Here is a 72,089-nt window from a genome sequence, read left to right as displayed (position 1 = left end):
TCCCAATACTATATACGAGTATTCAGCATCCAAATAAAGAATATTAAAAATAATTAACTCGAAAACGTCAATCGACGTATTACTTTAATTTATAATTTGTGATTCATTTTTTTTATATGTATAAAAAAACCATTATATACGATTATGGCATGTCGATTGATGATTATTTTAAATACACTATCCATTTATATAAATTTGAGACTTTTTAAATTATTGTCGTATAACAAGAGCAATCGAAGAAAAAGATTAATTACTATTTTATCTCTTAAAATACTATACCAGAGATTTTGTTTTCATCAATTGTAATTTATGAATCTAATTATTATATTAACTATATATTAAATGCATATACCTAACTATTATTATTGTAAAATATTATAGATATTGTGTTATTAAGTAATTCCATTTTAGATTTATGTTTTTTTTTTTTTTTTAATTGTAAAACATATTTTTTTTGGTATGACGTATGATGAAACATTTGACTTAATTAGTATTTATTTTTAAGAGGTCAGAAGTAGAAAATATATCCTAGTGTTTTTGGGATAACTGGAAAACCAAAAAAGAAAATGGGATAAAGTAGTATTTTAATTTTCCACTTTTAAATCAATACCACGTGTATCTGACATTATTTATATTATGGTCATACACATCTATGTATCCAAATGTCGGAGTGAACTGATGCATTAACAATATAATTTTAGAAAACAATTATACATATAATGATACATATTTATTTGTACATAATAATATTGTCATAAAATATATGAAAATATCTAGTTTTAAGGAATGATATGTATTGATACAATAATACACGTTGTATGTATTATACGCGGACAGATTGTGTGAATAAACGCTAAAAATTAAAATACGTTGAATTCGCGCGAATGTCTTACCCATTATGGCAATAATATGATTTATAATATATTATTACGTATGCGTGTGTGTGTGCGCGCAGTGTGTACGGTATTCGTGGTACGGTTTTTTTTTTTTTTTTTTTTTTGTTATCGGGATCTAATGAGAAACGGCACAACGGTCATGTATATATATATACAGCGTATAACATGCTGCTATAACCTATGGGAAACCATAAATATATATATATATATATTCATGGTACTATATTATACGAGCCTTATTATTTGATAAAACGACCAAAGGCGCCTGTATAATAGTAGTGTGTGTAAATTATACTACACGAGACGGACGTGCACAATGACCGTGCAACGATGATGATGACAGTAAGCAATACTTCACCGCACTGTCAAAACTCTTTCGCCCGAAAAACTCACCCCGTCAGACTTCAGACCGGCGCGCGGGTATCGACAGCGTGCACATTATGCGTGTGTGTGTATATATATATATATATATATATATATGTATACGCACGCATACCTTGTATCGCGTATAATATAAACGGACAACGGCTGCGCTGGACATAACAATATTATGGCCGCGAAACCGGACCCGGAAAGAGGCCGCGTCCGATTTTGCAGCGCCGGCGACGACGTATACGCGCTTCGTATGACAATGGGTCTAGGCGGCGAGTGTCCAGTGTGAGAATATAATATTGCGTTATTATTGTGTATACGCACCGGGCGAGAGAAGACGTTCGGCGTTCTCTTGCCCCCTCGACGTTACTCGCACAACCCGTTCCGATGCCCCCACGACATCCCATTATAACGACGCATACCTTTACGTATATAACATATACATGTCATATTGTTTTCGTCATTGTTTATTATTGTTATTAATGGCCATATCATAACGGACAAAAATCTGACGGCCTACACCGAAGAGGGTAAATATACACCGTAGGTATTCGTAGGCAAATATCTAACGTACGGGAACCGGAAAAAAAAAAAAAAAACAAAATATTGTATAAATATGAATGCGTCTATTCGGTCATTACGTATTATACGTCGCGGTGCATAATATAATATAGTAAATACATTTAATAGGTAAACTGTACCTACGGCAGGCCCCCGTCGACCGTTTCGTAAAAATACGTATGTTGCAGTTGAGGGAGTAACGCACGCACTTTATGAGCGGTGTTTGAGTAATTTTTCTTTTAGTATCAAAAGTATCATAAAAACACATAAATATTAATTAACACAATAATCAAAGACCATCGACGATTTACTTTGAATATCTAATATTTAATGACGTATCATCACGTTTGGATAAAAGACCCATACTCTGTACAAGTATATTGGTATATCTTGATGGACGTGTCTCAACTTTAAAATCGTAACTCTTCTATTCACATCTGAACAATTTTAATTATTACTTTTGTATAATTATAAACATTTATATGTATATATATATAATTTTATTTTTATTCCATTTGAAATAAATTTATTATCAAGACGAACAAAATAAGTGTACAATTACACGATACATTTAAAAACCCATGACAACAGATAATAAAGAGTAATTATAACTCAACATAATAAAAAATCGTATACGAACCCCTGTTAATTAATAAACTTTAAAATATTTTTTGAAATTTCTTTTGAATGTTATAAAACATATTCGTGGAAATGATCAAGTTATCAACCCATGACAGTGAATTATTGGCTCCTCCTCTTTAGTACAGGTCTGTACATCACGATATTTTTATGGATTTGTGATGTGTTAAAAATTTTCAATAATTTATATTAAACAATAGTTGATATAGTATCATAAAATAAAATATTATAACGGATTACTTTTGGGTAATTTTGAATTAATTAATTTATCTTTCTTACCCGTCAGGCGAAATAGCAAATTTGCGGTCAGCAGAATCAATCGCGTATTGTCGAGCTTTAATAATGGAATGAAATTTTCTATTATCCAACCTAAAATGAAAATATTGTCTGCAGTGTTTGTACTTTAGCTTTTAACGATATTTCAATATTTTTCTGCTATGCGTATAAAATAATCCGTTTTTTTTTTTTTGTTGATATTTTAAATACATTTACGATTACCTATATATTCCAACTAAATATCCTAAAAATCCGACGTACTGTCGTCTATCACAGAAGATAATATACGTTTCTAACTTTAATATTAGTTTCATTTACTCAGAATATTACACACAGAGGTTTGTCTGCGGACACGTCCTTTTAATCATATAAATTATTGAACGCGCATTATAAATATATATACACACAACGCGTATAGCGCGTCTACTTCTGTATATAATACATACAAACTGTACCACATCCTCATACCACCAGACCACCTGTGTCTTACCCTCCTGTCGTCGTGTACGACGTGTAATTATTATAATATAGACACGCGCCTATGTATCGTCATCGCCCGTGTGGCCGTGCTCTAGTGGCAAACGTTTCATATAAGTATTATGTACATTCATTAATGATATATATATATATATATATATCTACCCGGTAATAATTTTAACGCGCGCGCATTGTCTTAAACACGCGGCAGCGGCCAGAGGGTCGTCGTTTCCGTATATGTAGTCTCGTGCGCGCGTATTGTCGGAGTAAAATAGACGAAAAAAAAAATCGTCTGTGAATGCCGACGCACACCGTTGTGTAATAGTTCTCCACCGGAACACGTGCCCGAATCCCTTTTGTTTTTGGTTTTTTAGTCTCCTACGAATCTCATTATAAATTAAAAACAAATATTTTTATCCCTTCACCGCCGGCGGTAAGTCTTTGAGAGAGCGAGACAGCGCCGCGCGCTTGCCCCTACAGCGATGTCTCTCCGCTCTGGGTGTGTATATATATATATATATATATTACAATATTATACGCGCCCATTACCCTCCACTTAACACGAACACCGCGGCCTATATATATATATATATGTTATAATAATATAATATGCGCACTAATCCTCTCTTTCGGATGAGGTTCTTCATAAACAATCGAGCGCACTTAAACCCTTGTGTTTTTAGTGTACACCGCCTCTTAATATATAACGCTTTTTTTTTATCCTCTTTCATTACCGCTACTTAACAAATTATATTATACATATAATACACACTGTACGGCTACCGCAGGCATTATTAAAACGCGCGTAAAATTGCTGACTCTTCGTCCCCGCGCGAACACGACCCGCGACGACCCGTTTTCGAGTGTTCCGCTGTAGGCACTGGCGAAGTATATAGGTATGATGTGGACGGAAATATATTTAATATTATATAGGCGCCTATTGTGCGAACCACGCGACTTATGTCTCACTATCGTTTTAAAGAACCCGCGCGTGTTTCTCAACACGATACAAAATGTGCATGTCTATTTTAATTTTTTTTTATTATTGACATTACAGTCGTCACTATACCTACATGCACTTGGAGCGATGCCTTTTACCTATGTCGAAATCATATTATTATATGTTTATATAAATAAATATCGTTCAGTATATTATGTACGTTGTATAAAGAACACTGCAGCACAAAATAAATAGATTGGAAAATCTAGCTAGTTATATAAATAGAAAAAAAAAATTTTAATTTATAAATATTAAACAAAGTATCCATATATATTGATATTACATACAACACCTTATTGGGTTTATCGTTTATATAAGATTTCTAGCTCAATATTTCCGGATAAAATAAGTGCTTATTGGTTTCCCAAGGTTATATTGGACACGAGTGTGATGTTTATTTATTCGTTCGTGATTAAAGATTTTCTAAATGAAAAAATAAACAGTGGTCCGTACAATTTCTTATGGAAATTAGTATGAGGGGTTCATTAATATAAAATATAAATTATAAACGTTTTATTAATTCACTACCTGCATGTTGAATCTACTATAGTTACACACAACATTATGAAAATAATTAAACAAAGTTGGCAGTAAGAAAAATTATAATGCACGATTCATTTTTCACACAAACTATTTCAATATACTTATACGAAATAATATAATTCAATACCTAAATGAAAAGTATCGTTATTTACAATTTTTCAACAATAACAAAAATATTGTATTTAAATCGTCTACTTTTTATAGTTACCTTCTACTTCTAGCATATTTACACTTCATTATTATATCTATGCAAAACACAAAGTAATATTTTTATATTACTTTGGTGGTTTTTACCACTTAATTACTTAATATCTAGTTAAACACAATACGAATTCAGTATTCACATTAATATACCTAACCAATATTGAGAATATTACCAAGTCAATTATATTTACGAACCAATCCATACCTAAAACAATATTACATAAATACGCAGAATGAATCTAAATGCAGACATGCAGTTTATAGATTATTAAAAAGTGCATAAATATAGATAATTATTAAACATTTGTATGAATTTAACAAAATTTATATTTTATTGCGACGTATTATTAATGTTTCTAAACGATAATGGTGTATATATTTCATCTTAATTGGCGGTGACCGCTATAAATACTTCCGGTCATTATGTACAGGACTTGTTCTACAATCTACTGTTTAATATTTCAAAATTTAACCAAAAGTATAAGATTCAGATTTCCCGGTCTCGCTTACCATATCGTTCGGTACCGTTATTATTAAGTTATTCATCACTGCAAAAGTACAGACTACTTTACATAAACTGCCCCTTAGATATGACTATAGAATTAGACATATTTTTCCGGACATACCTAATATATATAAATATATATATATTATTATTATATACTTAATCGTCTTAATCAGTACATGGTCTGCGAATATCATATACGATGCATACAAGCGTGCGCATATGTGTATAATATATACATGTTTAATAATATACATATAAGTCGCGCATATGGATTCGCAGACGACATATCCAAAAGCCGGCGGCCAACGAGGACGTAATCGTGAAATTAGATTTCGCAGTTGCGGGAAATAATAATAGTATGTAAGGGACATTATTACGCTCTATAACCCGGTCCGCGCGCGAAGGAGGTGATCTCTCACGCGCGTCATTATAATACACGGTCGATCCGCTACCGCCGCCGCCGCCGCGGGCTATAAACAGACGGCGAAATAGAATATAATACGCGTACTTATATATATATATATAGACGGAGGGAATTTAAATCAGGACCCGATCCCGAATTACCATATTGTTGCGGCTACAATATGATGGTGGCGGTTTGAATGCGTGTGCGCTCTAACCCGCACGACTGCCGTAGTGCATTATACACTGTGCGCGTAAATACGGCGAGTACACTTTACTCCGTATACGGTCCTACGGGGTTAACGAATAAATTATCACGGGGTATTGCACACGCGCCTGTACACGCGCATTACACGATATATACATATAATCGTGTATACGGGTCGAACGTCTTAATTGCTTCAATTGGCCGCCGCCGCCGCCGCCGCCGCCGATGCGGTTGCATTTGAATTTTTTTTTTTTTTTTACCATCGCGGCTCTCTCGTTAGAATATTTATTTATTATTTCTTTTATAAACAGGCCGTTGACTTCTATGTATGCACCACGCATCACTACACGTGTGCGAAACGCACCGAAAGAATATAATTAAAAACCCTTTCTCGATGGTGACAAATTGAATGATTGCCTACATTATTACATTATACACGCTGATGCCTATGTGTTGTATAGCTATATAGGCTGTGCGCGCGTACAAAACACACATCTGTCGTGTGCGGGTTCACTGTGCACATATCTGGTACAGCAGCAATAATACATCATTTATCGTGTTCGACTATATTCTATTTCGGTTCGCCTTAACGATATACATTTAAACGGTGTGAATAAAAAACACTCGTACATCCGATGGTTGTGGACTTAATCGAATACCTACCCCCTTCCCCACTGGTGGGTCGACGAGACACTGGGGACGGCACACAATCTATAACCACACCAGACGTGTCAAAAACGAGTAACTAACGATGACAGTCTGTTAAAATCGAATACACAATTTGCGAGCTTGTAATATTATAAATATTAAATAAATTATAATATTATATATTATGTAAGTATAATTATAATGCATTTGCATACTATATATATTTATATATATATATATATATTGTATATGCATTTATATCATAGTATTTAATTCACTGAGTAAGCTACTTTGAGCGACCAAAACCACCTACACGTAGTAAGTTATATTAAGTATGTATTTTTAGATGTATGATCCATTAATTATACAAAAATATTCACATGATACATATTATTCAAGTATAACGTTTTAATTTATGTATAAGCGTTTAAATAACTAAAACATGATTCGTGTATAAAAATTCAATTTGAATTCAAATTTATCTATAAAAAAATGTATTGTGAAAGGAAAAATATGTGGTTGCCTTGATGTTATAAAATACAAACGCACGAATGCACGATTACATCAAAATCGATCAATAATTACTTCTGAAGACTTCAACAGTATCAATTTAATTTTAAATATGACATACATACTTAACTTACATGAATAATGTATATACAACTTTCAGTTCAATGGAATTAAAATTACTTTTACTCTCTTCATTATCTGCATCGTAATTATATTGTGTTCTTCAAATTAAATACTTATTGAATAGATATAATCTGTCAATATTTTAACCTCAATAACACAATAATTTTTGAGTTTTAAATGTATTAAGTTATTCATATTAAAAAACTATAACTGCTTTTTAGGAAAAAAAAATGATCAATTTTAAGTATTCATTGATTTTATTAAGTACATATTATTGCATTCAACATTATTGTATTTTGACAAAAGAACATTATCGATGCATTGCAAAGATCTGTGAGACTTACTCTATTTTATTTCATCATAAACCGTCGTGAATACATAAATGAAGTTATTTCTATTTGTCTATTAACGCCAAACTATCCAGAAATAATAATAAAATCAATAATATTATAATATTATACCTAGTAGCTATATATCGTACCTATAATATAATGGTTTAATTGAGGTTAATATTTTTGAGAAATCAAAACGAGCTGCAGTGCTTATACCATGAAAATTAACTATTTATATTATTTAAATATTAAGAGAATTGAAAAATATTGCGTACATGGCGTATTCATTTTGTAAATTAATTTTCGTAACCTTAAATAATTACAAATAATGTTTATAATACTGGATAAATCAATAAAGATTATAGTTTTGGAAATAAAAAATAAAACATTTAATTATTTTTATCTATAGCGTAATCATTATGATTATTATGTTTCTGCAAAGCATATAGGTAACACAAGTATCAACGTATATTGTGTTTAATTAACGATGTGTCGACTTAAATCAGGAAAATTTATAAAAAAAAAAATATTATGAATTTTAAAATACAACTATATAATATAGTTTAATAGTATACAGAGATGCCTATATTAAATCACGGCACTATTTGTGAATCACACTGTATATGTATAGTGTATAATATAATTTATTAAAATTATAAATTATAATATACAGCCGAGTCAGAACAATTTCTACGGTTAGCCTTGCAGACAGTTTTATTCGATGATAAATGATCGAGAAAATAATTATGCTTCACCGAACGTTCCTCTGATAACAGGCCATAAAAGTCTGAAAAACATGATGCAACTTCTGGCAGGGTCAAGCTTTGGGGTTATCGTAGCACACACTCCTCTCGTCGTGTGTATAACTATAAATGTGTGAATATTTGTGTTAGTATTGAGTATATATTTCGTAGCATAATAATTATTATAATAGTTTGAAAACAAAATGTGTATATTATAATATGTACTGTGTTCTGTGATGTGTATACAATTTAATAATATAATATATCTATTGAAAATATTAATAAATACAAATAACTGTTATTGATACATAATTCTTAGTAGGAAGGTATTATACAATATAGAAGTAAGTGTATATTAGGGCCGAATTGAGAATCTCTATATAACCACCTTTCTGGACTTCTGAACCTCTTCGCACCCAGAACCAATCTATATACCTCAAACTACTAGAACCCTTAACGGCATCAAACCTCATCGGTCAAATATAATACATTTGTACAATATGGTACATAATATATACTTTTTAAATGTTTTTTTATTTCTATAAAAATTATATTATTATTTATTATTTATAAAATATTTTTATTGTATTGTATAATGTAATCTAATATTACCAAAGACCCATGCATTATGTTCAATGGCCTTAGATAGTTAGATGACGTGGATAACATTTATAATATTAAAAAAGTACATTTTAGTGTTGTAATTAGTAATGTGAATAACCGTTTTAACTGTTTTATACCCATTGGCTTCAAATAAAATGTATAATTTGGACTGATAGCTTTAATAACGTAGGTACCTACAATCAATAAAAAAAATAATTACTTTTTTCACACAGAGATATAAATAATTTTGTTGATTTGTTCAAGATGTTAGACTTAATCGAGCGAGAAAAACTAATTGTATATATTAAGTAAGTTATAATTGGTAAATAACATTATTAATAATAATCTAACAAAACAAGCTATAAATATATAAATTTATTGAATTAATAACAGCTTCAATATTCGTACTTTAACAGTTATAAACTTATAACTCTTTAATTAGTAAATAATATATTAAGAGAGGAACAATCTGAAAATATATTTATACATAACTAAACTTTAATTAATAAAATTCAATAAAGTAATACAAATCATATTCATATTTTATAGATTTAAATAATCGTTAACTATTATAAACAGTATTTTAACATATATATATATATACAAATAAATATCATAATTTATAATATAATTTATTCGTGTTTTTTTTTTTTAATGATAAAACCCTATACAAAACGTGGAATAAGAATCCATTATTCCTATTAAAGTTAAAATTATATTATGATTATAGCTCTATATATGATTAAAATTACAACTGTTATAATATAGATGAGCAGTATTTGATAAACATGTTTTATATTAATAATGTTCCTACCTATTTATTTTGTAATATATTTTTAAATTAATCGCTATCTAAAATAGATAATACTATATAGTAGCAGGTAAATTACGTCATTGAATACAAAGACTAGAAAAACAAAATAATTGAATTATATTGAACATAAAAATTTTCTGGAAATACTATTGTTTAAAAAATAATATAATTTAAACACTATTATAATTATTTATTACTATTATTTTAATTGATAATATTCTAATAAATGTGTATTATGTAAATGGATTTTGTTTTTAATTTTTAAAATGTGTTCAAATTGTCTTATATTAAATATTAAAAAAAGGGACTAGTGTTGCATATAACATTATGTACTATAGGTATATTATTTAAATAAAGCGGATTAAAATTAAACAAATTATACCGTATCTACTACTATGGGTATACTATAATATACCGTCGCACAATAACATTTATTATAAGAAACTATTGATTCCCCACCCTAAAAAAATGTATTGGCGTGGTGTTTTGTATATTTATTTGATGATTATTATACAACACCCATCATTGCGTAATATTTATCATTATGTACTAATATCAATGTAAGAAATATAATACTATTGAAAAAACCGAGAAACATAATGCTAACATTTTTTTTAATGCCAATTTCATGCTTCATTTGAAACATAATATGTTATGTTATGTTATTATATTATAATAACTGAAGTATATTTTGAAAGAAAAATAACTTAAATCATAATGGAAAATAAGTCTAAAATCAAAAAGTTTAGTTAAATGATCATAGATAGAACTATATTATAATGTAACAACATTTTAGTATCATTAAATATCCCAATTTTAAATCTGAGACATTTTTATTTTACACTCAATAAGTCTGCGTTTTATATATATTTTTTTTGTCATGTCATTTGTTTTTACTTTTCATAGTAAATTACAACATCCATAAATAAGACCGGTGATGACGATATCCAATCTTAAAGTAGTGTTAAAAACTAGAAAATGCATTTCAATCCGCATTCGGACGATGATCACGTATATAATATATACATAAATACAACTAAACAAGCGAAAGCGTTTCCACGACAAACCCTTTAGGGGCGCGCCGAAGAACATTTTTTTTTTTTAATCAAAAAAAGTCACTATAATGCTCTCCCTCACCTCTCTCCTGTTTCTTTTGCGGACAGCAAAGACAATAGACTGCATTGTATGTTTATATATAGTTTTGTTTTCCAACGAGAGTTACGAATAATAACTTCCAAGTATATATTCATAGACACACACACGGGGTGCATCAGCCACAACAACCGGTATAACGAGAAAAAAAAACCAACACCAACAACAACAACAGTACAACCCTCGGGGAATCCACTGGCGAGGAACAATCGCCTTTGACCGATCAAACGGGGCGAAAATGCGTACACAACAGATGCACCGCATTTATACTTATATATATCTATATATTGTACGTGGCGTACTGCAGCGCTTAAGGTGCATCGGAGACTTTATATATTATTCGATATTTACACGCCATCGTCCGTTTGATGTGCAACAGACGTGGTTAAGTCTTTGATTTTGAAATAAAAAATATGAGTTCCTACAATGCACATAATGTAAAAGCACTCGTTCATAAATGATGATCATTCAATCCACGACGGCAGAGCGAGTCAATTAAAAGGCTTTTAAAACAAAATCGGTCTCGGCGGTGTGATACTCATATTATATTGTTCAAGTTTTATTTTATTTCTATTTAAATCGTATAATATTATTATTTATTATACGTATATGGATAATAATTTATATTACGTGAAAATATAATACATTATACATATAGTCGTTGTCTGTAGTCCAGGCGATTTGGGTCATTTTGATGGATGCTGAGATTTAATAGTGAATTATAAAACGTCTTCTTTGACCTTCTGAAAATAAAATGAAAACTGCTATGTACATTTTAAATCTGATTTTGAGTCAGTATTTTGTAATTTTTTTTTTTTAGTTTTTAAATAATTGTTCATTACGGTTTACAACAATTGAACAACTATAACAAAAGAACATTTAAAGGGTAGGTACTGTATGATGTTATAATAATATAATTATATATATTATAGTATTTCTATACATTTTAAAATGGCCTGTAAGCCATTACAATTAAAAACTGAAATCAAAAGGCTAGTCTGCGTAGCGGACACGGCAATGAATAAACGCATTTTACCGTAGAACTATACTTACTCAATCGTATAATAAAACGGATACATATGGTTTACATACCTTACCTACATAAAATAAAATAATTTATATTTATTACATAAGGTGGCCAAAGAAATTACCGTGCATACACCGTACATTATTATAATATGTTATATTTATGTATATATTAATTATATGTATATGATTTTAATTTAGGTACAACAAATACTTACAATAAATAGCCCTATAACTGCGCGTTCCATCTATATATTGTAATGTATATGCTGTAGCCGCTGTAGAGAAGATCGTATCATGCAATCTTGTCGTTGTACAAAAGAAAAAAGGGGTTAATCACAAGGGTTATAAAAGTATGAATAATTTCTGGGGAAAATAGTTTATATAAATAAAACGCAAGTACACAAACTTTTTTGGCCACTGAGCAGACGCACCGTCTTCGTGTAAAACAAATAGAGGAAAATAGTGAGGAAGAGAAAAAAAAGAATAAAATACGTCTGCGTGTTATACGGTTTAATTTACTGACGTGTGCAAAAGGGATGCTGCATTTCTGCGTTTTGAGAGCTATAAGATTTATTTTATACACACCGTCGACCCTTTCGCCGCACATGCGGCCACGAGAGATATGCGTATAATAACAATTATTATCATTATCATTATTATTATTATTATCATTATTATTATTATTATTATTACTATTATACTGTATACCAGGGACTTTACCCGGGGGAATCTGAAATCCATACGTCTGTGCACCTGCGAAACACCGGAAACTGAGGCACTATAAGGATCACGTATAGGTACATAGGTATATATAATATAACATATAATAACACACGTATATATTATAATTAGATATTATACGCTAAATAGTATATACGTATTGCAAACACACGTGAAAAACACAACAAAGAAAAATATCGATGTTCACATTTTGTATTGACATTATATACATATATAAATATATTAATACAGAAAAATTATATTATTTTTGTCCGTCAATCTTAAACCAAAATATAAGCGTTATCATATCAACATTATTTGCACATATTCGTATACTATCATTTAATTATACCGATATGGCTATAGGTATACATATTATTATAAATTATATTCATTAAACACGTTAAAACATAATGTATATACCATACTCCATATAATATGTATAATTGTATTACACAATACTACAATAGTATACGTGCCATGCGATTACTATAATATGTCTAACAGATATAAAAAAAAACAAAACCCATGCCGGATAACCAACGAATTTTAATATATACATAGATGTGTTATAAACATTATTCGTTTTGTTTAAAAATTTAATATACTAACCGTTAGTTACGGTTGTTACGGAAAATATGAAGAAAATTTAGATATTTATTGTTTTGAATTTGTTCAATATTTGATCGGATGAGTCATTATTTTATCATAAACGATTTGACCTAAGAATTCAATTACATAAGGTATTCAAGAATTATACCAAAAATCAACTATTACGAGTAAATATACCTATAATATTATTATATTAAAAATTATCGGGGATACATTATATTTGACTATATAATATAGATTATATAGGTATATACGCATACATCACATAGGCATTAATGGTATTATATATAAAGGTACTTGTATAATAACGCTAATATTATTTCATAGGTACCATATATATATATATATAAACATAAAGCTAATGTTATAAAAATATTTAAGTAATCGTGATATTACATTTTATATACAAATGAAAAATTCAGATGTCTTACAGGCATGTAGGTCGTATACCTTGTATAGTGTATATTATATTATAGTAATATGTAATATGACATTTAGAAAAAATGGCATATTTTGTAGATCTTAAAAAAAAAATATTTTTAAATGTTAATCAACACTTGGTAATTAGAATTTATAAATTATAAAAATACTATAAATTATACATTTGTGTTATATGTTTATAGTCGAGTACAATTTTTCATTTTACATAAAGTTGGTATAAAACTAAGTAATTACTATTGTAATGTATGTATGTATGTACCTATATAATATGATGTTTACTGTTCAGTGTTGATGACAAATGAATAATGTATTTGATTTTTTTTTTGTGACTATATATAATATGTATATATATATATATATATATATATATAGCAACGATGGTTTACCATATGTATTACATATATACGATATACTAAAACACACAAACATATACAGTCTTGACACAATGTCACGCAGACACTTTATATAATACAAACTAAATATAGGTATCATAGAGGTACAATAACATAGCAGATGTACAATATAAATAACAATAATCAGTCGAAATTTTCATAATAATTAGAATATGGCCTTAGCTCTCTACACAGGTATAGGTTTACATCCCCTGATATTATTCATCGAGTCAATCAATTTTTGTCGCTGTTTAAAAAACACATTAGTATAATTTTTTTCATTAGGTATTGTCTACAGAATAATAATCGATTACTATTATTCGCATATCAATTCACAGAAAAGAAAACTACAATTGGGCCACATATAGTTATTATTTTATCGAGTCTACGAACAACGCAATGTTTTCACGATTGTAAATTAATTAATATAATAGACTCGTATTAATACGCATCTCTTAAATAATATAGCTACAATACATATGTAATATACTAGGTATATTAACATGTTCATTAGAAAATATTATTTTACCTCTATATAAAACATAACCATCACGATAAAGAAAAAAAAAAATAAGAAACAATCCATATAAATATATTATTATATAATGTGTGTAACCTACTATATGTACCTACTTGTACAAATTTAATACAATATACAATAACAGTGTAATTTTACGTGAATCACAGATCATTATGTTCCACACCAAACATTTTGATATTTTTCTTTTGAAGTTCACGTAGGTATATATAGTATATACACGAACTCTGATTATAACAATAATGTCATGTAAGTATACATTATACGCGAGACATAAAATTTGACACATTGAAGAAAACCGTGAAATTGATAATAATTTTTCTCTGTACAATTTTTTTATGATAGTATATTATAGTACTATATATATATATATATATATATATATATATACATTAGGAAACATATATAATAATATCATTTATATTAAATGAGTTGATAGAATCAGTAAATATTATATAATATACATTGGTATTACATAGAGGTATTCTATATAATATAATATACTTTGTAAATGTGTTCCATTCTTATAATTGGGATAATTAGATTAAGTATACGTTGAAAAAAAAACTTTCAGGCATAAAAAGGCGTACCTACGTAGTCTTATGAAAAAAGATAAACAATTTTATAGTTGATTTAAATAGTTAAGTTGATAAAAAAAAACGCATGACGTATTTAATAAGTAGTTATAATTAAACCTATAGTAAATTGTACAGCATATATAAGTAATTTCAAGTTTCATTATTATTATATCATAATTTTTAAAGATCAATTTTATTGGTTAAATATATAACAATAACGAAATTCAAGGACAGGATAGATAACTATTATTTATACTATATTCTTAAATTATTTAGGTAGGAAAAACTACAATTCTAAAGTATATTATAATATACTAATTAGATTTAGACATGTAATTATAATAATATATAGTAAAATAATTATCTAAAGAGCCATTTATTCTATACTTACAGTACAATACATCTTTATAAGTATAAAAATAAAAAATTAAAGTTTTCATCAAATGTTTTAATAAATATTTACTAATTTATTTTGTTAGGTATATTTTATACACTATACAATATATTATATCAATGTATTTTAGTCACATTTGTAATTTTCGCATATTAGACAAATAATATTGCCGGTATATTATGCATTTGAGGTACACTCACTATATACCATAGGTTATTCAATCTTTCTTATTTATTACTAGTTTATTATTAAAAAAATAAGGCATTTTTCTTTAGGTAATTTTCATCAAAAAAAAAAAATGTACCTAGTCCATAGATAATATTATACCGACTATAACGCAAAACGCATACGCGTGATACGAACAGACAAATTGACATCAACTGACAGTATTCTACGTATTCCCTATATCGACCGATTATAATGTTTTTCACGACATACAGCAAATAATTGGGAAAACACATGGTAGATGGATTATTTAATAATTTATACTTAATCATCATTTCAATTCTATTTTTCCAATTTCTAGAAAATTCATATTAAATATATTGTATAGTGTGTATAAAATATTATTATTCTCTATGTCACATATTGTTTTTGATTTTCTTTTTAAAGAAAATGTGTGAAATATGTACCAACTTAAAATAGAGAAAAAACTAAAAAGAGCCAAATAATCAAAATATATTCAAAATAAACATGATAACTTTAAACTTTTAATACTATAAAACAAATTCCTTCATTAGTCATTACTTATGTTATTCAAAAACTTGCAAACTCCTATAAAACCCTATAAAGTCCTATTATAAAGTATCATCTATCAATAAACACTGAAATATTGTTTAAAATAAACTATATCAGCACTATAGTCATAGGGGTGCGTACGGGGGGTTTCGGGTGTGCCTGGGCACCCCTGACATGTTATTGGGGCGCTAAAATTTAAGTTCTATAGCATATATATGGGTCCGTATTTTAATTAATGTTACTAGAATAAAAATAATATTTTTTCTAAAATATGTTGTAAAAAATTATGTTTTGAGATAAAAAAAATAATACAATTTAAAATATTTTAAATTTGCGTGGTAAAACTTATTATGATCATAACAGCTAGATGTTATTGACTACGAAAGTAAAAATAAAATATATTGCAATTATCTTGAAAATAGATTTTAGATCCAACTATCTAATGAAATATTATAAAACTTGGTACTAGTAATACTACCGATTAATATATGATATAATTTAAGTAATGTTTATTTAGGTATTAAAATATGTACATGTCTTGTTAAGAGAGGGCCCGAAAAAATTGTAAGCACCCCCCGAAATTCAGATCTGCGTACGCCTATGACTACAGTCATATATAAAATATGGTTATATAATATTTCTTACATATATAGAATCTATAAGCAAAGTATAATTAAATTTAAATAACTTAAAAAATAACAAAGATATAGTTGAATACCCGACTATTTGTAAAATTATAAGATGGTAATAATAATGAATATAAAGTCCAGAAAATTATGAATTATCGTCATTTTTTGGTCCTCTTGCGGTCGCGGAACAGGACAGTATTTTCTTACTTACATTTTTTTTCTAAATAAATACATCTGGCTATATTTATAAATAACATATTATTATTTTGAATTACTTGCGGGCTTTATTTTAGTTACTAAAATTAGTATGTTTTTCGACATTATAACATAAGTATGTTTTAACGATTTCCGATCAATTAGAAAAAAAAACAATATTTTTTAAATTGAATTTACAATTAAAATAAATTAAAATAATTTTGACTCGATTTTTAAACTAGATATTAATTTTTCAAAATATTTATATATTTTTAAAACAACAAATACGATATATTGATAAATTTAATTGAATTATGCTGTTTATGGTATTATATTATTTATTTCAAACATTTGATTTATAAAAAATAAACTTAGTCTTAATATTAAGTGCATTGAATTAAGTAGAAAAAGTTTAATGTATAGGTACCTAAATTGATACTAATTAGTTCAGATTTGCACTTTTTAAGTCATTATATATTTTCTATGTCATCTGCAACTATACTGAACCTTATTGTATTTTAACTTCTAATATATATTTTATTATTTTACAAAGGTTCTATATTAATAAATGTTTGAACTGTATATAATATATATATATATAAGTAGGTACCTATATTATATACATATTTATATAATAGTTGCGTTATTTTTATTATTAAATATTGAAATGCAATATGCTAAATAATATAGCAATAAGTTTTTTCATCCTCAATATCTCATTCATATGTGTTTATTTTTATATCGTTTACACATATTATAATATATACGTGTATAGATATAAGTTTTAATGTAAGTATACATAGTCTATGTTTAATTATATCTATATCTACTAGCCACTATAGGTACTATATTATGAATATAATATGGTATATTATAATTTAGTCCCCTTTGCGAATTAAGATATCATATTATGAATTATACGAATTATATATATATAATATAAGTAATGCATCATAATGCCGAGAATTTCAACAAAAATCGTTCTAATAATAATCGCAGATAATATCAAATATCAGAAACATATTAAATTAAAAAATACAAATAAAATGTTAGTTTAAATTCTGCATATTACAATGGAGAGCAGGCATGTATATATCATATATTATATAGTATAATTTTAATTTTAAGTGTAATAACAAATAATAAGTATATCTGTACGTATAATTGTGCGCGAACGACTTAGAATAATTATCAATGACTATGTATTGTAATAGGTACCTATAATAATAATCATATATAATTTACATCTATAGAACAGACGATAATTATATACGTTATTGAAATAATATATAATATTATACATTATATGTTCTCGATACAATATCCATAATGCGTATTGCGCAAGCCATATCAAACTCAAGTATATATATATATATATATACCCGATTATAATACAGTCTATATCGTGTATACTGTAGATGTAGGTAAGTATAACGGATACATATGACCATATTACAGCCTTATTGATGTTTGTATTTTGTTTGATTAATGTTATACTGCAGTTTATCTGACTAATAAAACCGCAACTGAGTTACGTCTAAAGTTAATAGGTATACGATCGAATTATACATACATATTATAATACACACACACACATATATTATGTACACAGTAATAACTAATAAGCGTGTTATACGCGCAACAATAGCAGCTGAATAAAATGTTATAGGTATATCCGTATATAGTATATATGCATATATATATATAGGTAGGTAGGTAGGTAGGTAGGTATATTCATATATTATCGTATTGTGGTTACGTCGGGGAAACGGTTTTTGCGTCGGTTCGAGTGAAAAAATATGTTTGGAAATTTCGCGCGCGCTCACCTGTGCACGAGCGGCGGTGCCGATGGCGGACGAGCAGAAAATCGATGGTGGGCGGCGAGGAGAAGCACGTCGCTCGCCGCACAATAGAATCGCGCGGTCCCGCGCCGCGTGGTGTGGCGGGGGAGGCAGAGGAGAATATTGCACTCGAGTTAATTATTGCGGTGAAACTGACGCGCAAAAAATAAAAATACAAAAAGGGGGGCGCGTCGGGGTGGCGGCGGTGTCGCCGGTAGGCGCGTCTCGGGCGGGGGAGCGAACATAATATAGCCCTAGCCGGGCGCCCGCCGCCGCCGCAGCCACCGCCGCGCCGGCCGACGGGGTTTTCCTCCGTCGTAGCGCGCGCTACGGTCTGTGTCACCGGGGGCCGCGACCGCGCGTGTGAATTGGTCAGAGGTGGCCGGGTCGGGAGCCAATGGCAGCGCACCGGGCGCCCCGGTCGCCATGGCGACGGCGGTGGAGGGGAGCGGCGGCAGCAGCACCGTCGCCTTCGCCGTCGTGTACGCACGCCGCCGCCGCCGCGCACCGGTCTCCCCGGTCGGGTCTACTAACCTAACCCGGTGGCCCGCGGGTCAGTTCACTCCGATCTGGGATCGCGGCCGCCAGGTCTCCGAAAGGTCAAAAATCCGAAACGATCGTCGTCGTAAGCGTCGTCCGTGCCGCCACATTACGCGCGTGGGAATTTTATTAATCGTTCGAAATCTATTTATTTGTTTTTATTTTTTGTGCGTCTTCAATCGGGACGAGACGAGACGAAAAATAATCGTTAACAATATCGGGTAATTTTTTTTTTTTCTTTACTCTGCGCCGTATCGGAAAAATAATATTCGTCGATTTTATATGTGTTGTTGGTAAGAAAAATAAAAAAAACGTTTATTCAGTGTTCTCGGACGGTATAGCAGTTCGGCCGAACAGCGGGATCTCGCGCTGCGGCACCTGGCGGTTTACCGGTAAGCCGACCGGCGCCACCACTGCCGCGAAGTCGGGCCAACAGCCCGACGGTCTCAGCGGAAGCTCAGGTTCACACCGGCAAGCACCATTATTATTCCGCATAACGGCCTCGCGGTGTGTCGCGCGGCGGTAGGCGGACTATGCACAGTGTCCGGTGGCGGCGGTCCCGGCATGACGGGCGTCGGCGGCCCGACCGGCGGTTCGGCCGCGCCGCCGTCGCATCAGGGCCCGCCGCACGGTGGGCCGCCCGACCTGCTGACCAGTGGCCACCACCACGATCTCGGCGGGTTCACCCGGAGCATGGCGTTGGTGACGCCGGCGTGGCGCGACCCGCCCGGCGGTGGCGGCCACCATCTGGACGAGCCGCAGCAGAGCACCACGCCGGGAACGGCCAGCTCGCAGTCGGGCGGTTCGCTGGTCACGCTCGGCGGACAGTGCGACAAAAACGGACAGAACATCGAATGCGTCGTGTGCGGTGACAAGAGCAGCGGTAAACACTACGGACAATTTACTTGCGAAGGTCAGTATCTGTACAAATTATACGCGTGTTATTCCGTATATTCTATTATTTATAAAGTATTTTAAAAATACGATTTTTCGTTATCGTATAATATTAAATGTTCGAACATTTTCGACGAAAAAATTCCTATGACGATTAAATGATTTATAAAAATTAGTTTCAAATGAAATTATATTGAGGATAAAAAAATATGTATAAAATATATAATCATCACTTTTCACCCCGATAAGTAAAAATAAGATAAATAAATTTAAAAAAAACCAATAAATCCGGTGTTGGTATATTTCGAAAAAATAAAAGTATTTTCTTCGACCGCGTGGCGAGAAAACTCGGTAAAAATACCTTATACATATAATTCGATTGAAATTTCAATAACGAGAGCTGCCCGCCGATAAACGAGCCCATAATAATAGGTATTACCTATATATATTTTACTTTATTACAGTTTCTTCAGCTCGATATTTATTTTACAGTATATTATAATATTAAATATTCTAATTTCATATCCTCGAGCGGTCGTCTCGACTGTTTTCGACTCACAGGCGGAGGACGGCGGCCGTAGACGAAAATTAAAGAGCGATAAAAAAAAATTAATAATTATAATAATAATAAAATTGCTGAAACCGCGGTGGGCGCCGCACGCGAATAATCCGCACGCTATTTACGGTAATCATTAAAAAATAATAATGATAAAAATGATAATAATAAAATTTAATACGGCCCGGTTGTTACCGATCTCGCGCCGGTGAGCACCATAATAATATAATATAATGTAATATATACACGCGGACACGCGCGCGCGAACGATGACTGTCCGCGCGCCAGAACCGGATTCCTTTGGGTCAACCGGTCGGCGGGTCATAACCCGACGTGTGTCTGCTGCCACCGCCGCCGCCGCCGCCGACTCATCTGGGTGGGTTTGTTTTTTTGTGATCGCGCCCGACACCCGCCCGCGATGCATGTGTATATATATATACAATAATATAATATAATACGTCGACGCCGCCGCCACCGCCCCTCGAAAATGTAAACACAGTGACGCGCGCGATGGTCCGCGCCCCGAGCCGACCGACTCCCCCGTACTAATAACATAAATATGATGTCGCGATACGATTCGCGTACAATAAAATCGGAATATTAAGATATCGTCACGTGCGATAAGCTGAAAACGACGAACGCGTTAAACGCGTGTAGAATACATGACATTGTCGTTTGACGTTCGAAAAAATAATGTCAGTGCTGTAGCAGGGGCCATAGCTCAGTAATTATAACAATAAGAGGAGTTGTGTTCACCGAGTCGACTCTTAAATTGGTTTTAGAAATAAGTTATGAATTATAATCGTACTCTATGTAGGTAGTAAGGTAGGTACGGCGCGTGATAGGTATGTGCAGCATGACAGATTTTGCGAGTATTCCGTTTCACTATACATCGGACAAATAACCGTTTACAAAACGTAATGTAATATAATATGTATCATATGCACGTGAAGATGTACTTGTGTGTATAAAGTGATTTGGAAATTCAAAAATATTATGACGCCATCATTTATTGAGAAACGCGTTTTTTTTATTTACTGCAGATACCGCGGCCAATTGAAAAATGTCAAACACATTATTACACAATAAAAGTAATAATTTATATATAAATAAAAAAAATTAGCATCGGCGATTCATTCGTCGGCACACTAAAATTACGTTTAAAATAACATTATGTTTTTATACTTCAGGATCCGTATGCATATAGTGCACATACAACACATACTCACACCCGCGGTTGAGATATCCATTTATATACAATATACATGCACCTATATGGGTATATTTAACATAAAATTATTTTATAAATGCACATAATCACGGACAGGCTACTGCATGTTACAGCTAGTTGAGGAAAAAATTACACATTCAAACAGTATATTTATACATATTAGTAGAAACGACTTTATTGCAAAATCTGTCACGTATATACGCGTATATATTTTATAAATATATTGCGGTATAGTAAAAAACGCGTTTTAAATGTTCCTAACAATAAAATGTTAGTGTGTTATACCCATTTAAATATCAATGTTCCGATAAAAAACAAATGGGTACACATGCTAAAATATTATACATATTTTTTAAATTCCATTGACCACGCCGGCCTATAACTGTAATATCGTAAGGCACGGGCTAGCAATCACACCTCAGTATTTGTACGCACGTTAAACACTGTATATAACAGTGGATTAAAGTGTATAATTGACTAAACGATTTTTCTAGCCGCGGTAGACCGTGTCCAATTTGTCATCGTAGTTATACTGCTTTAGTTTTATATTGTACAAACATGCGCGGTTTCCATTAATACTGACCATATTATAATAAGCGCATGCGTTATGCTTTTTCCGTTTTACGCACCGAGGGATTTATAAGTAAAAAATCTCAAAACCCCTAAAAACTCCTCCTGCACAGTCCGCACGTAGACACGAGCATGATGGTTAACCTGGTTGCCTCGTTGATGAGAGCCAAAATATTATACATGTTTGAAGTACTATAATACTGTATAATGTGTATAAATGTAGAAATATTAAAGCTAAAGGTATATAACATTATTTGATTGTATCGCGATTAGACAAGTCGTCAAAGCGTTGAAAAAAATAAAATCACCGGACCGGTGATGTTTATAAATTTCCATATTATGATAAACCGATTGATTTTGTAAAACGATTTTGAATTGATTCTGTTCATACAAAAATTATTGAAATTATATGTTTTAAACTATGTAGTGTGCTCAAGCACCACAATTCTTCTAAAATCCCAATTGTATATTCAATTTATAATCGGCTATTGATATTAAATATAAAAAAGAAAGAAAAGTTAAACAAAAATAATACGACCGCAATAAATCCCTTGTTTTGTTTATAAATTAAAACTATATTTAAGTGCTTGACTTATATCGAATGATTAACCATGTATATATTACGTAAAATTACGAACACATTATTATGTCACACCCCATGAAAACTATTATATTTTTTACACGCATAACATATATCATACTCAAAAACGCTCCTGCGGGGAGGTGATATGGTGTTTAGCGTTATACATTTATACCTGTTGCTGATGTATATTATGCACTGTGAACAACCCCTCGACAACGATGATTTGTCGGTTTCCAATGGAAATGTTAATTTTCGCATTAACCTTTATATTATATACTCGCAACAGGTGCACGTGCTTTAATATATTATGTGCATCGGCACCTATACTATATAATCTGACGCCTCGTCACAAATCGAGAAATCAATTAGATTTAGTAAACATGCATTTTAACCACAGAGCTAGGTAATCTAAAAAAAAACCTACAACTAGACATTTTTTAAAACAATTATTATGTTGTTTTAAAAAAAAAAAAAAAAACTATCTTTAATTTAATTTGCCAATGTACCAATAATGATATACGTACCTATTGAGTATGAAATGTAACGAAAATGTGCAAACAAGTAGGACAATCATATATAATACAGTTTTCCTGTAAATAATAACCACTTGAACACGTGCTCTTAAAAAAATATACAAGTCCAGTTTTAATAAATATATCGTGTTGCTTGTAAATGATATCTGCTGGTTTACGAATATGCATATGTGGTATGTACTATATATGTATATTTATGCAGTATTTAAAATATTTTAATACAGGTTCATTATTGACAAAATCTGAGACAGATGAAAGTAAACGATTGCTAGTTGTTAAATATATAAATCGCGTGTTCAAGAATAATATATTTCAACTTAATTATTATGTTTCCGTTTACACGCTGATTATTCCTGTAAATACACGATCTATATACCACCTTGGCTGTATATTATAGTAGGCTTACTAGATTTTGTATAATATAATATTAGTGTAATAGTAAGGCTGACTCGCACATCCTTATATATATATATATATATGTATAGTGTATACATAAATAGGTATATTTTTTTACAAGTATATAATTAAACACAATATGAAATTATCTTGTCGTCCGAATCTAGAAGTCCCCAAGACGATTTCTATCTAAAACAAAAAAAAACCAACGTCCTTATCCGCGCGTCGTGTAATTTTATACTTATTATCATATTATTAACTGTACAATAATAGTCGCGGGGGGTAGTTCACACTACGTTTTTATTAAATAATTCGCCCCGTGGAGATTTTAGAGGAAAGCGTGAGAAAGGAAGAGAAGTGAAGCGGAGTGATAAACAGAAACAAAAAAACCTTTTTACCCCCCTTTAAATGACCACGTTCCACAACGTTTTTACACGCCCGTGCATAAGTATACACGAATATTGTTATTGTTGCACCACCGACGCCGTTTCATTTACAATTTTTTTTTTTTTTTTATGTATATACCTACTCCCGTTTTTTTTTTTTTTATAATGACCACGCCGAGAACGACACAAATGATAATGACGATAATATAAACCGCATTTTAGAAGTCAGGCCGGTCGGTCCCGGTAACGAATCCCGCACGACGCGGTGCGGCGGCGGCGGCGACGGCGCGAGCGTAGGCGCATACCCTTCATTATCACAAAGCAGCAGTTCATTTCTCTCTCCACCTCTCCGTTTTCCGTTTTTTTATTATTACTATTATTATTATTATTTTTTTGTTAACGTGATCTTTTTTTTTTTTTTGTTATTAGTATTTGTTTCCCCTCGTGTCTCAGACCCGGGCACGAGTCCGACGCTCGCGCGTACCTTTGTATACATATATATATATATATAATATGTATAGCGTAGTGTGTACCACCCGTTTTGTTTGTGTGTATATACGACGCGTTTTAATTGTACAATATTCTGTTTTGTCGGCGGCGATGGTGTCTCTTAATTAGCTGCTGTACAGTGAAACTATCGTGTAATATTAAACGCCCCGCGGGCGTGAGGAGTGTGATGTAGCGGGGTAGAAATAATAAGCCATGCGCCGCGGTGAAGCGGAGAGATCTGAAAGACTGCTGCTGATGCTGCTGATGTTGCTGCTGCTGCAGTAACCTGACCGCGGTGAAAAAAAAGCGCAAAAAAATCGGGATAAAGGGTCACGGCGCGTCTGCAGAAGGGTGTAAAGTGTACGCGCAGTACCTACTATGCCCACGGCGTCTGCCGGGCTCCAGAGATATACGGTACCAACAATGCGTACACGCGTATGCGTGCAGTATATAAAGACAGACAGGTAGATGGGTGTTATTAAAACGAGTGCGTAACTGATTAAAGAATTAATTCTGCGTAATCAAACAACGGCTCAACTATAATATATGCGGTAAATACGCAATGCACTGCACCGCGCGAGATAGTAGAATGTACATTATATTTGAATAATACGCGGCTTTAATGTTATATTATACGCATATATTCCCACATATTAGTACAACGCGTAACATTATTAATATTTTACAAAAATAAATATATATATTTTATAGGAGAAATAAAAATTGGCAAAGAATTTGTCGAGTCATAATATGTAGTATATTATATGCTGTTCCGTGTACACACTGTACTAATATATATATATACATTATATACATACATATATGGATATATAATATTATGTAGTAGAATATGTTTACTTCACAAAATATACGGCGAGTTCGCATATAATACACCGAGCGATGTAACCATTTTTTTATTTTTTTTTAGTTTCACCTTCAACACAAGAATATTATAAAATGTTATTGGATTATAACCTATATAATATTCGATACGGCCAAGTATATATATATATATATATATATATATGATTTTCGTTTTTCGGTAGCGCGCGCATAAATCAAAATTGTTATCGTAACATTGAATATTCAACGACTTTGTATTGTGTGTATAATATTATGTGTTTCACGTCGTAATGTGTATATTATATCCACACGTCGTTTGTATATTATACTGTAGAGATACCAATGTGTAATATTTTATCATAGCCGCGAGACCTTTGAGAGTATTTTAATGGAACAAGGTCCGATGATATTATAATTATTATTTTTTATACGTCTTTTAATTAATATATTTTTTTTTAATATTATTATTACACACCAGTATATTATCTGTAAATACGCACGTCATCGAATATTTTACGTATTTAAACATCGTTCATCTAATTATATAATTATCATCGTATGTCTTATCATATCGTATTTTAAACGTGTAATAGGTGTAATTGGGTAAGTATACATACACATATAGTCGTAAAGATATACGTATAGAAATCTCCACCGTGGCGGCACAGGAAACGCCTCGTGGCCCGATTGATTCGAACTGATTTAACTCGCGTATACATATAGCTATTATTATAATATAATTATAGTATTATATATGCTTATTATATTCATAATAATTCAATCTATGAGACGTGCCTACAACCGCGTAGTTTCTTAGCTAAATCAGATATTATCTGAAAGCGAATAAAACGCGCTTCATAGATTTACCTATGTATACAGATATATAGTACTTAAATATTGATATTATTTTCTAAATAATATTTTTTGTTTTCGTTGATATAATAGGTATTATACGTACCAATAAGTGTATAAATTAATTTCTTATTAACGATAATATTATATAGTTTCATAATTATTGACCGTGATCATTATTAAATGGAATTCGCACGATGTACAAAACGTTAGGATTTTATTCAATATTCGTAAACCTATAGATAGGCCTCTGAATTAAAAAAAAAAAAAAAGATTAAAAATAGAAATTTGAAAATGTCTTGTGTAGTAGTTCTTCATCAACAAAAGAGAGAGAGATAGAGAGTTATAAATAATATAACATGTAATATAATAAGTAGGTATGTATACGTATATATCAATGTAACCCTATTTATCACTCAGAAATGTTTGTCGTTATACTGCAGTTCATCCCTAACATAAGATTTTTTTTCGTTATATTTTTAGAAGGTAATACCTGTGAATTTAATAAAAAAAATAGTCAACTATAGTCAATTATATGGTGTCAGTAAATGTGTAATACAACTTAAAGTGACGTAATTATGGATAGGTCTTTCGCATATTAATTATACATCGCGTATGGGTGACATTTTTTAATTGTCACGTTAAATATAATTTTATATTTTAAAAATGTGATACAAACAATTTTGATCGGTTATCCATATCCATTACTTATGCATATTTCATGCGATAATATACAGTACATACATAGATATAAATATATTCATAAATCATAATGATGAGTTGTTAAAAAATGATTACTAATCGTTCTAACGTAGTACAATAACATAATAGACGGATAGAAGTGTCATTAATAATTAATATAATAGATATAGGTGCCATCATAATAATGAATATTATAGTTTTAATAAAGGACGCGCATTTTTTTTTTTTTTTTTAATAAACGTCATTGAGCGTTTAAAGCTGGCTAATGCACTGTTGTCATTTTTGAGTCGAACTTGACCCATCAGCAGTTATATGAGTATTTAAAATTTAGAGTGAGCAGAGTGGGGTGGCACAGGCCGGGTGGTAGACCCCGCGAATAAATGTTGGTCCATTACTCTGCTCGGACAAATTTTAAACATACTAAACTATTGATTTATCACATACTAACTCTGAATCCTATTTTTATACATAGACTTTTCAGAAAAATTAAAAATATACGTTGATATTATATTCAAAAAAGTTAAAAAGCTAAGAACTATGACCTAAAACAAAACAAAACAAATATTTCATGAGACGTTAAAGACTTAAAACTATTCGAGATATATATATATATAAGTCGAAGCAGAGTACCGTTTCAAAAACCACAGTATAATACACTACGATGTATCGGTTCTCCGACAATACGACGACAAACGAAATATTTTACTCGTAGGTATATACACTCCCGCCCGCCAATTCGTTGATCCGTCTCCGCGCGCATAATATAATAATATAATAATAGATAGACATCAGACGGCTGCTAAGGCGTACAAACCGCTATTAAACGCAAGCGCTATATGGACGCGGTCTCGCGGAGTTTCGACGTCCTATATAATATCGATATTATGTTATTAGCCATAAGTATTTCCAAGACGTAGTAATTTATATCTTTCTACGACACGCGCGCGTATGAACATTACATTATAATATTGTCGTGTTTAACGGCGATATTATATATATATATATATATATATAATCCAGTGATAGGACGGCGGCGGGAGAGAAATGATGGACGAAAAAGAGTGTACGCGCATATAACACTGTCGACGAGGAATGCGACGCGCGCTGTGTACGAGAAGTCTGCGTGTAAAAAAAATAAGGAAAATAATAGTAATAAAAAATCGAGAGAGGCTTATTGTTGTCGGCGACTACGACGACGAAGACGACGAAGACGACGATGGAATGAAGCGAGGGCGTTTGCGAGGATAGTTCCTCGCGCCGAACCGTTTCCTCGATAATATATTATAGTCGTCGTGTCCGCGCGTCTGCTGCAGTGTATATATATATATATATATATATAATAGTCGTAACACACCGTATTATTATTACCATTATCATAATCGCTATCGTTATCGTTATCGTTATATTATTATCATTGTTGTCGGTCGGTGGTGGCTTAACCGCCGCCGCCGCGACGCACACGCGCAGCACACGGGTTCGCGTAAATCGGCGCGTACGCGTAAGCGCACGAGTGTGTGTGTGTGTGTGTATGGCGCGAGCCCCCAAACCTGTTGAGGAGGACGAGCGGGCGAACGAGCGAGTCGACGAGAAGACGAGGAGACTGGGCGACGGCGCGAATGATGCCGTGGGAACCGGTCTCCGCTCGGATCCCCATTGTGTACGTCTTATTCCTATATATGTATGTACACGCGCGTACAGGGTGATCGGAATGCGCGCGCGCGCTGTTATTATACCATACGTATATATATATATAGATATATACGGACACGCGTTACTTACCGCCGTCGTACACCTATCACACAATGCGCATAGGTGTATGCAACGTGTGTATGCGTGTGCGTCATAGCGTCATGCCGTGTCTATTACGACACAATGCACGCGCGCCGCGCGCAAAATGTTCGCGTACGTTATTGGGATATCGAGGACGACGTGTGTGCGCGCGCGGAAGAAATCTCTTGGTCGAGGGCTTGGAACGATTCTGTGCATTATACATGTTATACGCGTTACGCGTGAGATTCGGTTATTTTTTTTTTTTTTGGTCGAAACGTCTCGTTATACTACGCGATTACAACGTTATACTGTACGTCGTACGTGATTGATGTAATGATTTTATGTGCGTGTGCGTACAGCTCATTCGCGCGGCACTGCGGGATAATTATTATTCTTGTAAATGTAAAGCTCGCTGGGAAATCGTCCGACATCGCACGTCCTACCTCGTCCGTTTGTACGCACGGTAATATTATAATACGCGAATATGCAGGTACTCGTGTATTCAATACGATATAGGTAGATACACGGCAAGTACTGCGTTAGGTATATGCGCGTGTAGGTGCACCGCCGGCAAAGTCGTCCGAACTCGAGTGTCGATTGATCTCGAACACGCGGCAGTCAGTGTGATTTTGTGTGGTGGTAATGTGGAGGACATTTACGGATCACAACACTACCTTTAATTTTATAATATACCGTTGTATTATTGTTACGGTTTATCGCTATTGTTTACACGGCTGTCTCCAGTTCACAGGCGCAAACAAGTATACTTTATAGATCAAACTCGCCCAGCTCGCACTACCGACCCTCATAAAACCACTTGTGAAATCGCTCCACCCGGACTCGATTATGTATTATATACGAATCTTATTTGTACGTTTACGTTATGTTGTTTTATAATGTTATTTCCAGCAAATATTTCCTGAAATCTTTCGCAACGGAATACTACACCCGACTAAGAGTTTTTATATTATGTTGGTAAAACCGTACAAACAATAAAACTGCATTAAGCTACGATAGATAGGACGTCATATTATCGTGGGCAGAAATTGAGAAAATAAGACTATTATATTATATAGACCTACACAGAACGTTGTTTACTGAGTGTTTGATAACGTTTTTGCTTCGAACCAAATGCTTCTTTTAAAGTATTATGATTTTTAAAATTTAAAGACCAGATTTACTTTATAAATTGAACTTTCTGAATTTAAACACTTCATATGTCTACTGTTTTAATAAAACATTAGATATCATAATACAGGTACATATTAAATTTGTGTGGCAATAAATAATTATGCAAAAATGATTAATATTCTCGATTATAAACATTTTAGCGCGTAAATATTGATTTACGATCCAACTACGGTGTTTGACATTAATGAACGCATAAATAAAATTTAAATACAAAGCACTGTCGATTACCATGTAGTACAGTATTCAAATTGCATTTATTTCAATTCACGACGTAGGAAATGAAATGTAATGTAATTTAACCTATATGGCGTGTAATTATTTACAAGTTTTTTTTTTTAAGTAAAATGTATAGATAGAGTAGTTAGACTAGAGCACTCGATGATGAATAAGAAATAATTTCATAGTACTATTACTAAAAGACATAATATAAATGGATGCTATACAGAAATCATATTTTACTCTGTGTTTGGGTATCTAATTTTTATATTATATTATAACATTAAAGTGCACGTCTGTTAGTCGGTATCAATAAAAATTTCAAAGACTCATACATACATATACGTATATATTATCATACATCAATTTTAAACATTGACGTATGAATCATTATAATGATCGGGGTAAATAATTCCAAAGAAATGCATAATATGACTTATCATTCCACAATAATATTATGTATATACTCAACCTCTACACAGAACCCGTTTTTTATTTATTATAGACACCCTATATTATGCTAATGATTGACATTTAAAATATAGTCGTTTTATTTTCCGTCGATGAGCACAATAAAGTTACATTATTCAACGAGGAATATTGTTTATTATATCGGTCAAAAACCCTGTAGATATACAACATTATTATAATTTATTTAATATGTAGAATTGAATTTAAATACCTATATACCTGTATAACTGTATAATCCATTTTATTGTTACTAATTAGATTTCACGTTTAAACGTCGTGTATTTTAAAGCAGTGATAAATGAATATTAGTTGTCCATTAAATGTCTTAATCACTATACATACTCGAGTAACGGACTGGTTTATAACAACGTAACTTGATATAGTTGTTAAACTACACATAATATGTAATATTATGAAATGATTGCGTGTTATTATGCGATTTATGTGTATACAAACTTCCAAAGAAAGTTCATTTTGCGATAACTGTTAAAAATATATTTTAAATTATTATTATTATGCACATATACACCTATCGATTGTCGACATAATCATTTAATATATACGACCTATAATAATAATAATATGTAAACGTGGACGTTAACGGTATTCTGTTTTTTGTTTTTCAGGTTGTAAAAGTTTTTTCAAAAGGAGCGTCCGCCGGAATCTCACGTACTCGTGCAGGGGCAGCCGGAACTGTCCCATCGACCAACACCACCGGAACCAATGTCAGTACTGTCGGCTGAAAAAGTGTCTGAAAATGGGCATGCGCAGAGAAGGTAGGGAAAAAATAAAATTATAAATTACCGTCCCACGATGGTAATAATTATTACGTTATAAGTTATAAAGTATAGTACCTATATGATAATAATAATAACGAACGAACGAACGAACGATAGAGGGAAAGGTGGAAACAAAGAGTGTGACGGACGGAGCAGAAGACGGGGTCCGACCAAGAGATGCGAGTAACGTGAATAGCAATTATAATAGAGATCCGACGGTCGATATAAAGACACACCGTGTCAAATCGGCGGTCTATTGGTCGTCGTCGTCGTCGTCGTCGTCGTCATCGTTTTCGTCGTGTATGGGTTTCAATCAAATCGTCTAGTTGAATAATAACACAACGTGAGAACTAAAACATGATATATAGGTAATGACATAGTGGTGAAATGCGCGTATAATCGACCGGTATATCGCGTGTGTAAAATTTCGTATAGGAATAAAAATAACGTATCTCTACTTAATACAATATTATAATAGGAACCTATATATAGCGAGAAAATTGTAAAATATCGAAATTCCCAAGGCCAAGGACGAGGCGGCCTGCACCGCTGCACTTCACGGTGGCGGGTCAACGCATCGGGTTCCGTCGAGGTGTTGCGGCCACATCATATACACGCGTATACGTGTAAAATAACATTAAAATAATATTACACTGATATCGTAGTATATCGTAGTGTATATATATATATGTAGCCGTGTCTACCTCTATGCGCAACCGTATCATTCATCTGAAAAGGATCCCGTGCATAATATTTATGGCGTGGAAAAGTTTTCAACGAGTCATCACATACAATTTTTTTCGTCCCCTCCACGCTGCAACTGCACCGCGCGCCACGAAACATAATCGTCCGACTACGGGTACCAAAATATAATATCACATATAACGCGTGTATTATACGATTTCACGGATTCTCGGAGGAACGGGGCGAAGAAAAAACGTGCCTATACGCATTGTGGACGAGATTTGTTTTTTCGACGCGCACATACACATTACGGCACCACCTCCGCCGCCGCCGTCATAGTCCGCCACCAATAACCGATGTAGCCACACCGTCCGCCACGGTCTGCTGGGACCCGAACACGCCGATCGAGGGCAATATCCGTGAAATCGTCGTATTCGAGAAGGTCAGGCGCGGAGTTTGTGCGTTAACGAGGGAAGAAGTGGCCGCGACTAAACGTGCCCGACGCCCGGCTCATTCACTAATCAGTGTTTCTATATATATACGATACAATATTACTCGTATTCTCCTCCCCATCGGATGAGTCTGACCGCCGCCGCCGCCGCCTCGAGCCTAAAACTATAATATGATATCGTAATAGTATGTATATATATTCTATATAATAAGTTGTACTCTTTCTCCCTCGCCCCATCACGCACACGTTCCGAAGAAAACACGAAAAATCGTGAATTATACAAAATGAGTTCGTAATATTTTTTTGAAAGCGCTGTACAAGGCGTACTACACAAAACGTCTCAATTATAACCACAATTTTTCGGACTTCGTCGTATTCATTTGCGCGTCGCGCGTTAATCGACGTTTATACATTTTTTCCCTTGAAATTTTGACCGCCACAATACACCGTAGGTAGGTAGGTGTATGTTTAAACGTTATATACCTATATTACTATATATATATATATACAGGCGGATAGCTATGGTTAGGCACGACGTTATAAGCGTCGTGTTTTGGCGTGTTCGCTGTAAGTAGGTACCTATACAGACGCCGTCGACGGCCGGCGAAAACGTGCGCACGCGGCGTTCGAAGACCAGCAACTGCCTGGGAAAAGTATAGGGTATAACGTTAATACGAGTATATAGGAATCAAAAGACGATAATAGACGTGCGCATTTTAAATTTATACGGATACAATATGTATACCTACGAACGCGTAAGAGGAATACCGCGGCGGATCCACAAACAATCATTTATTAATTTTATTTTCCTCCTCACCATCACCGGCGTATAATACGTATATCGTCGTGTGGCGCACACAATAGTTTACCGCGGTGGTACCTGCAAGACGTATAAATGTAGGTTCAATACAGGTGGTATATACGTATATAAACGGTATAATATAATATTATGTACGGCCGTTTCTCCTTATCCGCTTTCCAAGCACGACCGTCGCGCGCGTCTTCACCGTGAAACCAATTACTGCAGCGATGTGCGCCACACACACACACACACACACACATCTCTGTATAATATATTATTATATTATTTTAATTATAATATATATATATATATATATATAAGTGTGCATAAAACATACTCTCGAGTATATAATACATACGTAGATACGCGAATATTATTTTCGAGAGCGCAAACAAACATATCAGCGACACAGACCGCGATTTGTGAAAACTCTGTATCCGTACGATTTTTATATTACATATATATATAAAACTAAGTATACGTTAAGTATATATATGTAATCCGTTAATTGCTCGAGTCACGCATACATATACTCGCATATAATACATATAAATATTATATTACGCGTGTTATCCGTATACACATTTATACACACACTCACGCGAGCGCTCAATACTAATGTCGCCGTCGGCTATATCTAATCTGTCTTGCGGTCTCCGCCGAGTATGTGTATATATATTGTAGACTTTTACTCGATTCGCACGGGGCCGGTCTCGCTCTCCCCCAGGGCATCAGTCGCCCCCGCGGTCGATCTTACTCCTACACGACCCGCCGCCGCGGTATATATACCTTGCTACTGGCTTCTGTGTAATATACCTACCTGGCCATATCCATAATAAATAATAGCGTGTACGAGCCAATAATCCACACACACACACACACACATACACACACACATGAAAGATATTTTATATATATACGGTATACATTACCTATAGATATGTTTTTAATATTTCTACACACAGACACATTGTATATCGGAATCGAATTATCTGTAAATCGTATACCTACATACGAGGTGAGAAGGAGAAAAGCAACGCGATAGGTATTATGTATATCGACGACGAGCGGTGGACAAAGCGAATATTATATCAATGTAATATATGCGATTTTTTTTCATCTCGTTTTTACGTGTGTGCAATATACTATTATAATATATATATATTATATATTATGCGTTTCAACCTAACCTCTCGCCGACTCATTTGAATCTCTCGCGCGGTCTCTCCGGAGTATTATTATATTACTTTTTGTTTTTATTTATTTTTTTTTTGCCCGACGGTCGTGACAGAAAAACGGTATTGCGTCACCGTCCGACCGACCCATACCGCCACAATTCTACGCCGTATTTGTCGGATGAATCGTTTATCGTGCAACCGTATCTCACTATATCTACTTGTGTCTGTGTGTGTGTCTATATATAAGAAATTATTATTATTATTATATTATTATTATATATTTCTCTCGTGGTGCATGCACAAGGTATAGCTAAAAAGCGACCGGCGGCTGCGGACTTCGAGTATTGCGTATTATTATATTTATTATTACTACTACCACTACTACTACTACTACTACTACTACTACTACTACTACTACTACTACTACTACTACTACTACTACTACTACTATATGACTATTGTATACACGGCGTTGAGCAACCATCGAACTCCAGTCGACCACTCGGCCAATATAATATATATATATATGTATTATATAGATACATGTGTAATTTACTAATGCGTGGGCGATATTTCGTTTATACCGTTACGAGGCATACGATTTCTACAACACTGGTCTGCGCGCGATTCTAGTTTTGTTAACTCGGTCAAAAAAACAGTTACATATTATATATTATATTATATCTTATTAAACACTTGTTTTTTCATTCTCCGACTCGTTTTATACCTATATAAACAATAATAATTATATTATTGTAATATGTTCTCATTCGTACCACAGACTGTGTTTCTACAATCTAACACTATGCGCACAACGCATAATAGGTATATAACTAATATATATCTTTGTGTCGCGGTCGGCCGTCTGCCAATCCGGTCCGTCTTATACGATTTCACGATATCGGCGTGGGCGCGAATGAAGTGTTATCGCGTACAAGAGATCGTAAAAATCAAAACGTAGTAGGTATATCTAGTCGATAGGTATTTTTATATTATTTATGAAACGATATTTATGCGTGCGATGGAACGGCGTCTGAACTCGATCAGAAATCAAATCTTGCGTAATTATTGCGACCGCATATATATTTCAATTAATATATATATATATATATAGGTAACTACAACAGTTATATAATATTATTCGGAATAATCTGTCGCAGTACTCGTGCTGTGGTTACACGCATGTAGATCCGTGATGTTATTTTTAATATTAAGTCATTCTATACACTGCAACCAATAATTATACAGCTGAATTATATTATGTGATACCGCGTTACAAAGGTAGAGTAATAATAGTATAGTAATCGTAGTGATACAAATATTATAATCGTTCAAAAATGCGTGTTTGGCAAAGACACCACGAAGTGGATCCGACGTGTTTTGCAATATCTATAAAAATAATTACATGTCCGGAGAAGTAACAATGTTTAGTTGTTTTTTTTTTTAAATTTATCGACGACGAGAGCGCAATATAATTTCGCAACCGTACCGAGTTAGTATATACCTACCTGTATTAGTAGTGTGAGGTGCGTGCGATGCAATGTACATACATTTCGTACGCGGAAGAAATTTAAAATATTGAACACCGCATAGATCCCGGGGCGATCGAGCAATATACGACCTCGTCCGTGCCGCGCGGAGACATTATTATTATTATTTTATTATTATGTATATTTTCACGATACTCGAGAAAGTGTCTTGAATAATATATTATAATGTCTTTGAATTTATATCGTCGTGCTGTCGTAGTAGGTAATCCTCACGCGGTTAATATTTAAATTTATCGACGACGGCGCGTTTGCTCGGTTTCTGATCAACGGTATTTTATGACGTGACGTTCTTGTTAGTATTATTGTTATTACAATATTAGTATACAACAGTCCGACAGTCGTATTTATTCGAAAAAGACGCGTTATCATGTCGCATGGATTTCGTTAGCGCCTCTCCGTGTATACACTTACAATAATAATGATAATAATCAACGGTAATACGGCTGTGGGGTCCAAAAAGACTTTTATCTCGTGCAAGGAAGATAATACCCCCGAAAAGTGGTGCGCTCTTCCTAATTCCGGTTCATTAGGCCCTCGTTCCGTGGCGAACGATAACAAATGCGCCCGTTTTATACGTATATACATTATACAATATACATCGCGATATATACGTATATACAATAATAAATTTCGAACTTTCGCGCATACATTAAAATTTAGCCGGTCTGTTTGGCTTAAATATTGTTCTATTGCATACGGCGCCGCGGCACAATTGCAATTATTATTATTGCACCTAATTTTTTTTTTTTTTAATTTATAATAGTAATTTATTGTCGAGTCCCCCGCGTTTGCAAGTTTGCAACATGTACTATCATTTTCCAATCGACGAAGTTTCAATGTTCCGTCTAGTAATAATAATACGATCGGTATATTGATCTCATCGACGGCGTAGGTACTTGTGGGTATCGACCTAAATAACATTACAACGTTTCGAATCGTTTGTAATCATTTTTACCGAACTTTTATAACAACTGACGCTATTATTATTCGGTCAAAGTCTCTCTCTTACCTTCGAAAATCGGGCGTTGTATGTCCTAAATAATATACCTACACGCTTTTTGTTTCAAGGCGGTGAGTTATGCCGTGCAGCGTGTCATACCGCCCCGTGAAATCGAATATCGCGCACAGATCTTCACGTTTCCACCTGCAGTACACCGTGTGGAGACCCACAGCCACCATATTATAGTATCTGTCGAGTCGGTGTCATTTCTCGAGTCCATCGATCAACGCTCGATCGGAGGATACCATTCATAATATTATAGTGTATAAATATCAAATAATACGTAACGCGTGTGGCGTGTTAATATTATAAAATGTATCGGAATTATAGATCATGAGAATTCTAAACAATGCTTACAATATCGGCCGGTGATAGTGGCGGCTTCGGCGGACTGTATATATAAAAACGAGAAAAAAAATCGAAAGTGATAAATGATAATATACGGTCGGAGGTAGCCGTGTATCGCACCGCGGTAGATCGAATGACGGTGACCGGGGTGGAGAGGATAGTTGAACCTGTTTGTGTGTGTATTATACATACGGGAATACGAAGGTGAAGGCCGCCCCGCCGATGTACGCACTCTCGCACACTGCACGCGCCGGCGCACTCGTCGTCTCGCAGACGTGTACCTTATGATATTTAGAAAAAGAGCCGCACGCATAGCGGTTTACTCACGCACGCCGCACATACTATAATTATACACGGGTATATGGGAGTATGAGGCTTGTATATTATTAATATCTTGTATGTGATATTTAGTTATACAGGTAAGACGCAGTGCTCGAATTCGTTTTTTTTGGGGGAAGGGTATTTTTTTAGTACCCTTTTCTGCTTTTCTGAAACGGGTGAGGAGGGCGGTATGAGCTGAATGAAGTTTTTCAAATGTGGTTTCGTTTTTTTATTGAGTATATTTTTGTCAATATTAAATAGGTATTAGGTATAATATTGTGGTAAGTTAACCGAATTACGTACTATCGGGTTATGGATACTACCTATATATATATATAGTAACTTTTTATTATCTATACTAATTAATTGGAAATTTATTTTTAGTTTTTAATAATGGAGCGAGAACATTCCGCTTTAAATTTTTTTTTATCTCCCTGTAAAAATGGAGCCAGAAGCCCCAAATTCATACTACTTAGGTAGTTTAGCTGTTTAATATATTTGTTAACACACTATTATATACGTGTATTGCAAAAATGCAGATGTTGTAGCACGATCTATGTATTTCCTAATTTCCTATGTTACCGATCGTAGCTAGTATTTTGAATTTTAATTTATTACAATAACTTTTGAAATTTGAATTGAGAAATTAATTTTTATTGTTTCTTGTTTGTAATCTGCAAGTTGCTGGGCAGTTTTTGTGTACAATAGGCATTTATAAATGCTTATCTTTGGCCGAATATTAATACATTTGTATAATTTATAAATATATTGTATGTATTAGAATTTAAGATTATAGTATTAAATACATTTTAAAGCGAATTTGGGATTTTACAATTTGTATATGTCACGACCATGTACATTTCATTTTAGAATGCCAATTTTTTTATTTAGCAGAATTTCTTCTAAAATCTTTCCTATTTGAGCTCTATTACTGCCACGGAATTCGTTAAATCACCTCGCCGTTTTATCGTTATTATTATGGGAGCAAAAAAGAAAACGCGAAAAGAGACGCGTTACAATAACAACGATATTATAATTTATAATATAATTGAACAATTATACACGTCATCATCGCATCGTCGTCGTATTATTATACTCTCTTATTCAGCCGAACGATGTAAGTCCTCTCTACGATGTATATATGTTATAATATCTCTCACGACTGTGTCGCATTTTCTCGTCACGTCCATATTATTATATTGTCACACGACGTCAACCGGTCGCGGTCGTCTCCGAGCTGTGAAAAATGGATTCTTCATGCGAAAAAACGAACCGTCGCCCGGGAAAATTAAAACTCTCGTCCGATATACAATATTTATAAATGTATACAATGTACACCGTACATGACGAGAGCGTAGGTACTCGTAATGTGTCTACACTCTACATGTTATGTGTATACGTCATCGCCGTATTATGACGGTTCAAATGAGATAAGCCCACCCATGGCGGCGGTGCGGACGACGACGACGACGACGACGTTATATGGAATCGATTCGAACACGGTGTATTACACGTCCACTTGATACCGAAACGACACGTTAATAGGGCTGTCCCCCTCGGCTGGCAGCCTACCCGCGCGCCTATCAGTCGTCGTCCGACGAAAAACGTATTAACGCCACCACCTCAGCTTCGCAGCCTCCGCCTCCACAAGGACCATATAATATAATATATAGTTATTAGTAGTTATGGTATATATGTGTATAATAGGTAACTGCACGTCAAGTCTCGTGAGCGTGTGTCCGGAACAAATCGCTGCATTCGGTCAACTGGGAACGTGAAATTTCGCCAAAACTACATCGACGCGACGCGCGTGTAATATATTTTGATTTCGTGTGCTTTGAACGTGTGTATAATGATCATAGGTACCACGAAAATTATTGATTACATAATATAGTTTGATTCCTCCGCGAAACACCGCTATTCAATTTCAAAAGTCCGGGTGGCTTTTAAAAGATAATAAATGAATACAATATTTTATGTCCTACCTAAAATATTTCTTTTCCAATAATATAATATTATTATTATGTATACGCGCGAGTAGTAATAGGCGTACGCCTTTTCGAACATATAATAATCACACAAGCACGTTTTTTGTTTAATTTTTTTTTTACTAGCCGTTTTATTATTATACATATTATATAATGTATATATCTATATAATACCGTCAAAATACGAGAGCTGAGCAGCTCTTATTATTTCCAGCGTGTAATAATATTCTGCCTCGTCGATGACCATAACGACTATACTACGATTTATAAGTGTACGCGTAATACGTATATACGACGATATAATAACGCGCGTATGTGTGTAAGCGCATACTTTCATTAGCGCCATAAAAAGAGGCGGTGTGGTGCTAGAGAGACACGCGCGCGGGAAGTCTTACGCATATTTTTACAAATGAGATAGCCGAAGGGCGTTAAAATCGCGCGCGCAAGACCATTGTCCGTCAGATACTTTTTAAATTTTTTTATACACATATGATATATATATATATATATATATTATTATAATAATATTTTTTCCGTCATTGACGTCGACAATCTCGTTAAAAGCATTGAGCGTGGGTAATGAACAGAACGGACCTTTTTTGGCGGAGTCTTGTTGTCCTAATATTCGTACACCAAGGTGCTTCGGCCGTTTCACGATGATCTTTTTCGACCACCACGTCCGTCTTACATTGCACAATAAAAATCATTACATAATACTGTGTGAGTGTGTTTGCGACTGACCGGAAGAATGAAAAACTTAAAAATAAAATAAATAAACACGCGGTGATTGAGCACATTTTCTACATAATATATGTCTTCCTATATATAGTGTATACTGTATAGGCGTACCTATGTTACAGTTTTTTTCCATCGTAATAATCGAACGCTTGTGTAAAAAAAAATGTGGTAAACATTAATTGGAATCATGACTATAAGGTTTTTGTGACTTTATGCAACTGCATTAAACCTGTGGAATCTGTTTAGGTATTATAAACGGTTTTGGTGCGGGGATTGTCCAAAAGTACACAACAATTATTACACCTCTATAGTCTATATTCTGGGCTCTCAAATTGTTATTTTTTTTTCTGTCCAAACGTTCTATTGTTTGCAAAGGATAAGATTAACTAATTTGAGTTAAACAAAAAAGTTTGTTTGATAATTTTCTAATTAACCTAATAACTGAACTAGATTAATGTTTTCCATTGTAATAACAACTTTTTTAAATTTAAAAATTTAAATCTATGTTAGTGTACAAATTCAGTTCTCTTGTAGTTAAAGCTAAAAATGTAATTAAATATTTTTTTTATTTATTACGCTGTTGACAAATATTAGAAATAAAAATAAACAAATAAATAATATTTCTTCTTTTAATTTTTTCTTATCTTAAAATTTAGTAGAAACTAACTTATATTAAATTGCTTACATCACTTATTATAATGTTAAGTGTAATAACAAGGAATATATAATTGCACGCATTATTAATAAAATATTAAATTATCTCAAAAATTCGCAAATATACCGTTAACGCATGAGAATATATTATACTGTTATTATGACTTCACCAATAAGATCATCCATATATTGTTCAACGTTAATGCGAGATCGTATCAAAAAAAAAAATGAAGTACATATATACATTATATATTATGTGTATACATATTTTCAACTTTCGATTCTTCCGGGACTATCGGTCCCGCGAGAGTTCAGACGTTAAAAATAATAACTATATCCACTGATACGAAGTTTGACACGTTAATTTATACACTGTGTGGGGAGATTTCGAAAAAATCTCGTAGGACAAACGACGTTCTAAGCCGTCGTCGCCGCCGGAGGGTAGCAATGACGCTCAACAACGGTTTTTTCGACGCGTCAGTCCCGGTATGGCGTATAAAATGTATTAACATAACCACACAAGGGTCGTCTGCGACAGATGTCCTGCAGCGCATTCGGTGAGGAGAGGGGAATGGCGATTGAGATGATTAATTTAGAATTTTTCTTTGCATTCCAACGGACTTGGACGAAACTCTATCGGACCGATCGGTAGTGTATTTAATATGAATGCGTACGTCGGCCCGTAAAAAAAAACAAGTTTCGTGAAAACTTAAACAAGTAAAAAAACCGCCACCGCCACTATCACGACTATTTCGCAGGGGCGCGAGAGGTCACCACCCCGGCGCATGCATGCACTGTATAATGGGTGGGTTATAGTTCCGTGGGATCGATAACTGGATCTAAACGGGTTCGGCGATCGGAGCGAATATCGGTTCGTTAATATATTAAATTCCCATACGGGACATCTTCACACGGGACGACTTGGACGACGGCGGTCAAGGGTTCGAACTCGTTCGATCGGTTTTGCGCGGCGCGTACAATAATGACAAATGATAATAATATACGGGAATCGACACGAAAACCGGACGCTATCCGCAACAACAGCTGCGCATTGTGTGTATATGTATCGACAAGGGTGAATAGTTACATTATTACAATATTGCGCGTGTATTATTTTCTACCTGTGATCGACGGGGGTATTACGCTGGCGGCAAGTGTCTGACGTGTATTATACATAGTCTTAAACAAAATATTATCGTTGTATATGCGCGATTGCGTTTTACCGTTTGACAAGTTTTTCAACAATCTTCACTAAATATTATTTCGTAAAAAACTAATCACCCATAAATATCCAGCGCACATTCTCTTACTTAACGAAAATTATTATTTATCTTGGTAATTGAGCAAGACACTAAACAAGATTTATACGTGCAAACAATAACTTCTATACAGGGACATTTTATACAATTATCGTTCGACAAAATGTGCAGTACCAAGTGTCTGGCGCATTATTGTTTATGTTAAGCCATTAGAAAATTTCCATGTTAACAATATAATATGTACTATTATCATTTATGAATTATGGTAGGTATAGTAGCTCAGTGGTTAATCGATAGTCAATAAAAAAAAAACAAATATACCAATAGTTATATAATATCATATTGAACGCTGAATGTGTGCGTCGTAATAACTGTTTGTTAGCGATAACTCTGAGTTTATTCCAAAGCGCAAGAACTTACGAAAATAATACATAATATACTCATATAAATCGTATATATGTATAAATTTATATAAATTCGGCGAGTTTGAAATCTATTGATTATACGCAGGAAAAATAGCATACTAAATAACATGATGATGAATCGTTATTATGCAATACTATAAATTATTGCACGTATGAGATGGTCAATTCATGCGAACCGCGGCCTCATTAATATTTGTTATCGTTATAATATATGTAAAATCATTACATACAATTACATAATATTAAATTATATTTAAAACACCGGAATTCCTCTTAAATTGTATTTCGTGGCACGTTATTATTATAACCTGAACGTTAAACGGTATGCTGCAGGCGAAGTTTATTCAATATTTATATAATCGTATCAAACCATTTAATATATAATATGTTTATATTGATACCTATTTTTTTGTAGTTAAAAGTTCGTTTGCTTTAGATTTTACACCGCCCGCCCTAATAATATTATATACAACATTGTCATAATATGATGTCATGTAGTATTGAAGCTAATGTGTATTTTTGTACGTTTTTCCACAGCCGTGCAGAGAGGTCGAGTTCCGGCCAGCCAACCTCCCGGGCTCACAGGACTTCCCGGTCAGCTGTGCCTGGCCAACGGTGAGGCAGCCGCGGCCGCGGCAGCCGCCGTCGGAGCTGTAGGACTCAACGGCCACTCGTACCTGTCCTCCTATATATCGCTTCTATTGCGCGCCGAACCGTACCCGACGTCTAGGTACGGCCAGTGTATGCAACCGAACAACATCATGGGCATAGACAACATTTGCGAGCTTGCGGCCAGGTTACTGTTTAGCGCCGTCGAGTGGGCTCGAAACATACCCTTCTTCCCAGACCTGCAGGTGAGCGACCAAATTCAGCAACCCCCTCGTATGCATTTCCCGATTAGAAAAATAACGCTATAGTCACTTGAGGTACAAAAAAAGACTTGCAATAGGTACTATTCGAATTTTTATTTCGATTTATCTAAATATATATTATACACTCTATAACTTACGTGTTATTATTTGTGTATAAACATGACAGTTATAGATCGTATTCACATTTAAATAGACAGACGTGCAAATGTAATAAATTAAATATATTTTTAAAAGCGATGAAAGTTTAATGTAGCTTTAATATGGTTGCCTATATATGATATTATGTTATTATTATGCTTTATAATATCTACTCGACACACGCGAACTTGTCGTTTTCGTACAACAAACTTAAACGGTATTGTGTGTGCTTGCCAGGTGACTGACCAAGTGGCCTTGCTGAGGCTCGTCTGGAGTGAACTGTTCGTACTGAACGCGTCACAGTGTTCGATGCCACTGCACGTTGCCCCACTATTGGCCGCAGCCGGGCTGCATGCGTCTCCGATGGCCGCGGATCGTGTGGTTGCTTTTATGGACCACATACGTATATTTCAAGAACAGGTGGAGAAACTCAAAGCCCTTCATGTAGACGCCGCCGAGTACAGTTGTCTGAAAGCCATCGTCCTGTTCACCACCGGTAAGTCTTGCCTCATTATAGAACTTTGACGAACAATAATCGCTATATGCGCGGGAAGAGATAATTAGGTTTTGATTTTTCGACTTTTTTCTCACCTAAAGTGTATACTCGACCCTACTAAACCCGGCTAACTGCATCCCTGCATACTATAGGCCTAATATATACAATATTTATCGTATAATAGCGGTACACCGTGTGATAACGACATGTAATTTAGAAAGTATATACCTATAAATTCGTTTTTTCCCCGATATTATAATATATTATATTAAATACTGTGAGTTGCAGTATTCAATGATCGGCCGTCACGTAGCCCAAAGTCGCAGGAAACGATAACGCGCGTCGCGTGTAGAAAGTCGAGAGAATACCGTTTTAACAATAATGCACATTAAATGTACCTATGCAATGCATATATCTATGTAACATATATAAACAGATTCGTCGCTGTGTAGTCTTCGTTTAGCCGACGGGCACGCGAATCGTGTCCGACCTGTTCTCGTGCAGTATTACAGCTTTCACTTGGGCGGCAAAACGTCATCCCGAAAACGATTCTCGGTCGGCGAGTTTTTTTCATCCTCTTAACGCGCGTACACGCATCTCCTCCGCTATCTTCCTCTTCGTACCACACGTCGTGCGCTTCTTCTTTCTTGCGGCGCATCCTTATACGGTGAGTTTGCCGCTAACAGTGGTGCATATTTAGAATATTTTTTTTCTCTGCGGATGTCAGAACTGAGATCTTATACGGAGTGGTTCAACAAGTATGCTCACCCCCCCCCTTATATTATTCAATAATACAGTTATTCAAAGTATACATTTTGGAAACTTTAAATATACTTAAAGACTATATATATATATATTACTATATTTTGTACTACTTAAGGTGAGTCTTGTAAAGATGCGCATTTTTTTTTTCAATTGACAATCCCCGTTTTTTCTACTGTTAATTATTTAACGGATAATTTTCCTATACATTTTAACGTACCTAACAGAAGCAAAATTCGAATAAGTAGTTTTTGAGTAATTTCACTTTGTGTACTTTTAGGATAATAGGCCCATGACAATTGGTTGGGAAAATATAATGGAGCTATAAAGTAATTTGAAAGTGTTAGTGATCAATTTTAAACCATTAATAATAATAATTTATAAAAATAGTCGAGTGAAATAAATATTTGATCCAACATTACAAGTATTTTATATTTTTATAAATCTTTTTTTAATGAATGACGGTAGAAACGAGGGGACGTGCGTGCGTAGAGATTCACCCTGTATACATATTTTCTTCTCGTATAATGATAATGTAATAATATCATGCGCGCGCAAAGAGACGGCCGGTCACGACAAGGCGATTGCCGACGGGCTGCACGTCATGTGCACGATAATATGACGGCAGCGGCGGCATCTCGGACGACGACGACGACGACGACGAGTGGACATTTTGTGCGCGTCTAATACGTACACGCCGCTCGGCTTATCCGCTCTTCGGACGGCCGGACGATTCGTCGTGGCGGCGGCGGTGTGTACGGCGTACAATAATAATAATATACGCGAACTCGGCAGACCGCCGACCCGCCCGCACGGCACGTCCTACTTTTGCGCGCGCGCTCATCCCGGATCCAACGACGACGGTGAAGACGACGACGACGACGAGGAGGACGGCGACGGAGACGGAGATCGCAATCGCAGCCGCGTCCTACATAACAAAAACAACGATAATAATACACGCCGCCGATGGTTTAATTTTTCCCACGACCTACGCGCGAACGACCGAGTAAAGGACGTCGGTCGGTCGTACGAAGAATTATATTTTCGTCAGGACCTGACCGCCAATCGTCGAAATGACCGCCGAGCCGTTTTGTACCCGCAAAGAAACGTTCGCGATACCGTTGACGGATAAATAATAACCGCCGACTCGCCAAACTGCAGCGATCGTTTAAATAATCCTCATAATAATAACAACAACAACAATAATAATAATAATAACAATAATAATATAATATAAAATATCGGCCCACGCACGGACGACTGTTAATGCTACGTCGTATTATTATTATTATTATTATTATTAGGTAGGTATAATGTGCGCGTTTAGTGAAAGTGAGTACTGCAGTATAGGTACGGTAATAATAATACGACCGACGTACCGCAGAAAACCGACTCGGGATACGATATCGCACGGCATACGGTCGTAAAAACATTCACACGATCGAATTATATATTATATTTTTTTTCAATTATTATTATCGCGAGCTCGTGCGAAACCAGTTGTCGGTGTCCGTACTCGAACGCCGAGCGTTGTTTATCCGGTGTGACTTACGCGACGACTTACAACAAACGACTTTGGCGGCGGCGGTCGTTAAGATCCGTTCAAAACTGCACATCCCGACTCCCGAGTATGCTAGCGAGTACTACGTTCAATAACGAGATCTTTCGGCCGACGTAACGCCCATATAGGTCTTACCGAACAGATGATAATAATATCGTATACGTTTTTGTAACCACGGCGTCGGCGGACTGCAGACACGTGCGCAAAGTCGACGACCACGAGACGAACCCGATTTTTCAAGATATTCGTTCAGTTTGTTTGACGGTATAACGTAAGATTTCGCCGGCCGCCAGACCTCCCGCGTCACGGTCTCCGCGCGCCACGGGGTTCCCAAAGTCGTCAAGCCGCTGCGAGCCGACGATCATAAGAAGACAATAATAATATGCGTACGTTATAATCCGTCAGTTAATTTGTATTCCGCGAATCTCTTTGATAAACTCGGGTCGATAAACGTCGTGGGACGATATTTTGAAATTTTCTATACGAGATCTGTATCGCCATCATTTCTTCTGACTTCTGATGACGACCGAAAACACGTTCTCAAGCAAACGGTTCGTTTTTAAATAGTTGGTTACAAACAAACTTCGAGTATCTCCTGAAAAGTTATAATAACGCGTCAAATATTGTACGCCGTCGTTCGTTCCTTCCGGATGAACGGGAAACCGTCGAGGGCCAAAAAATTAATCTCGTCTCGGCCGTTGCTATTAAAACATACTCTCACTGCCCGAGACCCGAGTACGCGCATAATTAAAATTTTTATTATTTTTTTCGAACGATTTCGAAACGCATTCGCACACAGGCGAGTTGTTTAACGGATAATATCGGCCGCGGCGATTGATTAATGGATCGGGACTGCGAAAACGTGTTCGCGGAAAGAAAAGCTCGCGTTCGAGTACCAATAATACCCATCAGGCTTTATTAACACACTAAAACCCGTCGTCCGGAAACACCCGCGGTGGTGGCGGCGTGAACACGAGTCTTACACCTCGTACGCAAACTCATTTATGCATATTATAATATATTATGTAGATAGGTATATTACAATAATAAAACACGCGTTGAGCGTTTTCTACTTTTCGACGCTTCGGGTGAAAAACGACAACGACGACGACGACGACGACGACGACGACGGTCGTTAGCAACCACTGCCGCCGCGGCGTTACACGATAAATCCTTGTGACCCAGTGGCCCCCGTCCAGCGGCCGAGGTCAACTCGGCAAAACGGACGCGTGGGCGTATTAGGTGTGCGGCTCCTGCGCATTACGCACCTATATAATATATACTGTATTATAGATCTATATACATCGTATATACGTGTATGTATTTATGTGTGTGTGTGTGTGTGTGTGTCTACGCGGGCAAACGACCCGAGACCGTGCGAGCGCGCTAACCGTTAAATATATACGAGAGTGGTACATGTATACACGTTTACACGCGCACGCGCCGGGTTCGTTGTTATTATTATTATTCAATTAAAACGGATCCGTTTACCGAACGGTATATTATGCTTATAATCGCGTACATGATACGATATAGGCGGCCGGCCACGCGCGCGAAGCACACAGGGCACGATAAATATCCAATTCGTATGCACGCACTCGGGATTTTCCGGTTTTCCGACCGGTTTAGATTTATACGACGGACAGTGATTATAAAACCATACCCTTCACCCCATCCCGGAAAACTGTTTCTAGGGGTTGTTACGATGATCTGAGGGCCGTGGACACGTTCCGTTTTGTGCGACGTGAAACGGTCTCGGAGACCTGAAGTGCTCGCGCACAACACGGTCGCCGCTGGTATACGACCTCGCCGGTGACCCGTGCGCACGCGCGCATAACGAGATACTTATAATAATTTTTCCCAGTTTTGGTGTTTATAACAATAATTCACTGTAACGATAGCTAGCACCGTAACGATGACGAGTAATAGCTTCTTTTTTTATTTTATTTTTTAATTAATATTTAATGATCGCGCTCTGTGAAAAGCAACTGAGCGGCTGCAGTTAGTAGGAATACATTTCAAATTGGACGCCACCTCGATTTCGTACACGGATATAATAATGCGTTATAAGCGAAATACGTACGCGATATTTACATTACGGCCGTTATTACACAGCCGGGACCTATGCGCGCGGTATATACGCGCGATGTCGTCTCGTACGGCAAACTCCCGAAAACGATAATAATTCTAATTAATTAGTTAATTAGACCATTTTTACTTCCGACAGGAATGTATCCTACAGCTGTTGTTCGACATCAGTTAATAAAAAACATCGTTTTATAAATTAGTATTTGTGTAAGACTCTCGTGATCAACCAAGTGTGATCAAGAGCGGCTATTATCCCGTCAGATTATTTACGGTCAGGTCGTTCAAATCTAACCGATTTACGAGAAAATGTGTTAATATTGACTTTTTTTCTAATTGGCGGTTCGACGTCTCGGCCAGCAGACAGTATACTTATAAGTACTTATATAATAAACACCGGGCATGAAAAGACGATAGGGAAAAAAACGGAATCCTTTCACCGAGACCGTGTACTAGCTACGCTCATTAAATACTTATTATTATTATTATTATACGGTTCGCAATCGAAACGCTCGGTGTATAATATTATTCTCTCTTCGAGTCGCGCTCGCTCTTCTCATATATGTATCTCATCCAGCCGTCGGGACGGCTATCGTCACCGTGCGTATACGTATAATACAAAGAACCGCAAGTTTTGACGATGACGATCTTCACTCAAGACGAAAAAAACAACTTAATGCCGATGCGTGTTTCGGCAGCAGCAATAGCGGTAATCGAGGTTAATTGATACAACGCTTACGAACCCGCGCAAAAAAGAGCAATATCGCATATATTTAATCCGAACGCTAACGCGAGTTTCCGCGAACCGTTGGAAAACAGTTTCGATCTTTGCGGAGAAAACGCCCCTTAAATCGCTGACGTCGTTTCGAAAAGTTCGACGGTTGAGACCTTTATGTATATTTACTCACAGACAGGTCCTACAAAGGTATATTATCAAGATTATTCGTCGTGAACCGAAACAGAGGGCGGTACGCACAGTGGCGTATATAGACCGAGAGCACAGGCACTGAGGCCTCCAATATGTGTCCAAATTTGGCGCTCACGTAACCTTTATTATTACGTAAAAAAAAACAAAACATTTATTTATATGAATTACTATATATTTTGTGTTACGAATAATCTTATATATCATCAGACTGTCTCATCGCTACCTACTAATTAGGCCACCAAGTGTGATGCTACGCCGTCGCTCGTATATGCGCAGGCATAACCTGCAGTCACCTGATTATACGCATTAATTAATATCCACATAGCCATAGTCCGTGTACGCAACGCCCGGCACCCTCCATCACGCGTCAGATCCCAACTCACTGCAGGGCCGGTCTATACGATATAGTTATACGTATCCATATTATGCAGTCGCAACATTCCTTTCGCGGTGCATCGGCGTCCGCAGGAGAGACGCACACGATCTCACACTGCTGCGGCGCGCACACAATAACGCAATATACGTACACGCGCGTGATGCGGATGACGGAAAAAATGTGCAATTTCACGGAAGAAAATATAATGATTTCACACGCCCACGACGACGACCGACGCCGACGGCGGTTAGTACGGGACGCGAACAATGCTCGACCGCGACGACACGATATATAATATATATAATATCATCATTATTGTTGTCGTCGTCGTCGTCGGATAGCACGTCATGACGGACGGGCGTGTGTGTGTATAGGTGACGACGACCACGACCACGACCGCGATACACGTGTGTGTCGTCCTCGGGGCTGCGCAGAGCACTTATATAAAGTCATATATATATATATATATATATATATGCGCGTGTAGGTATACATCGTCGTCGTCGTGTACGTGAAAAAGGTCACGTGTGCGTCCGTGTCGGGAAAACGTATATACATGTATACGCGTACCTATATATTACACCTATGTAGAAAGAAAGATGTATTATTATTATTATTATTGTTATTCCGCTCCGGTCGGACGAAAAAATAAATCAACGAATCGGGTTCTCACGATGTGGTCAAATTGTTTGGACGTGTCGGCGTCACGGTGATGTGGCCCGCGTATAAGGCCGGCGGCGAACGAATCGCGGGCGCGTTAACAACGGCTCGCGGTCGCCAACAGCTCCTCCTCGTCGTCGTCGTCAGGCGCAATGTGTGTAGTGGCTGCCGATCGGACGGACACGCCGAATCGGACACGGTCGCCCCGCAGACTCGCACAATATATACATAATAATAATAATATACGTCGTAATGCGCGTACTGCTATAATAATATTATTATTGTATCGTCGTCGTCGTTATTATTATCGGTGTGTTGGTGTGCATATAATATTTGGTCGTCGCATCGCGTTGCAGCATCCGATGATACAGATGACGACTAAATCGGCGGCGTCCGAGCGCGCGGTCCGCAGTGTTTACACACGTGTGTGTATATTATATCGACAGCAACAATATTTATATTTTATTATTGTCGGTCCTGTACGTCTCGTGTGTGTACGCACACATGTATATCGTTAAAATAATATTGTTATCATATGCATAACGACCGCGAAAACCGGACCGGTATGCTAACGCGCATAATATACACATTATACCGCGGATACCGGCCGGACTACTCCGCTTACACGGGCCCTGTGTCCAGCGAAAGCGTGGGCGTAATTGCCGATTGTATTGTCGATATTTTGATAACAATTTTTTTTTTTTCTGCGCGCGCGCCCGATCCAAGAGAGTAATTAACATAATCCGCCGCCGCTGTGTCGTATGGGTCGCGGGTCGAGATTAATCGCGCGCGATTAGAGCGGTCAGCGCGCGCGCGCCGCGGACGAAGGCGATGCCGGCGGCGGCGATGACGTCGAAATGAAAGTCACACCGGTGCGCGGAGGAGACGCGTTTCCCCGCGCGTCCATCAGTATGCACACGCCCCCGCCAACGTCCGAATCACGTACACGTTTTATAATAATACGACATGGTCGATAATCTCTACCGTTTCTTTTCTGTACATTTATAATTCACTATGACTAGTGGTCATTTTTTTTTTTTTTTTTTTTGTCCGCTCCATTCATTACTAGTTATATCGAATACGTTCAGGCAGCCCGGTAACGAACTCTTGGCCGTCGTATTCGTGGACGATATTTTCACGCGTGTACTTGCGGCGTGTTGATTGTCGAGTAAAGCATGTCAAAGCCGTCCGTCGAAATAAGTTAGATAGGTATACGGAGTCCCTACGGTTCCCGGTAATCCCCCCAAGACGTTTTACACCCAAATGGTGTCATGACCTGCTGGACACCCATTACGATCTAAGCAAACAAATAAGTCTAGAAAAGAATATAAGTAGGTATACCGTAATCGGTAGTGTCATAAACAGATAACTATATCCGTCAAACGATTCGTGTATAACCACTCTCCATCATTTTCGCTTAATGTTCCCGTGCATAGATTGTACAATTAATCACGCAGAAATAAAAATATATATATACACGCTTTTTTGATTTTTTCTTTTATGACGAACTATATTTACCTACACTGTGTAGACGCGTATTATAATATAATACGTGTATAATATCATACTATAGATCGGCCACATCGACGTTACGTTTAGTATTCATTCGGAGCGCATACAAGTCATTATACATCGATCACGACATACTGCGCAGTTCGTGTGCGTGCGTAATAATATAATATTATAATATAGACGCACTTTGTTCCGAAAACGCCGCCGAGTAGAAATCTCGCCGACCGCATGTTTTACCCCTCCGAAACGAGCTGCGCGCATTTAGGCCATTTGAATAAAACCAGTGAAATTCTTCGCGGAATCGTAAAACGAGGGTGCAGCATACAAGAGATAAGACCTTTTCTCCGGCGCGAACCCTTCGACCAGATAAACGCGCGCGACGACCCTCATCGTCGTACGCGTGTAGTATAGTGCGGCCGCGATAACGATCCCCTTACACTAAAGGATGCGGTCATCTCTCGGTCCCCTCTCTTCCTGTGGTGCGCTTCCTTCCGGTCCGACACTTAACGTGGTCATAACACAAAAGCCAGTTTTCATAACCGCTCGACGCGGCGGCGGTGATGTATTATTATAATAACGTACCATATTTATATATGTATATATATATATATATGTAAACGAGGAATATATTATTATATTTGTATACGCACATATTTTCTGACGTCGACGACAGTGTTTTTATTTCTCACTATAGTTATTTTATCGTTTAAAAAAAAAAATTACAATCCGACTGAGTGAAAATATATTTACGTTGCATATTACGTATATTTATATATTTAATATATGTATATTATTATGCACCAGCTGCTGTCGGACGGCGGCGGCAACAACCACGATATTATATTCGGCCGCCCGTGTAAATCTCTCGCGCTGGATCGGTCACGATTCCTCGCGGAACCAGTTGCTACGCGTTGTACCCAATGTGTGTGTGTGTATGTTTATAACACTCGTATTACAAAATAATATAACGTTTAGGCGTGTTCCGCGTGGAAACGATTCGCGGGGGACACGCTCGTTGTTGTACATTATACGTATTTTACATCGGATGTAGTAAGTTGTAGGTGAGACGTCGTCGCGGGTCGGGCAAAGTACAAATCTAACTCTCTTTGCCCGTTAATACTATATTATATTGGCTATAGATAGAAACAAATTAAATGTGCCAGCGGCGCATCGCGTCTTGCCGTAAGCCATCCCGAAAAGTATTGGGCGCGCGCTCGTAAAACGTATAATAATATTTCGTCGCGGAAAACTGGTATAGTGTAATAATAATAATGTAATGTCCGGCGTATGGGTTAGGTGGGTCTCAACCGGTGAAAAAAGGAGACCGTATGACTAGGCAGTTTGTGTTTTTTAGGACGCAAAGAAAGCCAAAAACACAAGCACGTAGTACATATTATCTTTATAGTATTTTAATGGTTTCTATTCGGTGTGTATATGACGTTATATTATTATATTTTGGGTTATTCACCAAGCATACTCATACCTATTTTTTTCTCTAACCTATTCATTTATTAAAATTCGTATTTTTTAAGTAGATATACCTACTTTAAAACAGTATTATTTTCGAAAAATCAAACTTGTTATATAACATGTTTAACATAACAATTTATGCAAATTTTTAAATTGTAGGGAGCACCCACATTGAGTAGGTACTAGACTGAACATAGCTGATATTTTATAATTTAAGTAAAACTATTATTGAGGGTTATAATATTACTCCTTAGCAAATAAATATAAATAAGTAAAAAAAAATAACTGAAATACATCAAAATGCTCAATTAAACCGTATACAAATTAAATAAAAAGTTTTCATTTAAAAAAAAAAATTTTAGGACACATTATCACGATCGCGTATCTATAATATTAAATAATTAAAATACATGTATATACCTATAGGTATTAGACTTCTCGCCAATCGTATTACAAATTACTATAATCGTGTACGATTTAATTATAGGTACGCGAACAAAAAATGTGTTAACCAATACACGTGGAGATAGATCGCGATAGAACATTATCGCGCGTGTCTCCCGACACGATCGTATCTTACGGTTATGCTAATCGGATGTAATCATAAAAACAACAATAATAATATAATAATAATGTACGTTGAAAAGTCGAGTACGCGATGACTCTAATGGTTACGACAGAATTATGAATAATAGACACTTCCTCGATAAGTCATTTGCTATGTGCATTGTATACAACTTATATATATATATAAGTACGCGATCGTCGCAACGACGCGGATTACAAACACAACGATCACGCGGGAAAAAAGTACCTCGAAAAAACCTCGCAGTCGCGTGCCCGGCTGATTATCGTTCCGAGCTCGGTATTATATTACATTTGTATATTATATTATTTACATTGTAATTCGACTTTTTTTTTCTCGACCGGACCCCCGAGCATTTCGAGAGGCGTCTCGAAGGAGGGATTTCGCGTCGTTATTTTATATTTCACGTCGCCGACTCCGATAAATCACCGCGTCGACGTCGTTATCGTGTATACACAAATAATTACAATACGCCGAGTGTCAATACACTCACTGCTAATACTACTATACTACTACCGCACCACTACTGCTGCAGTGACTCGTCCGATAATCGACGACCAGAGTTTACGAATGAGTACCTTCCACCCGTACACAATATATCCTACTAAAACGTATTTCCAACAATTGTCGCACACACAGCATCACGTACCTACCCCCGTCTATATAAGACGCTGTTTACACACACGGATCAGTAAGCGCATCATCAACGTGTCATTGTGCACAGCGCCCGCCGCCGATAGGAGTCACACACACTGCACTCGCATAATATTATTATTTTACGTATATATAGGTAACTACGCCTCTATACAAACGAAAATAATCACACCTACACACGCCGCTCGCGACAAACGGCATCGGTAGCGGTATATTATAATAATAATAATAATAATAATATATTATAATACGCATGTAAACACGCGCACACGTCGTTTTGTGTGCAAATAATATAATAGGTAACCGTCGTATAGCCATCGTCATTATTATTATTATTATTATTATTATTATGTGCAGAGGAAAAGGACTAGCGACGATGACGATCATCTGCTACTGCTGTTGCCGGTCGTCGTCGTCGTCGTCGTCTTCTTCTTCTTCTTCTTCTTCTTCTACTTCGTATATATACAAACGTAATATTATTATTGTTATTATCGTGTATACATATTATCTGAGGAGATATCACGTCGCCGGGTGTGCGAGTACAACAATGGGTTCGCATAATGTGTTATAACGACGTCTCGCCGCGTTCAATAGTGTGTAAATAACGCGCGGTGCAGTTTATCTGTTAAAGTTTTCGCGTTTGTATTATGTATACGTTCATATTAAATTAATAAATACCTCTTCGGCGGCAGAAGTGTGATGTTATTGCGACGCCGTTCGGAGGAATGCCGAATTCGCGACACCGCCGCCGACGTGATTTACAAATTACCTGTATTACGAATAGCTGCACAACAGCGCGTCTGCAACCGTCTCTATGTCTGCAAATAAATGATCGTGCAAAGCGGATAGCACTTATTAACAAAGAAAAACAAACTAATTTTTTTTAATTATTATTGATATAATTATCATCATAAGTTCTTATTTACTCGTGTTCGATATTCATGACACGCGATTGCGTAAAACGAAATATTTCGAACGTCTACTTTTGTAATTCAACTTTTTTCACCATTCACAACCTTTCTATACCACTGCAAATATATAAGATCTCGAAAAACCGAAAGTTTTCCGAAGCCGATGACCACTACTGTATTATTAATAGTTATATTATGCGGTACGGCCGGGTTAAATAAAATTCTGCACGCTGATATCGTAATATCGTTTCTGAATCAACTGGCGATTCGTATTAATTTGTCTATCAGCCTGTAGCCATAACGCGTTCTCACATTATTATGACGTTGCATACATGCCAAAATTGTACTCGAATCACCAGTCACCGAGATCATAATTACGCGCGCCTGTAAAAAAAAAACACTTCTATATATATATATATATATTTATATCTGAAAATAGTACGCAACTGATTTGACGAACAATGGCTATAGTACCTATACTGTACATACGAATGAATGTATAATCATTTGGAAAAATTGAAGTCGACCTCATACGTGCTATATATATTATACCTATTAATTTCTTATATCATACTCGATTGCAGATGTATTATGCGTTGTGTACCGGTTGGTGTTGTTAAGTATTAAGTGCCGACGTGTAATATATATTACTCTCTAAAATAATTTGAAAACCGATAAAATATTTTATTTTATATCAGTCCATTAATGCTATTAGAGAGGTAATCTATTTACCTACATATTATGAAAAATATTGTATAATAATGATTACAGATTAAAATGTTTATTATTTATACTCGCATAATGAAATCCGACAAAATTAATGAAAGGCTCCGTTTCTCAAAAACGCGACAATGTCATATCGATAATAAATAATAATACATCATAAGTCACAAGTCATAACTCACTGCCAGCAAACGTGGAAAAATATTATGTCACATAAGAAGGCATGTAAGTTTTCATGAATCGTACATTATTATTTGAGTAGTTGTTTACCTATAAATAACCATAGGAAGTATAGTATTCGCTATATTTATTGTAGACATATACAATTTGTTGTAAAACGCCATTTTGCGTGTTTCCTGACAAGAAATATTATCGTAGGTATACGCTGCAAAATATACATTATTATATCGTTGTTAACCAAAAACACCGCTTAACGTCCTGCATACGTAATAATATAACTCGGCCGAACACACATGTAATATTTTATACATAGTTTATTTCGCGCCATGTCAATTCCGATGTCAAACATATTTATTGTGCTACGTATTCGTGGCCAGTTTTAATACGACGCGAAATTGGCTTTGTTTAAACCCCTTCACAAGCGGTTATATTGCCGCAGTGTACCACGCATGTGTGGTGGGCCCGACATGTAGTGTATTATATTTATATATACCTGTATCATTATATCACATACATACGCACGCAAGTATTATTATATACGTATATATATATATATATATTATTAGGTATATAGTTATTCACGCGTTCGACTTTTACGACGATGCTCATAAATTCGTAATCCGAAATTGGGCAATGCCATTTCACTGGCTGGGATATACCGTATATATATATATATAATTGGCAGAATAATATTGCGGTCTGACCACCCACTAACTCATTGTCAATATTATATATATATATATGTGCGTGTATATATTATACGATCGTATATGTACAATATGACGTGTGTGGAAATAATAATAATAATATAAATATTAAATATATAGCACTAAAAAACTATAGTCTGGCAAAAATTACATTAATATTATGGCGAATTTCGGTACATGCGTGTGTCGACGTAGGTATACACTGCAATATATCATTAATACCTACACAAAACTTCGCGCAACATATTACGATATACTTGAAAAATTATTATTCAAATTATCTCCGTTGCTGTTGCTCGGAAATTGCAAACTTTGCTATGCCCGACAGTACATATAGTTATATTGCCCTATATAGAGGTTATAATATTTAATGTACCGATTGAGTGTAGGGCGATAATATAATGATATAACGATATCGTTCCAATGTTTATTAGATATGCGAACAACTAACTGCATGCGTATTCCAGCGTATTATCATGATATACGTATATAATATATCACAAACGGGATTTCGTAAAACCACTTGTGGACAACAATGTCGTTGTGCGCACACATAGGCTATTATATAGGTACTCGCGACTTCGCCGTACATACGCAAGTTGCAATAACTTCAAACATTTTAACCGTGGCATTTAGAATAGAGCTGCATAATCGCGTGTAACTCTGCGAGTAAAAGTATATAATATAATCTATATGGTTCGAACACATAACATATAGGTATGCTCGCGCGGATTGCCGGAGAAAGGGAGTCGGTCGAGATTTAGAAGGATAAAGAATAAAAAAGGACAATATGAATTGCAAACGCATACGTGTTATCTGGTTAATTGATGTATATTGTAGTCGATCCGCATGGACGAACAATGCTCTGTGACTTATTATTGTCTCGAAAAAATAATAATAACAACGCACATACCGATCATTATAAATTTGACGAAACCGCGGCTATTCTTTTGGTCATCGTATAAGTCCGAATGCGGTTTGACGTTCCATCGCGCCCGTAGGGTTCGCCGCTACGGCCGTGAAGTTTATAACCTACTTTTTTCTTTACCGAGAAACACGAAAATCGTAGAAAAGAAAATGAAAACCAAACCGCATTAAAATAAATGTACGTACACATTTTAAATCGTATTATGAACATATCATTGCTGAGTTACATCGCGGTCATACGACTTACACTACCGCTTTGAATGTCTTGATTTAAAATACTTTAATTAAATTATTATTAAATTTAATTTAAACTATGTTTGACGATACGGGGACACAAACATGCACACGAATAATTTTTTTACATTTATAAATTGCATCGAAATTATTCGTGGTAGTGCGGTCGGAAAATACGAATCCTAAATGGCAAAACGGTGGACAAACACAATATGTATAATAGGTGTTACAGTACACACGATTCCGTTTCGTATCGACACCGTACTTTACGACGTTGTTTTTCAAAATTATCCTGTATATAGGTACCTATACTCTTTGTACACGTACCTATGGGGCAGGCCATTTAAAATTTTTGTTTTAATATTTATTACGCTGCTCGTTCGGAACGTGACCGAAAAGGTTTTCGTTGTAATCCGAGAAACCGTGACAAAACCTCCTGAAGGGTCAAAGTGTGTTTTATAGTGGACCAGATTGTTCGTAAACAGTGGGGTGGTATGCGCCGCGATCGGCTGCGGAGGGTGGGCGCTGACGATTAGCCGACAGTTGGCCGAAATTGAAATTTCTCGAATTACACGGGTCGTTGGTACGTCGTAAAAAATAATAATAATAATAATAATAATCTCTGTGCGCTTTTTTTTTCTCGCGCGATTCGGGACGGCTAAACGTATCAATCATAAACGCCGCGAGATCGCTGCAGGAATAATAAAAGCATGAATATTATAATTTCGGCTCATTATCCAAGACAAATATATGTATATCTTACTGCATACTCGCGCGTACAGATTATGTACACATCGTTTTAATATACACGATATATAAATATATAATATCATATGTACCTACCTAATATTTAAATTACTTAAATATAGGAGATTGTAATATAGCTGCAATAGCCGCCGTACATAAATATTATACATATATAGGTAAACGGCAAACGGCCCAGGCTTGTATATATCTACGTAATATATAAATAATGAATTGAATGCGATAGGCATTAATACAATATGTGATTGTTGTGTGTGCATGCGCGCGTACACACGAAACGGTTAATTCGAAGATAATTGAAAAAAATAATTTTTAGAATGCGGTTGTCGTGCATATATAATTATTGAATTGAATAACAGAAGATGATATTAAAAAAAACGGGGAGATCGAGGCCGATATTGTACTTAACTCGGAATTTGAATTCAATTAACCACAACCAATTGACTCGGTCACACGGCCCATATGCATCAACCCTTTCGCGTGGTATATGTATAATATTATATGGGTTCGTAATCGGCGGATCGACCTCTGACACACAATCGCACACGCACTGTTGCGGCGTTGCAGCACCTCGAGCACCATATAAGTACAGCAGAATGCGGGCTGAACTGAATAATAATAATAATAATAAAAAACACCCCCCCGAGCGTGCCGTTATTATTAACAAGTGAGAATCATTATGGTAAAAAAATACTGTTTAATTTTAATACTCGACAATAAATACAACGGACCTTATACATTATATACTGCAGTTGCGTTTACCAATTAGCCGGCCTGCTTATCTTGATGAATACTAATAAAAAAACCACAAAAATGCGCAAATGGTACCTACCGCTGCACGTGTATATACGGATCGCATTTGTGCCTAAACTCGTTTTTTAAGTGGGTCCTCTTACAGCATGTATGTATAAAAAAACAACAACAAAACAATTAACCAAGGGAAAGGAAAATGACGATAAAAAAAAAGTAATAACGAAAACAATTTCCATAATCATTTTATGAGTATGTTTCGCTGCGTGTGCGTCTCCACGTCGATTCCCGTCCATCACTCAATTGCCATTAAAAAACTACTATTATACGGCGAGATACTGGTTTTTGATGCTAAAATTAATCATCGTTAATCTGAATGCACGAATCTCGTTGGAAATTATTTTTATTGCGCATCCATATAAACCTATACGGCATTATTTATTATTAACATTATTAATATTATTATTTTTTAATGTACGATTATAATAATAATTTTATCTTCGTCATACGTGCAGTTCCGGTCGTTCCTTGTTCTGTCTTGAAATCGCGACGCGTATTGTGTATGAGTGATCGGTGATTCATAGCATAGCAACGATATAACAAACCAAATCACGTTTTTTTAAAAATAAATCGATAAAAATGCCATCACTGAAATATGGCAATAATGAGTTATAATGCAACATACAAACGAGATAGCGGTCGATGAGCGGTAATACGAAAAATTTAATTTAATTTCACGCAGTCCACAAAAATCGTTTAAAACTGAAAGCACCCATCATACTATATATTATATAATTGGTCTCCAAGCGTTACCTCTGAATTTGAAAACGCCCGGATTGAAACTTGAAATTTAAAAATATCATTCGTCTACTCCCCCCCCCCACCACACAACTTAACATTATTATACATAAAGGTGTGTAATTATTTTTTTTACTACCTATAAATCTATTGTAATAACAAACCTTTTTCCAGTTAATTTGAAAAAATTATACTAAGTTAAAATTAAAATCATGTGTTTAAGGATATCTAAAACTAAGTACAACTGTGTATATACAACGGTTTTAAGTAAAAATAAATAAATTAAAATATAAATACTTCTTGTTTTTATAATTGAATTGAGTAATTGTCACATATATGTACTTTCCTAAATCAACAAAGTTATTAGCTAAGTAGTATTAAATATGAAGGAATAGTATAGATAATAGTATAGTGTAGTATTAATTGTCAACAGAAAATGTAATATACTGTTATTAAAATTGAAATTGACAAAATCGCTATGTGTGTAATCCACGTAGTAATTAAAAAAAAATAATTCTACTTCTTCTTAACTGAATTAATTTAAGATTTTAATATTATTTTAGCTTCAAAGTTTTATAATTAAATATATAATTTTTTAGCTATTCAATTATGGCTTAACGTTGACTTAATCTAAATAGGTAACTCAACTAAATCGCTTTCATTAATTGGCTACCATTGATTATATGTGTACAATACTCGTAAACACGCGTATCATTAATAATATATTATTCTCATCTCATGGACGATTGATAATATCGTATAATATTAAATAAATTGAATCGGTATAATTTAACAACGGTGGTGTATTTTTGGGTTCTCTCGCGGTGCCCGATCACCCACTGGCCGAAAACAAAAAACAAAAATGATAATCTAATAATTTTTATACCATATAGGTTGTGTGAATATTAAGAAAACAAGGTTTTACCTTATCGGTCTAAAAATGTTATTAAAAAATGTATTTTTAAACACTACCCAATTTTTTTTTAATAATAATATGATTTTCTTATTATCTAAAGATTTAATTTTTAAATTAATATTAGATAAAAAATATTTTAAAGATTATATTATATTATATTTAGAAATTAAACGTTTTATGTCAACATATATTTTCGCACTGTTTTTGTATATTATAGATCTATCAGGGGTACACCCAGGTAATATTTTTTTTTTTTTTGGGGGGGGGGCTAAATTCAAATCATTTTTAAATATTAATAGTATTTATAATAATTAATATTTATAACAATATAAACAGAAGGCTCGGAATGACAGGTATAAATACATAATATTATGTTATACTTAATGTTTCAATTTCGTTAGTTGATAATTTTTTTATATAATAAGTTAAAGTCAATATACTTAATCAAATTATCAAAATGTTTGGGGTTAGCCATTTGGGGGGGGGCTAAAGCCCGTTAGCCACCCCCTTGAGATCTATAGTCATCATATTCATCTTCTATACTCTTTAAATAACTTTTATTTTGACCGACTGTTTCAATGCTCCATTTTAATTTATTAATTTGTTCAACTGTTGTTTCTTGATAAAATGATAATTATAATTAAATTTTCATCGATAATTAAACCAATTTTTTTATGATAATCTTCAGAAAAATCCTCAAAATATGCCACTACATATCTATATGCCTATACGTGATCCACTCGTAAACCTATATACACGTCACGCATTCTTACTATTTTTAACAATATTATACATATAATATAATGCTTCAGTGGCAATCGTTTGGGCGAAAACTTTACGCGACCCGCAGATGAGCTTTACATGTGTGTTATAGTAGGTATGTTGTATGGCAGGGTTATCGTACAGAACAAATCGTTGGCCGGTGTAGCGCGGAGAAAAGGGACTCGCCCTCGGACGAACACCACGCCTTAGCCGTGTAAGCTCCGGTGGCAAAATCCCGTGTATCGTATTATTACACATACGGCCAGCGTGTTTGAGGGCTCGTTGCCAAGTGCTGATGGTGTGTACATACTAGTGAACGTCTTCTGGCAGCCGAAACAGCTATGGTCGCCCACGAGACATATACTATACACCGCAGCAGCTTATTCCCGACGACTATAATGCTATAGCTACTTTACTGCTGTCGCGGTGGCGTCAATTGATTAATTCAATTCCGAAAAAAAACCTCCCCGGGCAAAGTTTTTGTTTTAATGTTTATGCAAATCGCATTTCGGGTTATTAGCCGCGCGCGGATAACGCGGCACCGACGACGTCACCTTGCGCGGCGAATTACTATTCGCCGCGACCGGCCGAGTTTTGAACTTTGCCGCGGGTTTTCGCGCCTTTCGAATTATATTTTAATAATAACAGTAATAATATACATAATATACAACGACCCTTCTCACGCGGTATACCGGCGTACGTATAGATATATATAAACACGCGAAATTGCACGGGTTTCCTCTTTCGCGGTATATTGTTTTTATTATCATTTCGCAATTAGCTTAAAACGCTCTCGCCGACTTTGGTACCTATCTATATATACATTATGATATAAAGTCTCGAAACTTTTGCCCGCCATTCCCCCGGGTCTGTTACGCCGCCTTCATCGCCGACCTAATTGACAAAGAGTCGAAAAGTCGATGACTATGTATATATATAAATAATAATATGGTACGAAAAATAACCCAGGGCCTCGGCCTTCCCCCGCGACTGACAACGGCGGTGACTACTATTATTATTATTATTATTTATACAATATTTTTATATCAAATGCTCTTTCTTCCCCAGATGGTTTTTATGTTTTCATTATATAATATATATTATATATCGTGCGGACGACCGCGCAAAATCTCCCCGTGACGTGAAAAATCGCCGTAACCGAAAAAAATAAACCAAATAATAAAAACGCGCAAAGGGGGACGTACACATGCACACACACTCAAACTTTCACTCCGTCTCTCTCTCTCTCTCTCTCTCTCTCTCTCTCTATCTATCTATCCCACTATCGTCGCGATTTGACGTTTAATAAAAACGGTTTTCGTGCACGGTGCTGCGTCGTATATAGGTCGTACACACTTGCAGGGGCGCGCGACATTTGCGTTATCGTACGATATCTAGAAATATAATAACGACGACGACGACGACGTGCATTATACTATTATTATATCGGCTGTGGGTGGATGAAGAGCCGTGTAGCCGGTGCGGCTGACCGCACGACCAAATTTGGGAGGCTTTTATATATACCGCAGTAGTCAGCGGAGGGGTGCAGTGCTGCGCCGCCGGCGGGTCATGTGCGCATTGAATGCGTATAATATAGATAGGGGACGAGAAACAAAAAACTAATCGTGACAGCCCGCGACGAAAACAGCGCGCGCCTTTAGTATACGCCGTTTTCGAAACGACCCCGTTTTTGCCATCCCCGCGCGATAGTAATATTAATATACACTCACGGCAACGCGAGCGATTCGATTATTATTAATATTCGCGTAACCGCGATTTCCGTATAAAACTCTGTTGGCGTTGTAGCGTTTACCCGGTAAGTACACATATAAATACACACAACACGCTCGTGCGGAGCAACGTGCACACCGCGTTCAGTGCGACCGTGCAAATTCGCAACAATATATTTTATAATATTTGCGTCGTCTGTGGTTAACTACGCCGGCAAAACGACCTCTAGACCACATGCACACACACACACACACACACACACACACATACACGAGTTTTTATAAATATTACAATATTGTGTTTATATTGTATACGCGGCGGTGGCGTTCGATTGACGAGACTCGAGGACACGTGACGCGATGATGTATTCTCATTTTTCTGGCGTACTAAACCGTACGACGATAAAAATATATATATATATATATCATGTACGTATAATACACGGACGTCTTCGTCGCGATCGTCGTATATATTACGTTAAATGTAACGTTTTCGTTCGTCTGCCCAACGACAATTAATGGGCCCCGTCCGCCAGCGTATATGCGCTGCAGCAGAAGCAATTGCCACGGCGAGACACTCTCCCGAATAACAAACGTAATAATAATACGATATAAGCAGATAATAATACGCGCGCGTGTACGGTGACAATTAAAATAGAAAAAGAAATAAATAACGCTTCCGACGAACGCGATGATGTTATGGTGACGGCGTACGTATTATAATAATATACGATGTACAAAAGAGTCGGGACGCGAGATCAACAGTAAGAGTATAAAAAAGTAATACGTCGACGCGATCGAATGGAAAAGATACATATACACATTATAATATAAGAAGAGATCGCGCCCAGCACGCGCGCGCGTTATTAATTTAAATAAACTACGCGTTACGTCATCGGCTATATTATGGTCGCGTATATACAACACAACTACTCTCAAAGCACACGATAGTATCATAATGGATACGAAATATTTGTGCGAGTACCGCTCCGCTGCAGCAGCACTGCATCATGCCGGCCTGGCCGCCCGCCGAGGTCAAACGGTCCATTAGGTGCTCGTAAACGGCGGAAAACGAAAAACGTCCTTCTATGATGTACGGCGGCCAACAATAGAAACTGCAACAGTTTAATATCATATTATTACAGTACAGACCTTGTCGTAGAGTATAATATTAGCCGTGTCGCGGTATACCGCCGCGCGATACCGCGAATAGAGATGACGGACTTCCGACGGAATACGATTCCTAAGTGATATTAATATAATTATGATTCAATAAAAATACAGTTCCTGCGACGTGTTTTGACGACATGTTTTTCCACATTAATGCTGCACTGTTCCCGAACAATGATATCGTCCGACCTACGTGCGCGTCCGCGGAAATCGGCAACGACTTGCGAGAAAATTTACTTGAAAAATAAAATATTATATTATATAAACGCGGTTTTCGCGAAGTTCCGTCAACCGCTCGAGGGGAGGACAAAAACTATGCACTTTTTTATGTACATAATTTATATTCTATGTGTACATCTAAAATATCGTATATTATTATATGCTCGACGATGACGGCCGTGACGTTTCGTGTGGAAATCGATGTTTTCGGGGTTAGGGTTTTTTGCGAGGGGAAGAGTTCGAATCGCTCGGCGCACACGAGTTTTTGGCGTTTTAAGACCAGCGGCGGCGGCTGTACACCGCGGGGATGACGCGCGGCGGGCCAGTCGAAAGGGCAAATATTATTATAACGCTTCGCCGTATACACATATACGCACATACGATACAGTCGCGTATCGCGTCCCTCTTATGCTAATGCCGACTGCAGCGGGGGCCTAATTATGGAATCATCCCTCGCGTGCGGGGTCGCAGCGTGGTGATCGAAAATCAAAAAAACAAAACCGCATCACGCTGAACTAAAAATTAAAATATATACACATTATAACGCGCTCGCGGCTACGAACTCTGCGGGGGTGGCGTGGCGCGTCGGCCCGGACGAGTTCATATTTAAACAAACAGTGCGGTGCGTGTTGTATTATTTTAATAAAAAATTATTGTTACGGTCGAGTGTATAGACGAGGTGCAGTATGCCGCTGCAGTTTTTTCCTTGGCGGGGATTAACCGGGTATTACCGCCGCGTGGTTAGGTCGTCGGTCGAAAATACAACAGTCGGGTCGAGCTCAAAAGTCGCCAATAAGCTAATAAAAAAAAAAAAAAAAAAAAAAAAAAAAAAAAAAAAAATACTTAAACAGTATTGCGGCAAAGTGTACGCCCTGCAGGATTAGTCTCCGACTTTTTTTCTATTTCCATTTCGTGTCGACGTAAAGAAATGAAACATAATATTTCGGTCTAAGAACCGTCAATGTTTGATGGCTTTTTTTTTTCAAAAGCGCACTTATAATCACCCGTCCTCTATTATTTACGATAATAATATTCGAATCACCCGTCGCGTCTACACATCGACTTAGACCTCTCCCTCGCCACGTTTTCGACGCCCTTTAACGGAACGATATCAGATATATCTTCCACGAAATCCGTTAGAGTATATACTTCGGTACACAACGTACGGATTATATTAAAACGGCAATCGAATTCATCGAACTCCTCTGACCACAAATCATGTACAGACTTAGAGCTACCCACAACGCATTGCGTACCAGGCACCCGTAATAACATGATATGATATCGTTTTAATAATATTGTGTTTTATTTTTTCATAGACGCGTGCGGGTTGTCGGACGTGGCGCACATCGAGTCGCTGCAGGAGAAGTCGCAGTGCGCGCTCGAGGAGTACTGCCGGACGCAGTACCCCAACCAGCCGATCCGGTTCGGCAAGCTGCTGCTCAGGCTGCCGTCCCTGCGCACGGTCAGCTCGCAGGTCATCGAACAGCTCTTCTTCGTCCGGCTGGTGGGCAAGACGCCCATCGAGACGCTCATCCGGGACATGCTGCTCAGCGGCAGCAGCTTCAGCTGGCCGTACATAAACTCCATGTGACACTCCGTCTGGAGGCAGATGACGGGCACGCCCGCCCCGTTGTGATGCCGCGCCGCCGATTGTTCTTACACACTCGCGTGTTGTCGCGTCGCTTCGTGAAATAAAATATTATCATATTGTAGTATATAATATGGAGACGATACGCAATAATATTTTTCGACGTGTGGCCGCGACGCGCGAACACGCCGAGGCATCACCGCCGCGGGTACCGGACGTATGCCGTCACCTTTATACGCACGCGCGCGCCGAGAGAAAATCACCATCACCACACCGTCTCCGCCGCCGTCTCGTCGTATCACCACCGATAATATTATTATCATATTGTAATAATGCACATCGCACTCGTCCAGTCGGCACACGACCGAACGAGTAACGTGTTCGACGCGCCATGCCCTATTATGTACTACGGCATCGCGCGATTATTATAATATATTTTATAATTATTATTATTATTATTATTATTATTATTATTATTATTTATATAATATATATTACCTATATGCGTTTTATTATTATTATATCTTTTTTTTTCGTTTGTTTTTATTGTTTTTATTATTATTATTATTATTATTTTTAATTTTAATATCCCAAAAATTAGGCCCCAAGTGCGTTTTAGTCTACACGTCACTTACAGACGACCGGGAGAGTTGCAATAAATTACGATTTTATACCGTAAAGAAACATTTTATTTTTCTCGGGTTACTCGTGATGTAAAATTCCATCGGTTGTACATTGAATAGTTTTAAATTTATTATTACGACTATACCTACTATTTTTATCATATCAACTGTATAGTCAAACTCGCGGCTGTAAATACCTATTTATAATTGTATAAATGATATACACACACACACATGTACAAATGCTTATGGGCGGCTTATGGACATACATATCGAACCAATAAAAAAAAAAATAACGCCCCGTGAGAATAATAATAATAATAATAATAATAATAAACGTTTTTGAGTCATAGTACGATAATATTATATTTTATTATTTAGGTTATTGTTTTGTTTTCTTTGCAGACTTTTTTCTTTTTTTTTTTCTTATTTATACTATGACATTATTATTACGCATTTATGTATAATATTTATTATTAAATTATATTAACACGTTTGAAACCATACCTTATTACCTGTATTACCTAAACTAAACACGCCATTTCTCTTTTACTTGATCTGTACATAATATTATAAAACGACATTGCGTATTTACGCGCATATATTATAATACATTTAACTGCAGACACACGCCGTAAAAACATAGATAATTAAAATGCAAGTTTCATCGCTGCGCACGAGTATGCAGCGTTCTACTATATTTTCAAAAATACAATATACGTACTCATTTTTATTTATTTTCAACGTTTTCCAATGTCTGATTGTCTAAGTGGCATGTCTAGTTGAATTGATCAAGGCGGTGGCTATACAGCTACGCCTCGTCAAGACCGTAAATCCATAATATTATGATAATAATTATAAAGTTTGTTTTATCTATATAGGTATATATTATATGTATGGCTTTTCGATGATTGGTTTTATTTTTGTTTTTTTATGTTACCGTTAAACATATAGGGTATAGAATTTTTTTACTATTTCTGATTCGGTTGTCGATATAAAAAAATGTTAATCATTAATCTGTTTTAGTTTACTGTAAACGCTATCATAATAGGTACATTTTTAATATCATAACAGAACCACCTGTACGTATATAAATAATATGCAACAACATACTTGTATCCGCCCGTTTAATTGTAATATTATTATGATGACGCGAAATGTGAAAAGAAAAGAATTATATCACTCTATTACAGCAATATTATGACCGCATCAGATACACATAATATAATGACATCAGAGGCGCTACTGTAAGGGATGATGGCTATAAAAAGACGGCCGCAACCCCTTCCCCAATCCCACCTGTCAACCAAATATTATTATAATATAATCGTACCGATTCGTTATGTGTACAGATGCTGTACAACGTATATACGATATTATAAATCAACATGATATAAACGCGACAAAATCGGTTGCGTATAGCCGCATAGGACATCTCGTCGTCGTCACAATCACGTACAAATCGATTTTTAATTTTTTAAATCAATTAACAGAATTCCGAGTACAAATTCTTCCGTTTTGAGTCGTTCTTAATACCTGACTTATATAGGCTTACCCTATATATTGATATGTATGTGAATTAAAATAGGTAGTTAATAAACGGGTATACAGAGCTATTATTTTATACGTGTTATTTCTTACCGTAACGATATTATGATAGATAGATAATTCTGGTTGTATTCTAATCACTAGATTAGTCGTATATTATAGACGTATAGTGTTACATTTTTCCCGTTATAAAAATCTGTCTGTATGAAACTATACTATAATAGATACAATTATAATTTGTAGAAAAATTATATTCCTAATGATTACTACTGTATTATAGGTATATGGGAGATGTTGACCAAACCGCATTTCTATCTTAGCGCATATTCTATAATACAATTATGTAGGTATAATAGAAATATTAAAAAGTGTGTAAATTGTGTATATATAATATCTAGTTATGAATTTACGATGAATTTTTTTTTATTATTATTATTATTCTATATATATATAAATAATATATAAAATGTTAAATTTCGCATACAATTTCGTAGTCTGTACTTGTTTTACAACTCGGCCAATAGCTATTTTGCGTTAAACGCGATTCCCATAATAGATGGTATATAATAATAATAATACATTGTAATATTATATACATTATGTTTATGTATAATTTATATAAAATTAATTTGCAAAATGTTATGATTTATTATGTATATTGATATAATATGATGATAATAATAATATATTATATAATTGTAAGACGAGTGTTTTCACGCGGAAAATTTTTTTGTAAATATTTGACTATTTTATGTGTATAGTAAAGAATGCCATATTAAAAAAAAAAAAAAAATGATTTTTTTGTTTCAATATTTTTTTATTGATAATTTTTCTTTTGTATTTTAATTTCAAACGACGATCGCTATATGACTATATTATTATATAGATTATACAAACTACAATGATTTCTGTGCATATAAATGAATACGATACCATTACCGTCATACCGATGGTATCGAGGTAAATATTCGATACGTCCTGCAGTGATTGGGTAAGTGGGTTTTATTGAAAGAGACTACTATGATATTGTGTATCTCATAGGTTTCGTGAATTTAAATTGTTTATCCGATGAACGCAAGGTTTGATTTGGAAACAAATGCAGCAGTGAACTCTCTAAAACGAAAAAAATATAATAAACATTTTGTGCGTGATATTTTGTAGTAACTGTGTACAAATGATTAATGAATAACTGGACCGATGACATCAGTTTCCGAGGTCCGATATTTTGTAGTCCACCCCTCTTGTTATGACATTATATATATTGCTATGTATATATATATAGCAATATAGCGATACTATTATGCATAACAGTTCGCACACAAACGAGTGCAGAGGTGTCATTTGATATCACCTGATCGAATAGATGGTATAGTGATTACGGTGACAAAGGTGGGCCAGGATAATTGAAGCGATTACAAAGATGTCATGTAGCAAATATACATCTTTTTTTTAAAAAAAATTAAAAACCAGTTAAAAATATAATGACCAACAACCCCGAAAAAAGGCTATAGTGTTCGTCGTTGGCGCGTGAGTAATGGTCGGTGATAGTAATACGTTTAAGTAATACTTGAACAATTCAAATCATAGTTCTATGCGTATGTCGTATACATGTCGTACATAGCTACAATGCATTGTGCATTTGTGCGTATAGTTTGCGGCGCGCGTTCGTCAACCCCGATATATATATATACTGCTGCAGTAGTGCAGCGTTTGCGGAGTCGTAGCCTGTAGGTATATTGCGAGCGACATCGGAAAACCGCGTTGTGTATATCCACGCGGCCGCCGTCCATTTACATATTGTTATCGCGATATACGCAACCGACTGTGTCGTATAATGTAATATGTGCCCATGTGCGTATGCGAAATATCACGTTTCGCATTTTCGTCGAAAGGTCATTGCGGACCGTGCGCGTGCAT

General features: G+C 35.5%; 1 protein-coding gene across 1 annotated transcript; it reads left to right on the top strand.

Moving 5' to 3' along the window:
- The first annotated feature begins 20,222 nt into the window (after nucleotides 1-20,222).
- Nucleotides 20,223-69,535, top strand: LOC113551790 (nuclear receptor subfamily 2 group F member 1-B). The gene is made up of 5 exons (XM_026954275.1): nucleotides 20,223-20,571; nucleotides 31,968-32,117; nucleotides 44,056-44,372; nucleotides 44,766-45,024; nucleotides 67,730-69,535. Exons 1-5 carry the CDS (start codon nucleotides 20,223-20,225, stop codon nucleotides 68,002-68,004), a joined length of 1,350 nt encoding a protein of 449 aa, XP_026810076.1. The 3' UTR covers nucleotides 68,005-69,535.
- Nucleotides 69,536-72,089: the final 2,554 nt, after the last annotated feature.

The sequence above is a fragment of the Rhopalosiphum maidis genome, chromosome 2, assembly GCF_003676215.2.
Source record: "Rhopalosiphum maidis isolate BTI-1 chromosome 2, ASM367621v3, whole genome shotgun sequence".
Taxonomy (NCBI): Eukaryota; Metazoa; Arthropoda; class Insecta; order Hemiptera; family Aphididae; genus Rhopalosiphum; species Rhopalosiphum maidis.
The sequence above is the reverse complement of the archived record's forward strand: the minus strand, read 5'-3'. Positions and strand labels throughout refer to the sequence as shown.

Coding starts and splice junctions, on each gene's coding strand:
- LOC113551790 (XM_026954275.1), top strand. CDS start 20,223: ATGACGGGCGTCGGCGGCCCGACCGGCGGTTCGGCCGCGCCGCCGTCG. Junction 20,572..31,967: donor CGGACAATTTACTTGCGAAG/GTCAGTATCTGT, acceptor TTTGTTTTTCAG/GTTGTAAAAGTTTTTTCAAA. Junction 32,118..44,055: donor AATGGGCATGCGCAGAGAAG/GTAGGGAAAAAA, acceptor GTTTTTCCACAG/CCGTGCAGAGAGGTCGAGTT.